This window comes from Mixophyes fleayi, chromosome 3 (assembly GCF_038048845.1).
Source record: "Mixophyes fleayi isolate aMixFle1 chromosome 3, aMixFle1.hap1, whole genome shotgun sequence".
In the NCBI taxonomy this organism is placed as follows: Eukaryota; Metazoa; Chordata; class Amphibia; order Anura; family Limnodynastidae; genus Mixophyes; species Mixophyes fleayi.
In genome coordinates, this window is record NC_134404.1 from 47762258 (window position 1) to 47834346 (window position 72089).

A 72089-nucleotide genomic window follows, 5' to 3' on the forward strand; every position below is an offset into this window, starting at 1 on the left:
CAATTCACACACACATTATATATGGGACTTCTCTGCCGTTTTGTGTTTTAAAAAAACCAAAAACCAGGCTGTCTGGCAATGAGTCTCTTACCTGTGAGATACTCCGGCATGCTGCTCCTCTGGGCGGCCGCGACAGGCAAACAACTCCTCCTCCCATGCTGAAATGTAAAACACACTACCGCGCAGGTGCAGAGAGTCCAGACACAGCTCTCTGCACCTGCGCGGTAGTGTGTTTGTTACACTGCCGCCGCAGACGTCCGGGACCATCAATTAGGTGCTCCCTGCAAGCTCCGCCCCAATGTTGGAGGGGGCGGGGCTTAATCGCGCCCGGGCCTACTGGTGTACAGCCCGGCTAGCCGGCATGCCAGTCCGAGGCTGAATATAATACAATACACTGCTGAGTGCTGGAGGGCCAGTATACAATATAATACAATAGAGAGCTGAGTGCTGGATGGCCAGTGTACAATATATACAATACACTGCTGAGTGCTGGATGGCCAGTATACAATATAATACAATACACTGCTGAGTGCTGGATGGCCAGTGTACAATATATACAATACACTGCTGAGTGCTGGATGGCCAGTATACAATATAATACAATACACTGCTGAGTGCTGGATGGCCAGTGTACAATATAATACAATACACTGCTGAGTGCTGGATGGCCAGTGTACAATATAATGCAATAGAGAGCTGAGTGCTGGATGGCGAGTGTACAATATGCACAATACAAAGCCGAGTGCTGGATGGCCAGTGTACAATATAATACAATACAGAGCTGAGTGCTGGATGGCCAGTATACAAAATATACAATACACTGCTGAGTGGTGGATGGCCAGTGTACAATATAATACAATACAGAGCCGAGTGCTGGATGGCCAATGTACAATATAATACAATACAGAGCTAAGTGCTGGATGGCCAGTGTACAATATATACAATACACTGCTGAGTGCTGGATGGCCAGTATACAATATAATACAATACACTGCTGAGTGCTGGGTGGCCAGTATATAATATATACAATACAAAGCCGAGTGCTGGATGGTCAGTGTACAATATAATACAATACAGAGCTGAGTGCTGGATGGCCAGTATACAAAATATACAATACAAAGCCGAGTGGTGGATGGCCAATGTAAAATATAATACAATACAGAGCCGAGTGCTGGATGGCCAGTGTACAATATAATACAATACAGTGCCGAGTGCTGGATGGCCAGTATACAATATAATACAATACAGAGCCGAGTGCTGGATGGCCAGTGTACAATATAATACAATACACTGCTGAGTGCTGGATGGCCAGTGTACAATATAATACAATACAAAGACGAGTGCTGGATAGCCAATGTACAATATAATACAATACAAAGCCAAGTGCTGGATGGCCAATGTACAATATAATACAATACAAAGCCAAGTGCTGGATGGCCAATGTACAATATAATACAATACAAAGCCGAGTGCTGGATGGCCAGTGTACAATATAATACAATACACTGCTGAGTGCTGGATGGCCACTCTACAATATAATACAATACACTGCTGAGTGCTGGATGGGCAGTGTACAATATAATACAATAGAGTGCTGAGTGCTGGATGGCCAGTATATAATATATACAATACAAAGCCGAGTGCTGGATGGCCAGTGTACAATATAATACAATACACTGCGGAGTACTGGATGGCCAGTGTACAATATAATACAATACACTGCTGAGTGCTGGATGGCCAGTGTACAATATAATACAATACACTGCTGAGTGCTGGATGGCCAGTGTACAATATAATACAATAGAGTGCTGAGTGCTGGATGGCCAGTATATAATATATACAATACAGAGCCGAGTGCTGGATGGCCAGTGTACAATATAATATAATACACTACGGAGTACTGGATGGCCAATGTACAATATAATATAATATAATACACTGCGGAGTACTGGATGGCCAGTGTACAATATAATGCAATACATTGCGGAGTACTGGATGGCCAGTATACAATATAATGTAATACACTATGGAGTACTGGATGGCCAATGTACAATATAATACAATACACTGCTGAGTGCTGGATGGCCAGTGTACAATATAATACAATACACTGCTGAGTGCTGGATGGGCAGTGTACAATATAATACAATAGAGTGCTGAGTGCTGGATGACCAGTATATAATATATACAATACAGAGCCGAGTGCTGGATGGCCAGTGTACAATATAATATAATACACTGCGGAGTACTGGATGGCCAGTGTACAATATAATACAATACAGTGCAGAGTGCTGGATGGCCAGTGTACAATATAATACAATACACTGCTGAGTGCTGGATGGCCAGTGTACAATATAATACAATAGAGTGCTGAGTGCTGGATGGCCAGTATATAATATATACAATACAGAGCCGAGTGCTGGATGGCCAGTGTACAATATAATATAATACACTACGGAGTACTGGATGGCCAATGTACAATATAATATAATATAATACACTGCGGAGTACTGGATGGCCAGTGTACAATATAATGCAATACATTGCGGAGTACTGGATGGCCAGTATACAATATAATGTAATACACTATGGAGTACTGGATGGCCAATGTACAATATAATACAATACACTGCTGAGTGCTGGATGGCCAGTGTACAATATAATACAATACACTGCTGAGTGCTGGATGGGCAGTGTACAATATAATACAATAGAGTGCTGAGTGCTGGATGACCAGTATATAATATATACAATACAGAGCCGAGTGCTGGATGGCCAGTGTACAATATAATATAATACACTGCGGAGTACTGGATGGCCAGTGTACAATATAATACAATACAGTGCAGAGTGCTGGATGGCCAGTGTACAATATAATATAATACACTACGGAGTACTGGATGGCCAGTGTACAATATAATATAATACACTACGGAGTACTGGATGGCCAGTGTACAATATAATATAATACACTACGGAGTACTGGATGGCCAGTGTACAATATAATATAATACAGTGCAGAGTGCTGGATGGCCAGTGTACAATATAATACAATACAGTGCAGAGTGCTGGATGGCCAGTGTACAATATAATACAATAGAGTGCTGAGTGCTGGATGGCCAGTGTACAATGCAGAGTCCAGTCTCAGGAGACCAAGCATACAACACATTGCACAGTCACTAATGACCAAGTGTACTGTATACATTGATAGTAAAAAGTATTCTTCCATTTGTCCATTTATGGATCTTTATTCATCCATCATGGATCTGAAATAGATTTATTAAGGAATCCATACCCCTGATCCACCCATGGTACATAACCCACATTTTATTAATTCATTACAAATAAAACAAACAGATAAAAATGTATTGCATAAATATTCACCTTTCCCTTGTTTTAATACTTGATAGAAGCAACTTTAGCTGCAACTAGAGCTGTGAGTCTATTTAGGTACGTCTCTACCAGCTTGTACATGTGGACTCTGCAGGTTTCACCCATTGGAAAACAACATCTTTCAAATAATTTCAGAGGTTTCCAATGGGATTGAGATCTTGGCGTGCACTAAGCCACTCCACTGGGGAAAACAAATAATAATAATAATTTTTGTAATTAAGCCACTCCAATGGGGCTCTTGCTTTTGGGCTATTGTTATGCCTAGTTCTCTTCATCTCAATGTGATGTATGTGACAGTTCTCTGGGAGAGAGAGAGAGAGAGAGGGGGGGTCTATGTGTGTGTGTGTGTATATATATATATATATATATATATATATATATATATATATACATATACATATATATATATATATATATATATATATACTATACTTCCATTTCCAGTGCACAAGCCGGCTCATGCATGCCCAGATTGACCGAGAATGGCCTGCTGAGCGGTTGGACTCCTCTTATTGCTTCTGTGACCTTTTGTTGATAAATATACAACTGAAGATTCTCTATTGCTGTGGTTGCCAGAGATAGTAAATCTTCACAACCACAGAATCATGATAAATAAACTTTAATGTGATGTGTGTGGATAAAATTTATACACACACATTACAATTTATTTTACAAATCAATAACAGTTTTTGATTGTACATTGTATCATTTGCCTTGTAATTTTCACCCACATGGTACAATAAATGTTTTATGAGATGCAATCAGAAATTAATTGGCGTCTAAATATATTACAAGATTTCCTTCCACACAAAAGATTTTATTACTTACCTTGGTAGGACAGGTGTGACAATGGATTGTTATACATTTACATTACACACATTCATGTATTAGCTTTAACATGAAAAAAACATCCAACTCATTCTGTAATTGTTTACAATCTGATTGAATCATTTTGATTGAATTTGATTATATGTGTTCCACACATAGTCATCTTGTAGAGGAGCATGCAATACCAATTCAGACCAGTCGTGTCTGTATTTGGTAGGCGTGCATAAAAGCATTCACAGTATCGAACATGGATAGACACACATCGAGCATGATTCATTAAGGAACGTAAACCCCAGTATATGCCCTATTTTGCGTAAAATTGCTCTGTGCATGTAATTCATCTTCAAATGCAAATAATACTATTTCAACAGTGGAATGGTGGGAGGGAAGAGGCATATGCCCGTGGGCAATGTACAGTAAGGGCGCACCAAGGGTGAGCGCATGGACATCCATCCGATTCAAGCTCTGGGCATCTCACAGGTACGTGAACGTCAGCCGTATCCCTTGCACCAGCTACAGGGTAGGTGTACGTGCCCATTGATAGCCATGACAGTCACACATCCCAGAACAAGTGTTTGCATTTTAGTGCAACTGCAAAAATGCATTTTATGTACAGTAGGCATTAACAACATCCTAATAAATGTATTTCATGTAAAAATCAAAAATGTGAATAAAACAAAACTTTTTTTAAATAATGATAATATTATTAACAACATTGTTAATATATTTAAGAATTATTTTTTAATCTGTGCGTTTTGATGGGACTTCAAATATACATACGCATTGTGCCTATCCTGCCTATCCTGCAGTGTATTCTGTCGGTCTGCATATTTCAACTAGAAACGTTTCTGGAGACCTTCTTGATCTTGAATATGGGGGGACCTGTGTGCAATTTCCATCCAAATTATAAAAACGCAAATCTTAGGAAAGGCAAAGTAACCTGCTTCATGACAATGAACTTCCTCTTCCCTTTACCTTATTTTCCTTCTCTATACAATATGATCACCTGAAAGTTACTATGTTTGTTCCTGTATCTTGTGATCTTTTTTATAACCCACGTGAATTGTGTTCCGTAGAGAGCTTGTTTCATGCTCTTACGTGGGTGATGGTAGGTTAGACTTTGAACACCTATAATCAGCATATCACTCTGATACAACATGCTTTTGATCAGCATGTAATTTATTCCTTTAATTTTCACACATATTAAAGGTTGTTTTCACACTAATGTGTATAATATATCCAGTACAATTAAAACACTGTAATCCAGTGCACACATTATATCTTGTCAAAACTGTAGTAATGTACATCTACAAGATGAGCAATTAGCAACAATTTTGATCATTCATGTAGCAGGTGAATAAATCACTATTTATATGAAGCTTAGGGCCGGTGATTGCTACAATTTAAATATATAACTCTGACACAAGTTGCAAGTTTTCACAGACCAAATAAAAATATTAATCCCTGGTGTCTGGACTATTTTGTCAAAAAAGCGTAAATATTCACAAAGTGAGATGTGAAATTTGTACTGCAAAGTCTCAAAACTCACAAGAGTATTTAAATGGTAAATGTGTATTAACCAAGTTAGGCCTTGAGAAATCCACCACATGCAGTTGATTGCAAGGCAGGAGGAAATTCCAGGAGGTGGAATAGTGACATGTATCACCTCGACCTTCTGTTCCAGCACTTGCTTTTAGTGGAAAAGTCCCTGCTGGTGAATGAGTGTTCTATAAGAGGAGATTTAAAGGCAGATATTGGCCTGTCTTTACACCATCATGTGACCCAAAGAATTTGCTTCTGAATACAGAGATTCTAATTTCACTCATGACATGAAGATCTGATTCATTAACTAAAGTAAAGCAAAAAAAAGGAGTAACTTTACACCTTGGTAAAACCATGTTGCATTGGAGGGGGAAGGAGGTAAATTTATTATGTGGGGACAGATTTATAGTTAGGGTAGGGCATGTCCTAGATCAGGGGTCGGCAACCTCCGGGGGTGGCACGCAGCCCCCTGCATCCTGGCACGCTGTCCGACCGTCCTAAATGACAGCGGGAGAAGAGGTGAACTGCTGCACAAGTGCAGCAGTTCAGCTCTTCTCCCCTTGTCATTTATTCCTTCCCCGACACTCAGTGTCGGCTGTCATATATTCCTTTTAGTTCAGCTTTTTGCAGTTCCTCCCAAGCACCATTGCGGACCGGATCACGCCTGGAAGAGGTAAGTACACAATTATATAATTTTTTATTAATTTATTAGTGGCCTAAAATAATTTTTTATGCAATTCTGAGGCCTAACAGTCATTGGGGGCATTTTTTCTATATCCTAAACATATTGGGGGCATTACTGTGGTATAAAGTGAATTGGGGGCACTTATGTAAGGCATAACAGTCATTGGGGGCATTTTTTTCGTCCGTCTTAAAAATATTTTGAGGCACTTTGTGAGGTATAAAGTGAATTGGTGGTTTTATTGTGGCATAAAATGTATTGGGTGCATTTCTGTGGCATAAGATGAACTAGGGGAATTTATGTGAGGCATAAAATGAATTGGGGGGCAACTGTGTGGCATATTTTGATTTGGGGCAACTGTGTGGCATATTTTGATTTGGGGCAACTGTGTGGCATATTTTGATTTGGGCAACTGTGTGGCATACTTTGATTTGGGGGGCAACTGTGTGGCATACTTTAAATTGGGGGCACAACTATGTGGCATAATAATGATTGGGGGCACAACTATGTGGCATAACATGGATTGTGGTGATTTATGTGTGGCATAAAATTGGCAGTATTACTGTGGCATAATATGAACTGAGGGTATTACTGTGGCATATTGTGAACTGGGGGCACTATTGTATGGCATAACGTGAACGTGTTGGTCCCATTACTATTAATATTATCATTACATTGGCGTGATAAAATAAGTAATAATTAAATATATATATATATATATATATATATATGTATTTATATACACACACACACACACAGTGGCAGTACGAAAAATGTAAGTGGATGGAATTTTATGGATTTACAATCATAGCAGTAGACAAATTAGTGTTATGGCTTACCACAGTATACAGAACACTTTGACACACACACATATATATATATATATATATATATATATATATATAAACACACACACTACTGGCACACCTGGGCTTGAAGACATTTTTGCCGGCGCACTGATAGAAAAAGGTTGCCGACCCCTGTCCTAGATCATCTTTAAATTTCATTATAAATACAAAGCTAGGTAGTATGTGTGTGCTACATGAAAAAACAGCCAGTATTTAACTTATGTGCAAAATAATAAACTTATCTGCATAATATCATAGTTTGCCCAGGAGAAAAATGTACTGCTTTTTTTGCCTTACTTTCCTTAATGAATCAGGCCCCTGCTGTTGACATCATTGAGGCATTTGGGTGAGTTGAACTACTTGGGACTAGTCCCACAATCATGAGATATCCAGCACCATCTCTTGCTTGTGACGAATAAGAATGTTGATGGAAATTATGCATTTTTTTTGGCACTCACCATATCTTTTAGAAGGGTAACAATCTCTGAAACGGAAAATTCCTCTTAGGAGTTTTTCAACATACTTAGGAAGGTATGTATTTAAAGCGTCAAACTTAGAATGATTTATTAAAAAACCTGAAAACTTCTCAAAATCAGTCCCCCTTTTGCCATTAAAATCACCTTGAGCTTAAATGTAGATTGCTTGGTACCTGTAATGTGTTTAAGTCTTTAAGTGGTACCACTTATCTGCTATAGTCACGCCCTGATATAGTGGAACTCTTCCAATCGTCTCTGGTTTCCTGGTCTTAGTAGTACTGTGTTGAGCTCAGCATCCTGCCTCAACGTTGTGCCCACTGCCCCACAGTCCTGATCCATAGTAAGTTGTCAGGGGGGAATCAACCAGAGCTACCACCAAGTAGTGCTGCAGAAGTGACATACTACCCAGAGGCTTAAGCTCTTCCAGGTGAAGAAACCTGGTGATTGTAGCTATACCCTCCTGCCAGAGGGGGCAGCACGGCAGTCTGCAGGTGATACTTTTAGTCAATATGGTGCCAGAAGGCATAGTCAGTGTCAGCTAAGTTACTGATGTATCAAAACCCCATACTCACTGGTAAACGTCCCCCAACCGAGTGGTAGAATACGCCTGTTCGTTCACAGGGGGCAAAATTGAAAAAAAATAATTAAAGTACCAAAACGCAAAGGCTACAAATGAGCACCTGTGAATTAAGTGTTAATCAGATACTAAGTTCGTTATAAAATCAAGTTAATTAGAGGGTGTTGGGACTAAATTTAATGGACATATGCCCGTTCTGTTCCATGTATGGTGTGTAGGCATCTTGTATTACAAGTGATGAAAGGGGAATGAGATTAGTATAGATAATTTATAACAATACAATTTATTAGTAGGACCACCTACTCCAAATTTTAAAAATAATAGAGGTGGTAGAGAAAAGAATATATTAAGGAAATAGCACAGACATGCAGCAGGATATTCTCACAAATATAATACGGTAATGTTAAGGTATACACTTGCAGAAAAGGTTATCTTTTATTAAAACAATCCTCATAGTCTTATTGGAGCAGATTAGATGAGAGAATAGAGTGTTCAAACTTTTCTTATGGTATAACATAGATTAAGTCATTCGAAATGCATATAGTTCAATGACCGTATCATATGGGTTCATGAAAATGTTTACTTGTTGAAAACATAAATTATTATTAAGGTAATCATCATGTAGGGGTGATAGCGAAGTAGCAGCAGGGAATAAAGACACCTGACCCCAGCTTCCAGGGGGAACAAGATTAAGTCAGAGGAGCAGAATAACACTACAGTAATACATTAGCTATAATATTATAATAATGAGTGTTGGAGCTATGCATTTGTGGGAGGATAAGAAGCTAAGGAGGATACAGATGTCTTCGTAAACAGCGTTACAACTCAATAGAATATTTGCAATAACATTAGCAGAAAAAATGGGGAAAATATGTATTTACACAAAACACAAATGAATAAATATAAGGCAGCTAGAAAGGATAAAGGCTACATTGATATATATATATATATATATATATATATATATATAATATAAAGCAGGCTGATTCAAAAGAATAGTTAAAATTACAATATTGCTTGAAAGATGCTTTAGCAGCAATATCCAATAACCAGGTCTGACAGAGATGTATATAAGAGGCAAAAAAACAACATGTTCAGGTTGTGGAAGAAAATAGAAACGTCAAATAAATCACATGAGACTTAGCTGTCCACAGGAGGTATATCTATAATGCAGCAAAATATAGCAGTCAATCCCTTGTCTTGTGTCACCCCTCAGGCCCTCTACCGGATAATTTGGGGTTGCGGAGTGCAGTTACATCTAAGGGTTGTAATCACAACCTGGAAAGTAAAATAGCATGTTTCTGCAGATGCTTCAGGGAACTGAAGTTGCTATTTTTCTCAGCGATCAGATGAACAGACGATCCTCAATGTTGGGTCTGCGAGTACCTGATAAGTGGACGGAGCTCTCTGCACCGAGCTGGAACACCAAAGTCAGGTCTGAAAAGAATCCATGGGCTCTGCAGCCGTCAGCCGAGTACTTTCTCTTTAAATCTTTCCTTATCCCGTATATATGTGGCAAGCACAGACACTCTAGAGCTAATATATAATTTCTTATAACAGTTCCCAGTGTGTACACCTAATTGCCTAAATATGCATGAATATGCCCTCAATATTCTTGTAAAGCGTTTGCATGGAGGCAGATGTGCTAAAGAAACTCTGTCTGCCTAGGCTAGCATCTGTCAGGCGCGGTCCTGTTTCTGCCTCTAGACAGACACCTGTCTCCTTGTTGAATCAGCGTCCTGCTGCTTAGATACACTTGCTTGCCGTTCTATTCGCATGCATACGTCGAGCTTGGCGACTGTTACTTAGCAACATGACGCTCTTTACGTTTGCCGTCGGTACGCATGCGCAAGATTCCACGCTCCGTCGCCCTGCGACTAGCCAGCGATTGGTTGCGGTTTTCCCGCCGATTCATGTACCTATCAGGGATCCCTCTCTCCTCTATTTAAGGAACTCACTGAGGCCATTTGCTTGCCAGAGTATTTGGTCTTCAGCCTTGCTCCAGTGTTTGTTCCTGTGTTACTGTTTATTGGATTCTGACCCCGGCTTGTTCCTGAATTCTCCTTTGGTTCCTGATTCTGGCTTAGAGTGATTATTGGTACTGACCCGGCTTCCTGACCATTCTCCTGCTTCTGATTTGGCTATATCCGTTTCTCTGGTTTTGACCCAGCTTGCTGACTACACTTCCATCCTGCATCCTGGTGGGCTGTCACCACTGCCTAAATTGTTACCTCGCCAGCTGACTGATACTGAGGGCCGCGACCTGCACGTCCCTTGCAGCGAAGTCCATAGCTCCTTGCGGGGAGTTCCTGGTCAAAACCAGGGGCGTGTTAGACTCCGCGCCTCAGTACTCAGTAGTGCCAACTGCTGGCAGGTATCATCAACTCCACCTAGTAATTCTGACAGCATCATTCCAAGGGTCACCTGATAATTACCATTGTAAATGATGTAATATAGTTATATTGATAAAGCTGTTAGTACTCATTTAGCCCAGAACATGTGAGAGTTTATCTGTGGCATAAGGTGTCTATGATATGTTTCTAATGGAAGCCCTACCATCTAAAGCATGATTAACAGTCTATCGGAATGTTTGTATTTTAACTGTTAGGGTGGTATCCAGAAAGTTGATCTCAGTGTGAGGGAAATGTTTTGTCAGGTTATTGGTGATGCGAAATTAATTAAAGCATTGGTGAAATTCTATTAAATCCTTTGCTGAGGCGGTCAGAATACAAGCATATAATCAACGTAGCCATAATAGGCCATAGATTTGACAAGGCAAGGATTTGATATCCATGTATATGATATATACCAACTGTTTGATGACTTATAATCGAGGTACCATCCTGTTAAATATTAAAAGAACAGACGTCCTTTAAATACGCTTTTTACATGTCGCTATTTATTCTTGTTTCTTAACACTATTTTAAATGAATATCGATAAAGATTGATCATTTTAATGTGTTAGGTTATTTACCTGCACTCTCCCTCAAGATCTGTTCTGGAATTATTTGGCCCTGATTTGGATCCCCAACTAGAGCAGAGTCCTGTGAAAGGATAATTCTTTTTTCTCGTTTTAAGTAATGTCCTATCCTTTATGCAAAATTTAATTGGGGTGCAGTTTGTCTCAAACATAGATCCTCAATAAATACGAAGTGCCCCATTATAGGATTATTTTTGTTGTTGTTGTTTTCTTATATAGTGTCCTGAAGGTATCTGGTTGTACATCTTACCAGAGGTTTAATGATGCTATTCACCCATCCAGAGATCTTTTCTCTCAGCGCAACCACACGAGAGATAAATAGGTTGGGATTTTCAGGTTTATGTATATGTGGAAGACCATAAAATCTTCCCATTCTTAGATTTTCAGGTACCAGGGCCCCTATATGCACAAAGGTGTCAACCAGACCTCTGCTGACCAGTTTCAGCTCTCTGGGTGGGATCTATATTTAAAACAGTACCTCGCATCTGACAGATATCTGGTCACTTCCATGATGATATCAAGCTCTATTTGATCTGTTTTGTTACAGACTGAACACTTGGAATAACTAAGGTTTGCATTTTTGTGAAAGAAAATACGTACAAATACTATAGAGAATCACTTAGATTTATTCCTCACACTATAAATAACTGAAGGAACTCTTTTTATCACGGCAAGGCGCCTGCTAGGAATGGTCCTGGCACAGATCCCTCTATCTGCCCTGGGCAAGATTCCAGACACAGATATCCCCAAGCAGGTTATACACGAAGACAAAGATGCATGTAGACAGCAATGCCTGGGGTTCTCCAGCAATCAATATAAATATCACATGATGTTTTTGATTGGGGATAAAAAAAAATTGTAATTAGAAGAACAATGCAAAGTACTGCTGCATCTAAGATAATATTGTATTACAGCTATCAGCAATTTTCATATCTTAAACAACTGATTACACAACCTAACAAGTATAGCCCAATAGAATGAAAAATCAGTTTCCATTGCATGTAAGGAGCCGGTCTCTATAGTATTGGGATTTTGCGATAACATGAGCTCAACAGGTGCTTGTTGAGTTCAGCACAACACCTGAATGAAATTAAATTTCAGAATCTTCTTGTATACTTATAAAGTTACTTAACCATCTGCACTGCTGCAAATCTGCAGAAAACTTCAAAGGTAATTCCACACGGCTTAGTTCAAACAATATTTTTTTTTCCCTCAAATACTTTCTCTTTTTATCCTGATCAAATACTTCACTGTGAAAAATTACATTACTTGTCTGTTTTGAAGAAATATTAATGTTGCACTTTGGAAGTCTGCAACATAAAATGAAAGAGGAGTTTGACTAAACTTCTTATTGGGAAAAAAAGTTTCATTTTTTACAGGTTTCCAATGAAACTTTTTTGCAATTTTCAATATAATACAGTCTCATTATGTCTCTGAGAAAGTCATATGCATATTTAGTAAAGCCGCTAATACGTAAATGGTTTTCTTAACCGCAATCAAACGGTTAAAGACTTGAAAGGGTCGTCTTTGGGGAACAAGCTATTTCTTTGGCTACCACAGTAGGCGCAGTTATTGTAGCAATTTAATTTAAAAATTATCGCTGTGCAGCAGAGCAATACTCATACTGAGGAGCCTCAGAGATAAGTGTCTGTACACCTGGTCAGCCTGCTAAAGAGGAAGAAACACTCAGGAAGTGCGAGTACTGTCCGGGCCAGATTAAGGGCCACATGAGCCTAGAGCTAAAAATTATAAGGGCCTATTGTGAGAAGTACCATCTCACTGGAGAAGGTGTGGCCAGTTCTGTGTGGGTGTGGCCACTTCTGTGTGGGCATGCCCGGTTCTGTGTGGGTGTGGCCAGCTGTGTGTGGGCGTGGCAATCATCATGTAGGACATAGCTAACAGTTCCCTCAAACCACCTACATCTCCCTGACATTTTTCCTTTTGTAAAGAGTGCACCACTATCTGGTTCACACAACATATATGTAAAGTGAAGAGTGAAAATATATCCCAGCTGTCCCTCAGGCCGGGATAAGCTTCTGGCTGACACCAGGATGGAGAAGAAATAAGTTCTAAAACACTTTTACTGTGGAATAATTATTGATGTCAGACGGGTTTGTTTGAGTATCTGAGAAATTGCTGATCTCCTGGGATGTTTTACACACAACAGTCTCTAGAGTTTACGGAGAACGTTGCTCAAAACCAAAAAAACATCCAGTGAGCGGCAGTTCTGTGGGTGGAAACGCCTTGTTAGTGAGAGACCTCAGAAGAGAATGACCAGCGTGGTTCCAGCTTACAGGAAGGTGACAGTAACTCAGTTAACCATGGGTGGTATGCAGAAGAGCATCTCTGACCGTACAGCACATCCAACCTTGAAGTGGATGTGCTACAGCAGGAGAAGACCACACCGGGTTCCATTCATGTCAGCTAAGAACAGAAAACTGAGACTAAAGTGGGCACAGGCTCACCAAAATTGGACAGCTGAAGATTGGAAAAACATTGCCTGATCTGTCCAATCTGGATTTCCGCTGTGACATGCCGGTGGTAGGGTCAGAATTCAATCAACTGATCATTTTAAAAGCAATGATAAGTGACAAAAATGTGCAGTTATAAGATGTAAAACAAATGGACCTTTCAGTGTTTGGCAACTTTAATGAAAAGAAAGACTAACATTATGATTACAGAGTAATTTATTCTTTCTTGTGCACAGTGCCCTGCTGGTTCATTGTGGCATCACGCTCAGAACCAAAAACAGTACATATGTGCACCCTAAAAATTAAACAATAGCCCTTTCAAATCTTAGTAGGTACATCCACATCAGCCTAGAACAAGTGGTCTGTTACCTTTATTTGAATGATTTGTTATGTTTAGAAATGATTATTTATCACGTTGGAACATTTCTGTTTACCTGCACTACTGGAACAGAAGGAATCCAGTGATAGCTTATTGGAGCACTTAGACCAGGGTTGTCCAACCCGCGGCCCGCGGGCCGCATGCGGCCCAGCGCGCCTGTGAATGTGGCCCAGAAGGAGTTTTGGTTGTGGCAAGGGGGCAGCACTCTTAATGGAAAAAAAAAATCCTGCAAAAAGAAAGAAAAGAAAATATTTACCTTGCGGTCACGCGGTCACGTCAGCTGGTACTCCGGCTCCCTCCCTTGTCTCCTCCTCCGTGCGGTGCTCGCAGTGAATGTCGGGCGTGATGTCATCATGCCCTACATCCATTGCGGAGCGCAGCACAGAGGAGTCACCCGCGCGAGAAGAAGCAGCACAGAATTGGAGAAAAGAAGAGAAGAGGACAGGAGAACAAGCCGATTAAAAGGTAAGTTAAGGGGGATTTTTTTTATTATTTCAAGGGACGCTGACAAGTGAATAAAAGTCACCTGGTCCTGGAGCATCATGGACCTTATCTCCCTGCTACATACTTCTACTTGTATTAATAATGGGGCATTATATATTATTCTCTTTGGCCCATTATAAGTTGTTATCCCTTAACTAACATAGTGGTGTAATTATCAAAACAGGTGACAATTTGGGGTCACAGTGATGTATATGTCAGGTACCGCAGGCCTGGTCAAGGCACCCTGATATACAATGCCTGGCTTAAATGCACTTTATTGATATTGCATCGAAACAATACAAAAAGTGATTATAGTATAATAACTAGAGAGGATTTTTTGAACAGGGCGATTGAAAGGTAAGTATAGGGGGATTTGAAAAAAAAAAAAGTGATATCTAAATATAAATATATATATATATATATATATACATATATATATACACAATATATATATATATAATATATATATCACTTTTTTTCTCATATATATATATATATATATATATATATATATATATATATATGTTAACTATGTTTTCTATGGTTTTTTGGATGATCAGCTATTGTTATTATTAGTGTATCTTATGTGCGGCCCAAACCAACTCGTCGTCTTCCAATGTGGCCCAGGGAAGCTAAAAGGTTGGACACCCCTGACTTAGACTGTAGCACCTAACAACAGCTTGAAGGGCGTAGTTGGCATCACTAACCACTAGCCACTAGCAATCATACACTATCCGTGCTGGAAGATGGACCAGTGTGACAGTGAGCAGATCACATTGCTGTGCAGATGGAGCTCAGCCTCCACAATGACACGGGCACCCTCCCTCCCCAGAGCGTTCCATGGCACCCCCCAGCGAGTCGGGGGTCGCGACTCCCCCCCACCCAAATAAAAAGAAGCAAGTCTTCAGTGCCCTGGAACTGGAAACTGTCTGCAAGCAACATACTTGCTTGCTTGCAGATTGTATAGGACAGTTCCAGATTAGAAGTGCCGGTATGACATACCATCTCATACTGACACACTTCAAGCACTGTGTGTAATAATAATAAATGCAGGAAGGATTTAAATAATACATATAGCACATAAATACAGAGTGGCAATAAAATAAATCATATTATTTTAATAATACTAATCTGGTAACATATGTAACCTGGATATCATGTCTCAAACATCATCATATTGCCAGTTTTAGACCAACACCATCGCTGTAGAATACTGTATGAGAAAATTGACAACATACATTGTGTGCCACAAAGAAAGACACAGTACAATTACTTTATTAAGTCAATCTCTCAACACTCAAATTGTAATTATAAAAAATTCTAAAGATCATTGTGTAATCACAAAATACTTCTATAGAGTTAAGAGCATCATGTATTTAAACTCCTAAATTACACTTATAATAGGAAAGAGTGAATTATATTAAAAAAAGCAACAACTACACTTAAAAAAATGGACGTAGTCGATGAACAAGAAAAGTATTGCTAAGCTTTTTGTGCTATTCCACTGCCAAATTCTTCTATTGTACAATTGATAGAATCAGAAACAGTGAATTATATTAAAAAAAAGCATAAACTACACTCCAAAAAATTGACGTAGTCAATGAACAAGAAAAGTATTGCTAAGCTTTTTATGTTATTCAACTGCTGAATTCTACTATTGTACAATTGATAGAAAAGTTTACATAGCTTATTGAAATAACACTGTTTTGTGATTTAAAACCTGAATAAAAGATAAATAATGTCAGAACTTTTTCCACCTTTAATGTGACCTTAAAAAAACAAACAAAATCAATTCTAGAGCAAAACAAATAAATATTAAGAAAACAGATCTGAACTCCATAACCTATAATACCCTGATCGTAGGAAAGGATTCCCGAGGCACAACGTAGGGGAATAGCGCATATTAATTGCTAAAGATTGTTATGCAACTGGTGTATGTGATAGACCTGTAAACCAGCATAAATGACACTGAGCAGAATATATTACAAGATAAACTCTTTATATAAATAAAACATCAAAATTACAAGGTAAACATAAATAGCAGTATTCAAAGGTAAACGATAAATCTCATTAAAAGGCAAAAGTTTAGCAAATGCGCTATGCCACGTTAACAAAAAGATCATTTACATTCAGAAATATTGTCCTTAGACCAAAATATAGGATATAGGTTTCTTTTTGTGGAAAACTTGTAATGTTCAGTCCACACAATGTGTTCCAAAATAGTATAGGTTTTGGTAGGAAGCGATAATTATGTAAGTACCACACACAGTAATAGATTGCTGCTTGTATTAATCAAATGGTCCCTGTTTTCACAATGTGTCCCTTAACACACTGTCCCCCTTATCCCAATGTTCCTCTTATCACACTGTGCCTATTATCACACTGTTCCCATTATCATACTATGGCCCTTTATCACACTGTTCCCTCTTTTCACTCTGTGCTCCCTTATCACACTGTGCCCACTTACCACACTGTGCACCCATTATCACACTGTGCCCCTTCATAAAAAACTGGACTTGAAGCTTTTTTTCTTACATAATAAAACTGCAGTAAAAGAACAATAAAAATAAAAGAACTTACAAGAAAAGTAGACCTTTGATGGTGCAGTGGATTTGTATGCTCTTGTCCTCTTCTCTTCCTACACTGAGCCTTTGACAGACTAACACCTTGCGAACCGCGATTCACCCCTCCTCCGCCGGGGCTGGCAATTCCCAGTACATGAATCCAGCCAGCCAACCAGCGCATATGTTTGGAATCATAAATTATGACTCATAACATGGGGGTCTGCCGGAAAATGTCTTTCTTCGTTCCCAGGTACTTGTGGTCAGCAGCCTAACATAGTAGCCAGCTATAGAAAGAGTCAAGCAGCGACAGCGTGTATAAAAATATATATATTAAATAATGATTCCTCCAGGGCCTATTTTTGTGGGGAGGCCTAGGGCTGCAGCTCCATCAGGCTCATTATTAATCCGACCCTGAGTACTATGTGCATAAGAGCCCTAAAGACAGACAGAGAAGTAGAGTGTAGAGTGGGTATACAGAATTAGAGACTGTAGGAGAAGAGAAGGGTTATACATCCCATAAACATAGCTAGAAGTCTCACAGAGCAAGCTGCAATGCTTACAGAGCTGCAAACCTTATAGAAAAGAATGTCAGTTTAGTTACCAAAGCTGCCAGGAAGAGTTGTAAACTACCAGGAATAGCTGCAAGATCGTTAGAGCGAGCTGAGGGAATTGCCTCTGCCACAGCCAGAGAGTAAGCTGCCAGAGATTGTATACAGGTTGCTATAGGAAAGAGTTCAGGTTCAACGTAGAGGAACAGAGAGTGCACAGACCCAGCCCAATCACCCAGGGACAGTACAAGGGTGTTCCAGTTGTCTGCTGCTTTTGCTGTCTCTTTGCCAATGTGCCTGGTTCCTGCTGCTACCACATCTATTTTGACCTATGGTGAGGAGAGTCAATTGAGGTCATCCCAAGCCTTCGATTTGTGTTTAAAGCCTTTGAGCAATGTCTACTTCACATATCATTAACCTGCCTAACACTGCATTATACCACAGCCGGAACCCATGTTACGGTCTGTTTGAGGTCAAGTTATAGCCTTGCATTGCCCTACTCCTCACCTTATCCCTTATTTCATAGTGGTAATTACCCAAGAATTACTCTGTCCCTTTTCCATTGCACTTATTTACATTTATGCAAGGTTTTTATTGGTGTGTGATGAACCTCCAGTTACCCTAGAACTGGGTGTCGTTACCTAGAACAAGTTCTAGTATTTTACTTCTTCATAATAACAGTGATAGGACAGCAACTCTTGTTATCATTGTCTACTTTATCTTGCAAGTCCTCCTCACTTGTATTGACATTTTTCAGAGTTGCTATTACTCATGTTATTATTGTTAAAGCTCATAGGCAAACCGAGGAGGGGGTTTGCTAGTGCCCGGAAATGCCCTCCAAGCCTGGGGCACTTTATAATTGAGGTGGCTGGACCCTGCCCCTGCTTCACAAGGCTCTGCTTGAAAAGGGATAGCTGTGTGCACTTAACAGTAGTGCATGCAGCATTGCCCGTGTATATTATAGGGATAGGAAGAGTTGGAGAGCAGCCAAGCACTGTCTAATATTATAGACATGCTCCCATGCACCCTTGTCATGCCCACTGACGGCGTGGTGTGGAAACCTCCCTCTATAAATCCTGCGTTTGCCCCTGAAGCTGTAATACAATTTGTTTCTAAATCATCTTTATATATCATTGTCTTCAAAAAGTAATACTGTACATTACTGTTCAGATAATCTTACTCTTCATATATTTTGTATCTTGTTCTTATCCATTTATCATCTTGCGATTTTTCCATCATATCAAAGATAAAGCCACTTGTTATACACCACACACTACTAATCAGGTTACAGGCCATTAGGTGGCTTAGTGGTTAGCACTTCTACCTCACAGCACTGGGGTCATGAGTTTGATTCCCAATAGCCTTATCTGTATGGAGTTTGTATGTTCTCCTCATGTTTGCGTGGGTTTCCTCTAGGTACTCTAGTTTCTTCCCACACTCCAAAAAACATAATAATAGGTTAATTGGCTGCTATTAAATTGTCCCTAGTCCCTGTCGGTCTGTGTGTGTATGTTAGGGGATTTAGACTGTAAGCTCCAATGGGGCAGGGACTGATATGAGAGAGTTCTCTGTACAGCGCTGCGGAATTAGTGGCGCTATATAAATAGATTATGATGATTAGGTTATTAGGCCTTCAAATAAATGTGCCCGTTAGTGTGTTTGAGTTCCACAAGTTACTTTTAGGGAGCCGGGTGGGGGTTTCTCGAGTCGAGCTCTGGTAGACCCTTCTCTGGCTTATAGCGTGAAGAGAGAGAACTCATCGACTAAAGGCACTGTGTTGAGAAGTCACAAAGTAAGATATTACCCAGCACTTTATAATAACAAAGGAGGAGGTACTTCCTGATCCCGATCTTCTTTTTATTCCCATCATGCAGCGAAACAGCACAGGCGTACACCATGTAATATAGTCTTTTACATTTTTAAAGTAGCTCTCTACCTAAAATAATTATTTGCTCTATGCCACCCCCCCCCTTTCTAGAGTACCTTAATTTAATATGAGGCACTAGAATTTGAGGCACTTCTCATCTATACACATATATATAATATATTGTGATAGTACATTATGATATGAGCTATATAATAATGTTCTCTCGTAATATAGCACATTATAATCAGCAAAAGAAGGGAGAGAAGGGAAGCTGGGAATAGGTTATATTACAGGGTACAGGAGAAGTGCGGTGGCTGCAGAGTTAGCGGTCAGCAAAGGATTATGGGTAATATAAAAAACCTATGTCTATAGTCTAACAATAAAGAGTGTGGAATACTGAAACTACATGGTGGAGACCCCCTGTAAGAGATCTTTGTCTGCTTAAAGTTTAAGCAAATATACAACTATATTTTATGAACTCACATATTTATATTAAACACTATATTAAACACTGCAAATATACAACTATTTTATGAACTCACATATTTATATTGAACACTGCAAACATACATCTATTTTATGAACTCACATATTTATATTGAACACTGCAAATATTAGTGACATTCCTCAGGACATCATCAATGTATTTAGTTAGACCTATACTGATGGCCAGGCCACCCGTCTACTGTAGTTTCTCTGTGTTCCTTTTTATTGGTGGACTTTGTACAATTAACTGAGGAACAAAAGACAAAACAAACTCGACAGTAATTAAAGATCATTTATATTTTGGAGATAATTCATATGAAAACAAGTGACATTTGCAAAAATTCATAGGTATTAAATCATTTTGTGATGAATGCAGTAATGTGTAGATTTAGCCCTGCAATCTTATGTTTAGGCTGCAACTCTTTCGAAAAGTAATTAAAAGTGACCTTTATGTTAGAGGAACTGAAAATGTTAGTATTGTAAGCAACTTGGGAAATGTAATTAAAACTTGAATATGAATCATTTAGCTCCCTGGCTGTCTCTCATGTGTCTACCAATCACTAATCTCAATAAAAGCTAACGTTCCAAGTCCGGTAATATGCATGCTTTCAAGGTTATGGGAAAAGCCTTTGTGTTCTTCCATTCAGACAGCAAATAATAAAACATGGGATATAGCATCTATGGATAAGATTACATGATAAACATACCCAAATATAGGCACCCAGTTTTATTCATCAAGGGATAGCGCTACCTCATAGAAACTTTTCTGACATTTTTTAATTGATCTACTCAGTAATTACCTTGGAGTTTCCTGATTCCTAGTGGGGCATATATATATTCTAAATCAGGGGTTAGGAATAATTGATCATTGGGGAGATACCAGAACCATTAACCATCATACTTGCCGACTTTTCATTTCACCAATCACCAATCAGTTACTAGTTTTCATGATGCGGGTCGATCGCGTCATTTGAACCCACCCCTATGGGGGCGAGACCAAAATGACGCAATTACCTGCGTCATGAAAACTAAAAACTGATTGGTGATTAGTGAAATGAAAAGTCGGCAAGTATGATGGTTGCTATAGGCAACATCTCCACGTTTTCAAACCAGCAGTTTAGTAAATATACCCCCAGATCTCCATAGAGTTTACAGAGTCACAATCTTTTCAGCCGATGGTTATGACAGATGAAGAGCACAGATCTGAAGGTAAATCGTATAAAACGTGTACAGTGTGTACACATGAATCGGCTGCTGATCAGGACTTTTAGTCGTTGGTAATATTATTAATGCTATTGCATCGGAAGAAATTATGTATCCAGCCTTACACAATAAAAGTACATGCAAATCACGAAAGCAGCATGAAAAACAGACATTACCAAACACATTGTACAGGCAAATGTATCGATCACAATGCTAAAAGCAAACCTTTAACACGGATAAAGGCGTGAAGAGTGACTGGGTGTCTGCCCAGCACAGATCACAGCGACCAATTTAAGTTTCGGAGCTCCTCCAGGATAAAGGGTGATATTCTCCACTTGTACTAAATCTTTTCATACTTATCCAGCATATTTAGACTTGAACCAATTATGACCAACTGTGTCGTTACCTAGGCTGACCCAGTAGCAGACATTTGGCCGCTCAGGTGCAATCCACTTCCTCGCAATAATGACTGTGGCCAACATGAACAAAGCTGACAGTAGCAGTCTGATAAGTATATGCATCTTTCCCGCCAGATTAAGGACAAAGAGGCACATTCTAGGACTAATCGGAGATGCACCCACTTTAAGTAGTAATATGCAGTCCATGACTTCACCCCAGAACTGAAACACTATGGGACAGTCCCATAGGAGATGCCAGAAGGAGCCTTGATGGCTCCCATAATTGGGTGAGGTCATTGCATAAAGTAGTGAGATGAAAACCCCGATCTACCTAAATTTTCCAGACGCAGTGACCTTATAATCACTTTAAAGTATCTTGTGGTGCCCCAAAATCTGAGTACCCTGGGGTGTATCTATATGTTTTTAATTTGTTAATTGTTAAAAGTGTTTATAAAGATTTTAAAAAATATATATATATTTTCTTGAGGGAGAAGTGACAGTTGGGAGTGGTTGGTGGTTGCCGGGAGTAACAGGAAGGAGGAGTGTGTGGCATAGCAACAAGTCCACTAACTTTGGTAATAACTGTGAACTACCAGAAGGCAGTGGGGAGAGGAAAGTTCTAGACTTCTGAGGGAGAGAGATCCCTGTGTCTGCATAGACTGAGAGAGAAGAAGATAAGAAGTGAGCCAAAGAGAGGTGTGAGTAAAAAGGAAAGTACTGAAAACAAATAAGCAGTATAGAGATCTGTGACATCACACTAAACAGACTGAGCTATGTACTGAGAACAGTGTGAGAGGAGAGAAAATAGAGAGGTCTGTGAATACACACAACAGAGACTGTGCAATACAAAAGATCATCAGTTTATTTGGCGTGAAAAAGTAATTTATGGGCCCCAACCACGTGCAGCACTTCTACTAAATTCCTGTGCACAGTTCAACCCAGGACTGAGTGTAAAATATGGTAACGTTACCAAGATAATATTGGTGCACCAAATGTTTTAGATGATGTTAATGTTATGTGATTTACCTGAAAATTGATTTATTGTTATTATATGTTAAATGCTATTGTGCTCTATGTTGATCAAATTAATATTTTGTCATTACCATTGAGTTGAAGGGGTCAGTGGCGCGGTGGCCACCAAAATTATCTTTACCGCATTATTAATAAACCCAAGTTATTTGACCAATCCTTGTCCCTTTCATTGAAGTATTTATCTCCTGACCACCGGATGTCCAAATAAAAAAGAACCTGACTCGTGTCTGGAGGACAAGGTAAGGGAAGGAAATTCCATCTTCGCTTGACCACCACAATCTCACCCCAGTCATTATCACTAATCAGATTTAGATCAGTATCGTAAGCGATTTGCAGTCCCAGAGGCCGCTTGCACACAGCCCATCTAAAAGAATCCAATGTATTGATAAAGCAAGGTGTCAAGGATCAAGTCTCATCAACATTAGTCTCCCCTGGACCCATTTTTACATATTTGCTACCTTTTTTAAGCATATTAGAATTACATACATAATGTTAGTACTGTCAGTAATGTAAAGGTTATGGCGGGCCCTGTTCATAAGAGAGCTTGTACTCTAAGTGGAAGAGGGCACAGCTGAAACAAGTGAAGTGAGAGTGGTTCAGAGTGGGACAGCTGTGAGGGTGTACCAGTGTAGGTAGTGTAGGTGGGAGTAGGTAGGTGTGAGGGTGTACCAGTGTAGGTAGTGTAGGTGGGGGTAGGTAGGTGTGAGGGTGTACCAGTGTAGGTAGTGTAGGTGGGAGTAGGTAGGTGTGAGGGTGTACCAGTGTAGGTAGTGTAGGTGGGGTAGGTAGGTGTGAGGGTGTACCAGTGTAGGTAGTGTAGGTGGGGGTAGGTAGGTGTGAGGGTGTACCAGTGTAGGTAGTGTAGGTGGGGTAGGTAGGTGTGAGGGTGTACCAGTGTAGGTAGTGTAGGTGGGAGTAGGTAGGTGTGAGGTTGTACCAGTGTAGGTAGTGTAGGTGGGAGTAGGTAGGTGTGAGGGTGTACCAGTGTAGGTAGTGTAGGTGGAGGTAGGTAGGTGTGAGGGTGTACCAGTGTAGGTAGTGTAGGTGGGAGTAGGTAGGTGTGAGGGTGTAGCAGTGTGAGTAGTGTAGGTGGGGGTAGGTAGGTGTGAGGTTGTACCAGTGTAGGTAGTGTAGGTGGGAGTAGGTAGGTGTGAGGGTGTACCAGTGTAGGTAGTGTAGGTGGAGGTAGGTAGGTGTGAGGGTGTACCAGTGTAGGTAGTGTAGGTGGGAGTAGGTAGGTGTGAGGGTGTAGCAGTGTGAGTAGTGTAGGTGGGGGTAGGTAGGTGTGAGGTTGTACCAGTGTAGGTAGTGTAGGTGGGAGTAGGTAGGTGTGAGGTTGTACCAGTGTAGGTAGTGTAGGTGGGAGTAGGTAGGTGTGAGGGTGTACCAGTGTAGGTAGTGTAGGTGGAGGTAGGTAGGTGTGAGGGTGTACCAGTGTAGGTAGTGTAGGTGGGAGTAGGTAGGTGTGAGGGTGTAGCAGTGTGAGTAGTGTAGGTGGGGGTAGGTAGGTGTGAGGTTGTACCAGTGTAGGTAGTGTAGGTGGGGGTAGGTAGGTGTGAGGGTGTACCAGTGTAGGTAGTGTAGGTGGGAGTAGGTAGGTGTGAGGGTGTACCAGTGTAGGTAGTGTAGGTGGGAGTAGGTAGGTGTGAGGGTGTACCAGTGTAGGTAGTGTAGGTGGGGGTAGGTAGGTGTGAGGTTGTACCAGTGTAGGTAGTGTAGGTGGGGGTAGGTAGGTGTGAGGGTGTACCAGTGTAGGTAGTGTAGGTGGGAGTAGGTAGGTGTGAGGGTGTACCAGTGTAGGTAGTGTAGGTGGGAGTAGGTAGGTGTGAGGGTGTAGCAGTGTGAGTAGTGTAGGTGGGGGTAGGTGGGTGTGAGGGTGTACCAGTGTAGGTAGTGTAGGTGGGAGTAGGTAGGTGTGAGGGTGTACCAGTGTAGGTAGTGTAGGTGGGGGTAGGTAGGTGTGAGGGTGTACCAGTGTAGGTAGTGTAGGTGGGGGTAGGTGGGTGTGAGGGTGTACCAGTGTAGGTAGTGTAGGTGGGAGTAGGTAGGTGTGAGGGTGTACCAGTGTAGGTAGTGTAGGTGGGGGTAGGTAGGTGTGAGGGTGTACCAGTGTAGGTAGTGTAGGTGGGAGTAGGTAGGTGTGAGGGTGTACCAGTGTAGGTAGTGTAGGTGGGGGTAGGTAGGTGTGAGGGTGTACCAGTGTAGGTAGTGTAGGTGGGAGTAGGTAGGTGTGAGCGTGTACCAGTGTAGGTAGTGTAGGTGGGAGTAGGTAGGTGTGAGGGTGTACCAGTGTAGGTAGTGTAGGTGGGAGTAGGTAGGTGTGAGGGTGTACCAGTGTAGGTAGTGTAGGTGGGAGTAGGTAGGTGTGAGGGTGTACCAGTGTAGGTAGTGTAGGTCGGAGTAGGTAGGTGTGAGGGTGTACCAGTGTAGGTAGTGTAGGTGGGAGTAGGTAGGTGTGAGGGTGTACCAGTGTAGGTAGTGTAGGTGGGAGTAGGTAGGTGTGAGGGTGTACCAGTGTAGGTAGTGTAGGTGGGAGTAGGTAGGTGTGAGGGTGTACCAGTGTAGGTGGGGTAGGTAGGTGTGAGGGTGTACCAGTGTAGGTAGTGTAGGTGGGGGTAGGTAGGTGTGAGGGTCTACCAGTGTAGGTAGTGTGGTGGGAGTAGGTAGGTGTGAGGGTGTACCAGTGTAGGTAGTGTAGGTGGGATTAGGTAGGTGTGAGGGTGTACCAGTGTAGGTAGTGTAGGTGGGGGTAGGTAGGTGTGAGGGTGTACCAGTGTAGATAGTGTAGGTGGGGGTAGGTAGGTGTGAGGGTGTACCAGTGTGAGTAGTGTAGGTGAGGGTAGGGCAAGCTCTAATAAAGAGATTGGTTTTCTGAGAGCGTGTAAAAATTTGAAGGCTTTGGGAGAGTCTGATTGAGCGTGGTAGGGAATTCCATAAGTGGGGAGCAGCACGGGGGAAGTCTTGTAGGCGGGAGTGAGAGGTGATTACCATAGACGGGACAAAGCGAGGGTCAGAGGTAGATCTAAGAGGGGGCGATAGGGAGATAATTTTTATTTGATATGTATGAAGGGGTTCGTGTTGTTGAGGGCTTCGTAGGTAAGGGTGAGTAATTTGAATTGGATTCTGCAGGACACAGGGTGGCAGTGTAGGGATTTGCAAATTGGTTCAGCATTTGTGGAGCATTGGTAATCCTGATGTGTAGGCGAGCTTAGTTCATATTTGGAGATGTTCACACTTGAGGTGCACCTGTCACCCATGAAGAGTGTATTTTCATGTAAATGAACACCATTTAATTCACTAGGAACCAGTGACATGACTGGGATATAAGGCACAGAAATTAAAGGATCTATTTAACAAGTGGTGAAGAGCCAAAACACCTGTGTAAACGCCGGCAAACAAAGGGTTAACAATAGAGAAATCATAGACTTCTCTGGCATTAACCTAATTACTGGCACTTACCGCTGTACCCGTAAAATTAAGAACAGTTCACAACTCTACCGGATATGTAGATGGCAAAGCCTAAGTTGCATAAATATATATGGAAATACATACTAAATTTAAATCCTAGAAATAAGCATGGAATACATATAAATTAACACATTACCATATACAATAAAAATACATACAAATTAGTACAACACAGCTGTCTCATCATAAATGGAAAAATATAGTCTTTTCCATGAAGCAATATTGATAAGACAAAAATACTAATGCACAACATGATAGTTAAAAATATCAAAGTTAAATACATATGTATTTACTTCCATGCCAAATAATTATGTAGACTCATATTTATCACATATATTTTTATTGACATTTCCTATTGCACATACATTTTAAATCACATGAGTCCAATGGGAGAAAAACGCTATATAAAATTATTATTAACATTTAAATTGCTGACTCTGCACTTTATTATGTGGGGGGGGGGGGTGAACATTTTTTATAGTGGGTGGGAATAGAACAATATATAGCCAATCAAAAAACAGAGATAACATAGAAGCGCAAAACTGATCCTATCCAAGGGTAAGAAATATATCACCGTAGAGTTACATAAATATATATTAAAATCTATTTTAATCACAAAAAACACAGTAAATTAAAAGTTAATATCACATGATAAAATAAAAATATATAAGACAACTCAAAACACTATGATCCGTCAAATAATGTTACAGTCCATACATCATTCAGGAGGTGTAGATCATACTCGAGAAGCCCTGCTAGCGGTATATGACTCCGCCTGCTAGAACTGCACAACGAGTCTGTCTTCCGAAGAAAATATTTCTTGCTCCACTCAGGACTTTATGAAGAAAAATTGGACTATAAAGGTGGAGTCCAGTTAGTAATTATGGTTTCTCATTCTATTACTCCATCCAGTAGGCACAATCCAAATCAGGTCCTTTGATCAAAAAAGTAATGCTGACGCGTTTCTCCACTAATATTCATCATCATTTATTTATATAGCTTCACTAATTCCGCAGTGCTGTACACTCACATCAGTACCTGCCCCAATAGAACTTACAGTCTAAATTACCTAACACACACACAGACTATACAGTCAATTAATCTACTAGTATGTTTTTGGATTGTGGGAGAAAACACAGGGAGAACATACAAACTCCAGACAGATAAGGTCATGGTTGGGAATTGAACTCATGACCTCAGTGCTGTGAGACAGAAGTGCTAACCACTGAGCCACCATGGCTTCATTAGAGTCAAGTCAAATTAGAGCAGCACAGAGATGGGTGTTACCGATCTTGGGGGAGGAAGTGACCTGACCAATTATTATGGTCGTAGATTTGTAAGGTGCCACAGTGCTCCACAGCGTTGTACAGTAGGAAAAACAGGACAAACATAAAACAGGGACAAATAAAGCTGAGAAAATAAATGCAGACGTGAAACAAAGCTTATGGACAGCCCTGGCTTGTGGTCAAGGTAAATTATCTACATATTTAAGAGGCCATAATCAGTAGGGGTGCAGAAGAAACAAGGACATGAACTCTGTCCCTATCCAACCCCCTGGGATATAAGGGCCACCAGTCAGAATAGGGAGGTAGCTCAGCCCGCACACAGAGGACACCACCGTAGAAACCAGAGCCAGTAGATGGTCCGATAAAGAATCTTGCTGGCCAAACCGGCTACGGATTACGGTTGCCGCTGGACTGTTAAGGGTCAGAGGACTAGCTCTATTCTTCATCACCAAATACTTTGTCTGGCTTTGTAGATGACGAAATAAACATGTTTTGTTTTCTCTTCTACTGTGCTTACTTTTGTTTCAACTCATTACCCATGCCCAGATGCTGTGTGCAGTGAGGTCAGGCAGGATGGAAGTCTTGTTCCACCAACACCAAAAGAACCAAAAAAAACAAAAACAGCACACACTAGGAAAAGGGTTAGATAACAAATATGTTTACATCTATAGAAAATACTAGAATACAAACATGGTGGCAAATAAAACAGATGAGAAAACTATTTTAATGTGGGATGTATTATCAAAAATAAACACAAGAAATATTTCTCAGTAATCATAACAGTCTTTAACAGATGTATCAAATCCAGTCAAGTCTCAATTTCAATAAAGGCTTCGCTGAAGGTTAATTAAAGTTTCATTTTGATGAAACCTTCATTTTAATGTAACACTAACTTTAATTTTACTAAAGCCAGCAGCACTGCACTTATTAAAACTTGTCATCTACAATTCAAATTGTACAGGCAGTAGAACTCGGTGATAATGAGTATTATTAGGGAGGAAAAATTAGCTCTCTGAAACAACATAGTTGGCATTACTTCAGGGTAAGACGTACGCCAGTTTGCGTAACTTTTATTGCGTGAAATCGCTCCGCACATGCCCAGAAGGTGGGCGCACATATTTGCCGACTACTCAGACTTGCGCAATTTTGGAGAGGCGGGACGGGGGAGGGATCGGGCGCACAAACGCAGGACAGCTGCAGTACAGACCTGCAGAAACACGCATTAGAAGGCTAGTCTTTTGTACCTGTAACAGGGCAGGTGTGAATGCTCACTGGTAATGATGACATGATATAATCCAGGTGCATACGAGGCTGATGCGGAGGCGAACGTATCTCGAGACGTGTGTGGCTTGGTATATGGGTAGAAATACGCTACTTTTCTGTCCCCTTTTTTATAATAGTAATTTACTCTTATTTTGCAAACAACTCTGCATCGGCCCCTAAGTGTACAAGTCTTACTAGATTGGCACTTAAATAGAAATATGAGATTTCATTTTGCGGGACGGAAACTGATAGGGGCTGGGGAAGATGCATTTTGAGAGGTGTGTCCAGGTTTATGGATAACTGCTCTGTTTATTATAAATAGAGATGGGCGGGTCCGGTTCTCCGAGAACCGAACCCACCCGAACTTTGGGTATCCGAGTACCGAGCTGAGCAGCTCGGTACTCTCCCGCCCATTCCGAATCCAAATCGAGGCCGAACGTCATTGTGACGTCGTCGGATCTCGGGGCTCGGTTCTCGCGATACTTCAACTTTATAAATACACGCCTCCACAGCAATCCATCGCCATTTCACAGAGGGAGTTTTTGGGGTGTCCTCCCTAATTGTGCATTAATATTTCTGGCTGTCAAAAGTCATATCTGTCAGCAGTATCTACTAAATAATTTTTAGCACTCCTCAGTGCTTTTGGGGTGTCCTCCCTAATTGTGCATTAATATTTCTGGCTGTCAAAAGTCATATCTGTCAGCAGTATCTACCAAATAATTTTTAGCACTCCTCAGTGCTTTTGGGGTGTCCTCCCTAATTGTGCATTAATATTTCTGGCTGTCAAAAGTCATATCTGTCAGCAGTATCTACTAAATAATTTTTAGCACACCTCAGTGCTTTTGGGGTGTCCTCCCTAATTGTGCATTAATATTTCTGGCTGTCAAAAGTCATATCTGGCAGCAGTATCTACTGAATAATTTTTAGCACTCCTCAGTGCTTTTGGGGTGTCCTACCTAATTGTGCATTAATATTTCTGGCTGTCAAAAGTCATATCTGTCAGCAGTATCTACTAAATAATTTTTAGCACTCCTCAGTGCTTTTGGGGTGTCCTCCCTAATTGTGCATTAATATTTCTGGCTGTCAAAAGTCATATCTGTCAGCAGTATCTACTAAATAATTTTTAGCACTCCTCAGTGCTTTTGGGGTGTCCTCCCTAATTGTGCATTAATATTTCTGGCTGTCAAAAGTCATATCTGTCAGCAGTATCTACTAAATAATTTTTAGCACTCCTCAGTGCTTTTGGGGTGTCCTCCCTAATTGTGCATTAATATTTCTGGCTGTCAAAAGTCATATCTGTCAGCAGTATCTACTAAATAATTTTTAGCACTCCTCAGTGCTTTTGGGGTGTCCTCCCTAATTGTGCATTAATATTTCTGGCTGTCAAAAGTCATATCTGTCAGCAGTATCTACCAAATAATTTTTAGCACTCCTCAGTGCTTTTGGGGTGTCCTCCCTAATTGTGCATTAATATTTCTGGCTGTCAAAAGTCATATCTGTCAGCAGTATCTACTAAATAATTTTTAGCACTCCTCAGTGCTTTTGGGGTGTCCTCCCTAATTGTGCATTAATATTTCTGGCTGTCAAAAGTCATATCTGTCAGCAGTATCTACTAAATAATTTTTAGCACTCCTCAGTGCTTTTGGGGTGTCCTCCCTAATTGTGCATTAATATTTCTGGCTGTCAAAAGTCATATCTGTCAGCAGTATCTACTAAATAATTTTTAGCACTCCTCAGTGCTTTTGGGGTGTCCTCCCTAATTGTGCATTAATATTTCTGGCTGTCAAAAGTCATATCTGTCAGCAGTATCTACTAAATAATTTTTAGCACTCCTCAGTGCTTTTGGGGTGTCCTCCCTAATTGTGCATTAATATTTCTGGCTGTCAAAAGTCATAACTGTCAGCAGTATCTACTAAATAATTTTTAGCACTCCCCAGTGGTTTGCGCTCAGAATGGATTCAAAGCAGTCCACATATGATCTGAATGAGCAACCAGGTTCTGTCACCAGTCCTGATGTTAGTGTTCCCAGTACGTCATCTGGCCAAGGCGATGTCAAACAACAGAGTGTTTTCAAATTAGTGCAAAAAAATTGCAAGCATGCCATTCTACACACGCAGTGGCAAAGAGAGAATGAGGCCTTCACCTTTGGCTATTAGTGGCAGATCCCAAAAAGTTACCCAGCCTACAATTGGTGCACAACTACTGTTACGCGTCAAAGCCGAGCTGCAAAATAACAGTGAGGCATTACAGGAGAATATTTGCTCTGATTCACAAATGACAACAATCCCTGTGGAGAGTCCATCCAACAGTGGGATGTCTAATCGTGAGCATTCTACTGATGTGTGCCTTAATAGCCCGAGTGTAGCCGGTGATACCCAAATTGAGGATGCCACTTTGGAATTAGAAGAGGATGAGGGGGAGATTTGTGTAGGCGACGAGGGCGCTAATGAGGATGTTGATGAGGATGAGGTTGTTTGTGTAAGTCCTGCACCAGTGGCAGCAGTTCTGGCACGTGACAAGAAAAAGGCCATTGTCATGCCTGGGCATAAAACAAAAAAATCCACTTCTTATGTGTGGAATTATTTCTACCCAAATCCAGACAACAATTGTATAGCCATTTGTAGTGTATGTCAAGCCACAGTCAGTCGAGGGAGGGACCTTAACCATCTTGGAACCTCGTCTATGTTACGCCATTTAACGAGAGTTCATGGCAAAGTGTTGGGAAAAGCTGAAAGTTCTTCCCAAAAGAATACAAGCACTCCCTCATCAGCTAAGACCCTCCGCTCACCGACATACCGACGGCTACAAAATACACCCACCACACCATCCTCATCAATATCCTCAGTAGCGCTCGGAGTTAGCCCGGCATCCCACTTAAGGCTGGATGACTCCGGCACTATTATTGATTCCTCTGAAGAAAGCGTTAGTCCTGCTGCTGCTGTTGCTGCTGCTGGGGGTGAATCGTCATCCCAGAGGCAGGTTAATAAAATGAGCAGTCCTACATTTCAGCAATTAACTGTGAAACAATCATTTGCGAGGGGAAGCAAATATGACAGCAGTCACCCAGTCGCCAATCGAATCACAGACGCCATGGCTGCAATGTTAGTGTTAGATCTGCGTCCAATCTCCACAATAAACGCAGCTGGTTTTTCACAGTTAATTGAGGTTTTGTGTCCGCGTTACAGAATTCCATCGCGACACCATTTCTCCCGTAAAGCTATTCCACAACTATACCAAAAAGTGTGTAAAAATGTAGAGATTGCGCTGAAAAATGCCATTCTGCCCACTGTTCACTTAACCACAGATATGTGGACAAGTGGAAGTGGCCAAACCAAAGACTATATGACTGTGACAGCCCACTGGGTTGGTCATTCACCTTCACCAGCAGGAACAGCAGCAGCATGTACACCACTACGTAACATTTGTCACAGGCAGGCCACTCTTTGTATCACCGGCTTCTCTAACAGGCATACGGCTGACAATTTGTTACGCAAACTGAGAGATGTGATTGATGCATGGCTTATACCACTCGGACTCTCCCCAGGGTATGTCATTTCAGATAACGCCAACAATATAGTGCGAGCATTACAGCTGGGTGGTTTCCAACATATTCCCTGTTTTGCTGACACCATCAACTTGGTGGTGCAGAGCTTCCTACGAAATAACCGTGAGGTGCAGGAGATGCTTTCGGTGGCCCGTAAAATTTCAGGCCATTTCAGGCATGTAGGAGATTACAGCAGCTCCAAGAGCAGTTTAAACTTGCCCTGCCACCAACTTAAGCAAGAGGTGGTACATGCTTCAGAGGATGGAGGAACAGCGCAAAGCCATCCAAGCATATTGCACAAGTCATGACATTGGGAAAGGAGGGGGGATGTATTTCACTCTTGCACAGTGGGGAATCCTTTCAGTGCTGTGCAAGGTGCTGAAACCATTTGAAGTTGTGACATGTGAGGTCAGTGCAGACTCTGCTAGTTTGAGCCAAGTCATTCCTTTAATTAGACTATTGGCTTGAGAAAATGAAGGAGGAGCTGAAAGCAAGCAATTCAGCAAAGTATGTTGGCCTTGTCGATCAAGTACTTAATTCGCTTCACAATGATCCTCGAGTTAATAAGATCTTGAACTCGGATCAGTACGTTTTGGCCACTGTGCTTGATCCAAGGTTTAAAACATACATTGAGTCTTTACTTGTAAATGAGCGAGATGTGAACTTTTGCAAGGAGCTATTGCTCAGCAAGTTGGCCGCTGAACTGGGCCTCGGCTTGACGACGTGTCCTCCTTCACTTTCTCAAGCTGTTGCTCGTAAAAAATTAAATTTCCAAAAAAGAAGCAGGGAAGACACAGGGGGCAGACCAGAACAATTTAACATCTGGGCTGGTTTGAAGGATTTTTCAAAAAAATGTGTCACTTTGCCCATAACTCCATCCAATATGAGTATAAACATGCAAAGGATGGTGGAGGATTACTTTCAAGAGGTAGTTGATATGGAAATGTCAGACAGTCCCTTTCCTTACTGGGAAGAAAAGCAGGCCATTTGGAAACCCATGTACAAACTTGCTTTGCAATACCTAAGCTGCCCACCCTCCAGTGTGTACTCTGAACGAGTGTTCAGCACTGCAGGGAACTTAGTCAGTGATCGCCGTAGAAGGTTACTTCCCAAAAATGTGGAGAAAATTATGTTTATAAAAATGAACTACATCTTCCACGAGGAAGGCCTTCACCATCCAAGACATCCAAGCACTGACTGTTCTCTAATGGCGGATTCAAGCGGCGATGAATTGATAGTCTGTGATGATGACGTACACACTGATGAGGGTGAGGATTAAGCTGAAGATGATGCAGATAACATCTTTTTAAAACTTTCTATGTAAGTGTAGGGTGCAATCTACCCCCAAAGAGGAAAGGGACTTGTGGCATTTCCATATCACATACCATCTTGAAAGGCTGCTGTTTGGGCAATTTATCCTTAAGGGTAGGGTGTCATAGACAGAGTGACCCTAAACTGGCTTTGTCCATTTTTCATAATATTGTACAGTCTATAATGGCTAAATTTTTGGGTATTTTATACAAGTGGAGGGGGGCCTAGAGAGACAGAAACCAAACTGGCTTTTTCCATGTCAATTAATATTGTACAGTCTATAATGGCTGAATTTTTTGGTATTTTATACAAGTGGAGGGGGGCCTAGAGAGACAGAGTGACCCCAAACTGTCTTTCTCCATGTCAATTAATATTGTACAGTCTATAATGGCTGAATTTATTAGTATTTTATACAAGTGGAGGGGAGCCTAGAGAGACAGAAACCAAACTGGCTTTCTCCATGTCAATTAATATTGTACAGTCTATAATGGCTGAATTTTTTGGTATTTTATACAAGTGGAGGGGGGCCTTGAGAGACAGAAACCAAACTGGCTTTTTCCATTCCTTTACATATTTAACTATAAGTGTAGGGTGTAATATACATTCAAAGACGATGGCTGCATTGCCAATATGCATAGATGGAGAGGAAGACAATCTGTTTTGTGTGTAGAATAGGCCTACCAACGAAGAATTAAACTGTTTTTTTGGATGATTTATTACCTCAACAATTAGATTACTTGTCTCTAAAACAGTTGGAGCACTAAATTGGGTTAATTTAGGCCCAAAAACATGGATTTTCCAAAAAAATAGCAAAACAAAACCAAACAAAACCAAAACCAAAACCAAAACACGCAATGGCGGTTTTGCAAAACCAAAACCAAAACCAAAACACGACGGTAATCCAGATCCAAAACCGAATCCAAAACCAAAACACGGGGGTCAGTGATCATCTCTAATTATAAACCAAGCAGGATTAGAAGAAAACAAGAAAACATATAAATTAACAAAACAGTACTTAAGATAAACCAGGTGCCCACTTGATTATATATTGACCAATGTGCCAAAATGACCATATGCCGGCCGAGCTGAATGCCCATGTTATTCTTACTGCGCCTATTACTATGTGATATGAGGTGGTGCGCATATACCAGCAGCAGTACCATGAGTATACTAGCAGTGTTATATATATATACTAGCAGCCATGCCCATTTTTATTCCACTAATAATGGGTGATCGTCCACCAATAGCAAATTTCATGACTATGATGGCAGAGGTACCATATAGCAGCAGCAGTGACCAATCGCTATTACATTCCCTCCCTTAACCCCTCTCCACCTGTCCTTGATATCTACATCAATTATTCTACCCTCTTACTGCTTCCTCCTCCTGCCTGTTATAGGGGTCTATTTATAAATATATAGCAAAATGGCTGATTTTTCTATAGTAAATCACCTCGGTGGTAGTCAGCATATTGATGAGGACTACCCCGACAAGACTTACCCCGACATGAGGACTCCGAAGGGCTCCTTAATGACCATCACCGATGACGACTCCTCTTCAAACCGACTTCATCCAATCACAATCAAGTAAGAAGCTGGCTCCACTGAATGATGAAATTCACCATGGCAACGGGATTATCGCTGTTGTTAAGGGGGTAATGTAAGTATGCACCCATGTACAATGTAGCTTGCAAAGCCCGGAACTAGGCTTTCAGTTCCACTAATTAAAAAAAAAAATGAAATAGATGAAAATATGTTAAAAAATATTTTTAAAATATTATTGAATGAATAAATCCTTTATTCAAATTACAAAGCATTTTTTTCACTCATTGTCTTATGGAGACAGAGACGTAAGGAGGGTTGTGCGGGCAGTGTGACCGCCCTGGGCGCAAGGCTGAGGGGATGCAACACCCGCCCACTATATGCAGCATCCAGATGGTCCCAGCACAGTTACCGCAGGGCTGTCATTCATCAGTGACAGGGAGCCAGCACAATGAGAACGCCGGCTGGCTCCCTGCATCCTGCTCCCTGCAGTGTAGCTGACGTACACATGAGACATCAGGACGCTGCATAGAGGAACCTGCACGGAGACAAGAGGAAGAAGACAGACAGAAGAATACGACAACAGAGCTAAGAGCAGACAGAGCAAGAAGATTGCAGAGCAAGGAGAAGACAGAACAAGAAGAAGCAGGATGCAGACATTAGAGAAGCTAAAGATCCCTAATTGCTAACTTCTAGCAGTCGGCGTCCAGGAGCTGCCGAGGGGAGGTGGGTGTCTCCTGTCCCCGTGACGCAAACGCGTTATTTTACAGCGAGCCAAATTCCTCAATTCCCTGAGCATCACAGCATTTTGTATCTAATTCACTAGTGAAGTGGGCAGATGCGGGAGCCTGCCATACTATCCCAGGAGTCCGGGAGACCCACCCAGAATCCTGGAGTCTCCCGAACATTCCAGGAGAGTTGGCAAGTATGCCTAATGTAAGTATATCGCTGATGGGGGTAAAAAAATGTGGGTGGGGGAGAGAGGGGGCTGTAAAGAACAGGGGGGAAGAGGGGACTGTAAAAAAAATGGGGGTGGAGAGAGGGGGCTTAAAACAGCAGGGGGGGGAAGAGGGGGAGCTGGAGAGAAAGGGTGGGTTGGAGAGAAGAGGGGGTTCTTTGGATTACACTAAAATATACTACATTAACATAATAAAAACATGCGCACTGACTATGCGTTCCCGCCAGTGTGTGCGGGAAAGGGGGGACCATCCCTGCTCTGTTTTGCCCAGGGCACTAAAATGTTTAGTTATGGCACTGGCTGATGATGACCCCTTGATGTATAGGGCGAAGCCCTTATGCTGTCAAAAAAACAGATATGGCCAATAAGTAGACCCCATAGTCTCTCTCTCACATTCTATAAACTTACAGTGAGAGATACAAATAAACAATTCTAGAGACTTCTTGGTAAAGTCAGTTAGAGGACAGATCATTGAACAAATGCACCAGGGTTGTTAGAGTATGACGCTGCCTTCATCCAGCTACATACACAGAAATAATATGCAATTAAGCCATTCCCATAGGAGCAAAGACTACTGGGTTATGACACTGATATGGAAGCTTGTTTCAATCAATGCCTTCCCCACTGGGATTCTAGAGTATTATCACACTTTCCGTCAGTGTAGAGGACTCTGCTACTAATTATATTAGGGGCAAGGCATTCATTAAAGAAGATTTGGACAACTACTGTTATGTTTTATTTTACAGTGGTCTCAGCTGGATGCTGGAGTGAAAACAGAAATCTGAGCAACCATCACTTCACTGGTGAATTAGCATTTGCTGAGCAGAGCAGACATCAGTACAGTAATGAGGTGTATGGATTCCGGTTAATGAAATGATGATCTGAAGAACATGTGACAATACAGAATCCCACTACGCTGCTATTTCACTACGACATACTCCAATTATCCTGCGAAACCTGACAGCCCTTCTAATGGGTGCACGGAAACAGCTATTACTAGGAACAAGGTGGATGGTGGAGGCATCCAGAGGGATTATTTGATGTTATCTTATTTTACCTTTATCTGTCATAGGAAACATTAAAAAGGAAATAATTAAAGCAAAATAAAACCATAAAGCGAAAACATATTTTAAAACTCCAGCTGTGATATATGATTAAGATATAGACTGACTTGTAGCAATTCTGCAATCTCCATTTTGCTAAGTGACTTAAATCAGATATCTGGCATTGTGTGGCACATAGACTATATAGTACGCTCTGAGGTCAGAGTGTGGATATTCCCAAGCTATAAATATTATTGTATAGCTGGTAAGAGCTGAAGAAGCCAGTGATGCCATCCTATGTAGGTGAGAGTACAAAGTAGAGATGCTCAGGCTCAGTTTTTTTAAAACCAAGGACCCTCGAACATCGTCAATCCAAGTACCGAGCCGAGCCGGTTTGGAACTTTCTCCCTTCCTCGGATCTGAATTGAGGCAAAACATCATTGTTGCGTCGTCTGATCTCACAGGCTTTGGATTCCATAAGTATCTCCATCACCAGGAGATCCAGTGCAATTGCTCACACAGAAACAGGGGTAGCAGTGTTCTTGTCACTCTCCAGTCTCAAGTGCCATTGCTCACAAAGAAACAGGGGGAGCAGTGTTCTCGTCACTCTTCAGTAACATTGCTCATTGCCATTGCTCACAAAGCAACGGGGTAGCAGTGTTCTTGTCACTCTCCATTCTCCAGTGCCATTGCACAGTGCCATTGCTCACAAAGAACAGGGATAGCAGTGTTCTTTTCACTCTCCAGTCTCCAGAGCCATTGCTCTCACAGAAACAGGGATACCAGTGTTCTGGTCACTCTACAGTAACATTGCTCAGTGCCATTGCTCACACAGAAACAGGGGTAGCAGTGTTCTTGTCACTTTCCAGTCTCAAGTGACATTGCTCAGTGCCATTGCTCACACAGAAACAGAGGTAGCAGTGTTCTTGTCACTCTCCAGTCTCCAGTGACATTGCTCAGTGCCATTGCTCACACAGAAACAGGGATAGCAGTGTTCTTGTCACTCTCCAGTCTCCAATGCCATTGCTCACAAAGAAACAGGGGTAGCAGTGTTCTTGTCACTCTCCAGTCTCCAGTGACATTGCTCAATGCCATTGCTCAAACGGAAACAGGGGTAGCAGTTTTCTTGTCACTTGACAAAAATTGACTGAAAGTCACTGGCAATTAATATTATTGATGTTAATAATTATGTAGGAACAAAAAAAGAGCCAAATTATATGATTTTTAATTTTTTTAGCAATTTAAAAAAAAAAATACAGATGCAAAACCAAAACATGAAGTTAATACAGATCCAAAACCAAAACTAAAACACGGGGGTCAATGAACATCTCTAGAGCAAAGGGGTCCAAAGAGGATAGTGTGGGGGTGTTTTTATTTCATTTAAATGTATTTTTATTTCGGTGTGTGTGTTTTTATTTACATTTATCCCTGGTGCACTATAGGTCCCAGCGGGAGCTGAATGCCAGTGAATCCTGGCACTTGTGGTTCTACAAGTGCCAGCATGCCCAACCACTTAAAGTGGGCCAGACCATGCTGGAACCTGTAGTTCACCATTGATAAAATGCTGATTTAACTATTGATTTGACATTATTAATCCACACTGACTGCCCAGGGGTGTGGGAATAGCCCCAGTGCTAGCAGCACAGAGTTCTTGTTATGGCAGGGGGGCACGATACTGTTTTCCTGCTATAGTGCCACCAGAAGAGCCTAGTGCTGGTTTTGGCAATTTCAGGGTGGAACACCATGCTGGTAAGTAGCAGACACCTGATACCAAAGTGAAGGAGAATCCCCTGTTTGAAATATATATGTATATTCAGGCCCGGTGCTAGGATCCCCGGCGCCCTAGGCGCAATTTTGAAATCCGCCCCCCTTCCCAAATAAATCCACCACCCACCCCCAAAATATCCGCACCCCCCAAAAATAAATCCACCACCCCCCCCAAAATATCCGCCCCAGGACTTTCCTTACCTTAAACTCCATAACGCTGCTCCTCTCTGCAGGGTCCCATCCCTCACTGACTGACACTGTCGGGCCCTGATGATGTCACGCCCGACAGTCAGTGAGGGGAGGGGGAGTGAGGGGGAGTGCGGGGGAGTGGAGGAGACAGAGGTGCGCCCGCCCCATCAGCTGTTGGAGGGGGCCGTTGCGGCGATGGTGATCCATAGCTGTGCGGCGGCCGTGGAAGGTATGCCTGCGGTCGCCGCACAGTTTTACAATATAAAGTATATCTGCTTTTTAATCCTGTGGCGCCCTTCAGAGCCCGGCGCCCTAGGCAACTGCCTAACGTTGCCTAATGGGGGCGCCGGGCCTGTGTATATTGTATGTATTTTGTAATCTTTTAGACTAGATTACAAAACAATATAGAAAACACACAAACTAATTACAAGCATACATACACCTTTAATTATTAGCTCAATGTAATCATTTCCAAAGATAGCATATCAATTTTCAGGGTTTATAGTGTTCTCATGCAGGGCCCATAGCTAATAGTGGAGAACATATCCAAAGTGACCTGGGGGCCTATTCATGACCGGCAGTATTTGTCATCCCGTTAAATATCATCCCTTGCAATGATAAGAGCATACTTGCCAACTTTTGGCAAGATAATTCCGGGAGATCCCAAGCAAGTGGGCGTGGTTGGAGGGTGGGAGGGGTGGGGTGCGGCAATTTGCGTCATTTCAGCTCTTCCCCAGCGACGTTTTTCCACGGGGCCAAAATGGGGCGATTCACAGCGAATCGCGTCATTTTGAGGAGCGTGTTGCCATATGCGGGATATTTGTCTGCTCTCCTGGGAGCCCGGGAGACCTACCCGAATTTCGGGAGTCTCCCGGACATTCCAGGAGAGTTGGCAAGTATGGATAAGGGATAATATTTTGTGGCCATTTATTAAAAAATCATCTCAGGACAGCAGGTCTGATAGGAGGCTCTCCCGGACATCACGTACTAACCTAACAACTCCAAGCTCTGACCCAGAGAGGTGCTACCTAAAAATGCCTAAACCATGCGGGTAAAAGTCATTTCTGCATGGTTTATGGCGTAATAAACAGGCCCCCAAATCCGTTCACATTTAGCTAAACATTCGCTACTTATAAATGTCAGTTTATACAAGGATTGCACAGAGTTAATGTTTTTTTTTTCATTCCACTTGTGTTTCATTTGCAAGTTATTAATTTCTTGGCATACAATAATCTCAGTAACATTATTTCAGATTTCCCAGAGAATACTTTATTAATTATTCCCAGAAGACACAGCTTTGGAGAGAAACGTTAGGGAATCTGAATGCATTAGAAATAAACTCTGTGATTTAAGAACCAAACATTCCGAAACAAGATGCAGAAAGGTACTGTGAGCATGTAATGCAAACATCACTAGGCAGCCTTCCCAGTTTACAGAATCTGGATATTTAGCTTGGATCCAGCAGTCTCTAGAATAAATCTCTGTATCTATGTAAGAACTCAATACCTCTTTCCAGTGCTCATAACCTAGAGAGTGATCGTGGGTTCAGGCAGAAATATCACTAGCAACAGATAAAAAGAAGAAGCAATTTTGGTGAGATCTGTATTAATTAGAAATTGTTCCAAGGATATGAGTGTAAATGATGGAATCGCTAGACCCTGAGCTACAATCTTATGTCTCAATTGCAAGTATCTAACGAAATGATTATTTGGAAACCCAACTTTACATTTGAATTGTTTAAAAGATCTATCGAGGTGTCCCTATATAATCGATGTAGTTACTTTGACAATACCAAGGGGAGAGGACTGGATCCCCGTTGGGCAGATATAACATCCAGCCCAGACAGACCCCTCACTAGTAGAGATGGGCGGGCTCGGTTCCCCGAGAACCGAACCCGCCGAACTTTGCCTATCCAAGTACCGAGCCGGGCAGGCTCGGTACTCTCCCGCTCGGATTCCAAATCGAGGCCGAGTGTCATTGTGACGTCGTCGGATCTCGGGGCTCGGTTCTCGCGATATTTGAAAATTATAAATACCTGCCTCCACAGCAATCCATCGCCATTTGACAGAGAGAGAGAGCAGGGTGTAGTCACAGGCTGATTAGAGCAGGGACAGAGAATACAATTCTGATTACAATTCTGATAACAATTGATAGAGAAGAGAGGAGGATAGAGGAGTCTTGGGATGTCCCCCATTATTTTGCATTAATATTTCTGGCTGTCAAAAGTCCTATTTGTCAGCAGACTAAAAATATAATATTTAGCACTCCCAAGTGCTTTTGGGGTGTCACCCATTCTTTTGCATTAATATTTCTGGCTGTCAAAAGTACTATTTTTCAGCAGACTAAAAATATAATATTTAGCACTCCCAAGTGCTTTTGGGGTGTCCCCCATTCTTTTGCATTAATATTTCTGGCTGTCAAAAGTCATATTTGTCAGCAGTATCTAAAACAATTTGTAGCACTACAAGTGCGTTGGGCTCATAATGGATTCTAAGCAGTCCACATATGAGCAGAATCAGCAACCAGGTTCTGTCACCAGTCCTGATGGTAGTGTTCCCAGTACATCATCTGGGAAAGGCGATGTCAAACTACACAGTCTTTTGAAATCAGTCAAAAAAACACACACCCAAAAAAAATTTACCGTGTTGAAGCGCAAAAGAAGTGTAACTGAAGAAAAGTTAAGTGCCGATAAAAAAAAAATTCCCAACATGCCATTCTATACACGCAGTGGCAAAGAGAGAATGAGGCCTTCACCTTTGTCTATTAGTGGCAGATCCAAAAATGTTACCGAGCCTACAAGTGGTGCACAACTACTGTTACGCGTCAAAGCCGAGCTGCAAGATAACAGTAAGGCATTAGAGGATAATGTTTGCTCTGAATCACAAATGACACCAATCCCTGTGGACAGTCCATCCAACAGTGGGATGTCTAATCGTGAGCATTCTGTTAGTGTACCCATAAAGAGGGACCCTTTCAGCAGTTCTGCTGATGTGTGCCTGAACAGCCCTAGTGTAGCCGGTGATACACAAATTGAGGATGCCACTTTGGAAATAGTAGAGGATGAGGGGGAGATTTGTGGAGGTGATGAGGGTGCTAATAAGGATGTTGATGAGGATGAGGTTGTTTGTGTCAGTCCTGCACCAGTGGCAGCAACTCTGGCATGTGACAAGAAAAAGGCCATTGTCATGCCAGGCCTTAAAACCAAAAAATCCACTTCTTATGTGTGGAATTATTTCTACCCCAATCCAGACAACAACTGTATAGCCATTTGTAGTGTATGTCAAGCCACAGTCAGTCGAGGGAGGGACCTTAACCATCTTGGAAACTCGTCTATGTTACGCCATTTGACGAGAGTTCATGGCAAAGTGTTGGGAAAAGCTGAAAGTTCTTCCAAAAAAATTACAAGCACATCATAATAATTTAAGACCCTCCGCTCACCGACATCCCGACGGCTACAAAATACACCCACCACACCATCCTCATCAATATCCTCAGTAGCACTCGGTGTTAGCCCTGCATCCCAATTATTAAGGCTGGATGACTCCTGCACTATTATTGATTCCTCTGAAGAAAGCGTTAGTCCCACTGCTGCTGCTGTTGCGGCTGCTGGGGGTGAATCGTCAGCCCAGAGGAAGGCCAAGAAAAAGAGCAGTCCTACATTTCAACAATTAACTGTGAAACAATCATTTGCTAGGGGAAGCAAATATGACAGCAGCCACCCAGTCGCCAAGCGAATCACAGACGCCATGGCTGCCACATTAGTGTTAGATCTGCTTCCAATATCCACAATAAACGTATTCACAGGTAATTGAGGTTTTGTGTCCGCGCTACAGAATTCCATCGCAACACCATTTTCCCGTAAAGCTATTCCACAACTATACTAAAAAGTGTGTACAAATGTAGAGATTGCGCTGAAAAATGCCATTCTGCCCACTGTCCACTTAACCACAGATATGTAGACAAGTGGAAGTGGTCAAACCAAAGACTATATGACTGTGACAGCCCACTGGGTTGGTCATTCACCTTCACCAGCAGGAACAGCAGCAGCATGTACACCACTACGTAACATTTGTCACAGGCAGGCCACTCTTTGTATCACCGGCTTCACTGACAATTTGTTACGCAAACTAAGAGATGTGATTGATACATGGCTTATACCACTTGGACTCTCCCCAGGATATGTCATTTCTCATAACGACAACAATATAGTGCGAGCATTACAGCTGGGTGATTTCCAGCACATTCCCTGTTTTGCTCACATCATCAACTTAGTGGTGCAGAGCTTCCTACGAAATAACCGTGAGGTGCGGGAGATGCTTTCGGTGGCCCGTAAGATTTCAGGCATTCGGCCACAGCATGTAGGAGATTTCAGCAGCTCCAAGAGCAGTTTAACTTGCCCTGCCACCAACTTAAGCAGGAGGTGGTAACTAGGTGGAACTCCACCCTGTACATGCTTCAGAGGATGGAGGAACAGCGCAAAGCCATCCAAACATATTGCACAAGCCATGACATTGGGAAAGGAGGGGGCATGTATTTCACTCTTGCACAATGGGGAATCCTTTCAGTACTGTGCAAGGTGCTGAAACCATTTGAAGTTGTGACGTGTGAAGTGAGTGCAGATTCTGCTAGTTTAAGCCAAGTCATTCCTTTAATTAGACTATTGGAAAAGCAGCTTGAGAAACTGAGGGAGGAGATGAAAGCAAGCAATTCCGCAAAGTATGTTGGCCTTGTCGATCAAGTACTTATTTCGCTTCACAATGATCCTCGAGTTATTAAGATCTTGAGCTCGGATCAGTATGTTTTGGCCACTGTGCTTGATCCAAGGTTTAAGACCTACATTGAGTCTTTGCTTCAAAATTAACGAGATGTGAACTTCTGCAAAAAGCTATTGCTCAGCAAGTTGTCCGCTGAACTGGGCCTTGGCTTGACGACGTGTCCTCCTTCAGTGTCTCAAGCAGCTGCTGCTAGTAAAAAAATTATTTTTTCTTAAAAAAGCAAGGAGGACGCAGAGGGCAGACCAGAACAGTTTAACATCTGGGCTGGTTTGAAGGATTTTTCCAAAAAATGTGTGACCTTGCTCATAACTCCATCCAATATGAGTATTAACATGCAAAGGATGGTGGAGGATTACTTTCAAGAGGTAATTGATATGGAAATGTCAGACAGTCCCTTTCCTTACTGGGAAGAAAAGCAGGCCATTTGGAAACCCATGTACAAACTTGCTTTGCAATACTTAAGCTGCCCACCCTCCAGTGTGTACTCTGAACGAGTGTTCAGCACAGCAGGGAACTTAATCAGTGATCGCCGTAGAAGGTTACTTCCCAAAAATGTGGTGAAAATGATGTTTATAAAAATGAACTACATCTTCCACGAGGAAGGCCTTCACCATCCAAGACATCCAAGCACTGACTGTTCTCTAATGGCGGATTGAAGCGGCAATGAATTGATAGTCTGTGATGATGACGTACACACTGATGAGGGTGAGGATGAAGCTGAAGATGATGACGATAACATCTTTTTAAAACTTTCTATGTAAGTATAGGGTGCAATCTACCCTCAAAGAGGAAAGGGACTTGGGGCATTTCCATATCACGTACCGTCTTGAAAGGCTGCTGTTTGGGCAATTTCTCCTTAAGGGTAGGGTGTCATACACAGAGTGACCCAAACTGTCTTTGTCCATTTCTCTTAAAATTGTACAGACTATAACGGCTGAATTTTTTTGTATTTTATACAAGTGGAGGGGGGCCTAGAGAGACAGAAACCAAACTGGCATTCTCCATTTCAATTAATATTGTACAGTCTATAACGGCTGAATTTTTTTGCATTTTATACAAGTGGAGGGGGGCCTAGAGAGACAGAAACCAAACTGGCTTTCTCCATGTCAATTAATATTGTACAGTCTATAACGGCTGAATTTTTTGGTATTTTCTACAACTGGAGGGTGGCCTATAGAGACAGAAACCAAACTGCCTTTGTCCATTTCTTTACATATTTAGTATAAGTGTAGGGTGTAATATACATCCAAAGACAATGGCTACATTGCCAATATTCATAGATGGAGAGGAAGACAATCTGGTTTGTGTGTAGAATTAATGAAGGCCTACCAGGAATGAAACTGTTTTTTGGATAATTTATTAGTTTTACAATTACATTACTTATCCAAGAAACATGTGGAGCACTAAATTTGGTTATTTTAGGCCCAAAAACATTGATTTTTTAATCAAAATAGAAAACAAAACCAAACAATACCAAAACCAAAACCCGCAAGGGCGGTTTTGCAAAACCAAAACACGAAGGTAATCCAGATCCAAAAACAAAAACAAAAACAAAACACGGGGGTCAGTGAGTATCTCTACTCACTAGGGACAATGAAATAAGGAACACGGGTACCTTGGCATGAGCAGGAATCACAGCTCAGTCAGAAAGTCAAGTAAAATAAAACAAATTTATTTTGCCATGAATCGCCTACTAGAAATTTGACAGTAAAACAATATGATGAAATAAACAACTTCAGTAGGCAAAACATAGGATAACATACTAGGAAACCAGCATTGCCAGAGATACTCAGGGAACTGTCCTCCGATCCCTGGACCCAAATCCTTTGGGATTCTAATCAGGCAGCGGGCATGCCCAGCAGTCTCACTCCAGCAAAAGGGCCTAAAACCAAACATTGATGTATCTCTCCGAGCTCTAACTAGTCCACCATGATTGCTTATCTGATGGCAACCGAAAAACCCCAGCCTGAAGATTGCAGACATCCCCATTGTTACCGCAAGCCAATACTCTTAAACTAGGACTAGATCTCATGGCCACAGCAAAAGGTGCTATTAAAGGATTAATCCTCAGGAACAGACCACTATCGGTTGCCATTATTACTAGAAGGTTTTCGTGATGTTAAATGATCACTCTGCCTGTCCTGGTATTCTTGCTGTTTTGGACTCTTCTAGGTCTGGTGGCAAAAAAGGGAGTAGACAATAAAGACAAAGACAATACTTGAGAATGGTTCACCTTAGTATGACAAGCGATTTTAACTTCTACTTGGAAAATGTCTTATTGTCTTCCCTGGTCATGGGAAGCTGTTCCAACTACAATGCTTTACCATAGATACTTTAGCAGATATGAACATGCAAAAATAGCCATCAACATTATTGCCCCAAGGTAGTTAAAATATTGAAATAAAATAAATCCAAGTGCTGTAGTCCAGTTCTTCCAGTCCTCGGAGCCTATTCCGCGGTTTGGCGCTAGATCATAGTGGCTCTGTCCTTTTCAATCTGCACCAATGGTCTGGTCCTCTTGATTGAAGACTCTTCGCACTCTTGCACAATTCTTCAGTCTTCTGTGCCTCCGGCAACGGTCTACACAGATCACTGCTGGAGGCGGGATTTAGTGACATGGTAAGCTGTGATTGGCTCACCATCCTGGCCATTGATTGGCTGACAGGAATTTTTTACAGATTCGCTGTCACTACTCCGGGGGCACTCCGGAACAAAACGGCAATGTATTATTAGCAGGCATCCCCAAATCTTTATCAGAAAATAATCCTAAAGCAGTTTAAAGAATTTCTAGTGATTGTCACAGTGTTGGTGGCTCACAGGAGAGTACAACTTGGCTGGGGTAGCTATCAGATACACACCACATCCAGCCAAGCTGCTTAGTCCTAAAAGGATGGGTTGTGAGGCACAAAGATGATGTTGATAGGTTGGAGAAGGCAAAACCATGAGGGACAAAACCCAAGTTGATGGGTCGAAGAATGTTGAATTGTGAGCGACGAAGCTGAAATTGACAAACAGACAAACAAAACAGAATAGTTTGAAGCATCAACAGAGAAACGAAATACCAACTGTGATGTGCAATGTTGGGTTGGAGTGAGGGCTTGATATAGGCTGCATACAGGTGAGGTCTCTTAGTCCTAATTGACTTGACCTTTAGGAAAGAGCTAGTTTCGGTAAATGAAAATAAATTGCAGTTGTCAGTGTTGACGTTGTACTGCCACCTGTTGTCTGTAGCTGGTATTACAGCATGTCCTCACATGTCACAGCTGTCAGTATTGATTGTGCAATGCCACCTGTTGTCTGTAGCTGGTATTGCAGCAGCCCCTCACAGTGTTGATTTAATCAAATAGACTCCAAGGCTATTCAAGGGCAGCAGCTGAGTTTGTAGACATACCCACCGATGTGTATAAATATGTTGCAAAACTAAATAGTACATGTAAAAATATGGTAATAGAAACTAACACAGTTCTCGAAGAGTGTGTAATATTCCTGTCACCATATGAGGAAGAGAGGAGCCCCACAAAAAGAGGTAATATGTCCAGCAATGTTCCTGAACACTCACTTGGGATCATAACATGGAGACTTATAATAACATATAATAATTTTTTTAAAAATATTATTTTCAGTATATTAATATAAGCTATTTGATTAAATAGACAGTTACCATTATCATCATCATCATTTATTTATATAGCACCAACATATTCCGTAGCGCTTTACAATTGGGGACAAACATAATAAACTAATAAACAAACTGGGTAAAACAGACAAAGAGGTGAGAAGGCCCTGCTCGCAAAGGTAAAAGTGACTCAGAAGCTAAATGATCCTGTCACACAACAATGTTGGTCAGTGGGTAGTTGTCTTGTGTGAAATTCTGTAACGGGTGGTAATAGTTTAATGTAGAGAGGTTAAGAGGGTGGTTGAGGAATATTATAAGCTTGTCCGAAGAGGTGGGTTTTCAGAGAATGCTTGAAAGTTTGTAGACCAGAGGAGAGTCTTATTGTGCGAAGGAGAGACATCTATAGAGTGGGTGCAGCCCGAAAAAAGTCCTGTAACCGGGAATGGAAGGATGTAATGACCAAATAATAGCCAGGTCTGCAAAACTGTTGATAACTTGTTAGACATTGAGGGCAATATATGATTGAATTGGCTGTTACGTATACAGATGCCGGAGATTAACTTTATGTCAGGATTGGTGTGGGAGGGATTAATGTCATGTGAGGGCTGATATCTGGAGATTAATGTTACGCGGTGACTGGTTGGAGAAGTTAATGTTATGTCGGAATGATGGGACTATTAATTATATGTAGGTGGTGGTAGTAAAATAATGTGGGGTTTGTGGGGCTACTATTATATTGGGGCTATTAATGTAATGTAGAGTCAATTTATTAAATTTGTATGCCATTAGTTTTATATAGGGGAAGATGGGGGGTAAATAATCCTATTTATTAAATGGAAATGCTATTAATGTAATGTAGGTGCTTTTGGGGGGGGGGGGATATGCTGTTTATTAATTATTAATCATACTGCCTACACTCCCAGAATTTTCAGAAGGTTCCCGAATTCTGGGGAGTACTCCCGGAAGAGTAGGTATCCTCCCGGGACGTGGTGGAGGTGGGGCTTAGCAACGCAATTTGTGTCATCAAGCCCTGTCCCCCAGCTATGCAATGCCATGACTTTCGGCATTTCATAGCAGGGGGCGGGTCAATGGTGACGCCTCCTCATGCACTTGTCACATGACATCCCCATAGTATTATTTTAATACTATTTAATGTCAGGGCTTGTTGGTAAGATATAAGACCTGTTTATTAAATGTAATTGCTTTTAATTGTGGCAGGCTGGGGTGGAAGCTTGTTCATTAGATATGGGTGTTATTGATTTAATATCGGGCTGGTTGAGGGGAGTGGGGGAAGCCTACAGTGCTCACACGTTGCTCGGCTTTCCAGGAGGTGAAGAGCACTTATCACTTTTCCAAACAGGTGAAGAGGGTGTATTGATGGGTGGCAGTACCTGGTTTGCTGGCTGACACAAGGCTTTTTTTCTGATGTGCAAATGAAGAGAAAAGGGGCTTGAGGCCTTCTAGTTATAGGCACACCCCTTCCGTGTTAAGTGCCTTGGGTGCATGATTAATAGAGAGGTAAATTGCTGCATTCCTAAATGAGATCCAAAAATAGCAGTTCATCTCCAAGTAAAGGTAGTGGTGCTAAGGTAAATGGCAAAAGTATATAAAGTGAGTTGTTCATTTTTGTTGCATTATTTTCAGGCTTCTTGTTCCAACTGAGGAAGCTCAACTCCTAACCCGAGCCATTAATGCTTATAGGCAAGAACATCCTATAATGGAAATGCTTTGCTCTGATTTTCTACGTTCTAAATTGCATTTGGTAGGATCCGAGTATCTTTTTGTTATCTGCATGTCCATGTTTCCCCGCTTTTGAAGTGGTTGGGATTAAAACCGTCTCGTGTCAGAATGTTCACAGCAGCATGGAGTATTTCAGGAGATGAGTGTAATAATCTAGGGGAGGCAGTGACCTGTCCACTTCTGTGTTACTGTAACTGAGGAAAGGACTGCATGTGACAGCGGCAGGGCAATGATGTGGGGCAGAGGGGTGCAAGAAGCCTCAAACAATTAGAAAGTGGAAGAAGTTGTGTCCTCTACAGAACAGAATCATTAATGTATACCTTTAGGTGGAACATTCTTGATTTTCAGTCCCGCCATCCTACCCAAGGGCACCTTTCTCCAGCACTGGGAAAGTTGGAAGGTATCAGGGGCGAACGCAGGGTTTAGAAGGGGGGGTTTCCGCCCCCACGGGAAAAAAAAAATAGAGCGAGAGAGAGCTGCTGCGCATGCGCAGCAGCTCCATTTCAGCGAGGCTGAATCCTACAGCAGCTGCGGCGCTGTCAAGAAGCATCCGCGGCAGTGCTGTATTATACTACAATACAGCACTGCCGCGGGCGCTTCTTTGACAGCGCCGCGGCTGCTGTACAGTATCGTTGGTTCCCGGAGGGGAGGGGTTTCTGGAGAACCAGAAACCCCCCCTGCGTGCACCACTGGGTATATTCCGATCACTGCTGCTCTGCATGGATTAATTTCACAGTATGCAAAGGTCTGAAAAGTTCTGTATCATATCAGCATCTAAAGAATAAACTTTTGAAGCGTCGTCTTTGTAAACAGACTTTTTCGAAGCTAAGTCTGTGGGTTCTATTTATGAAGCTGCGAAGAGCATAAAATCCAGCAAAAGAGCGTAAAAAGGCTCTTCCACCACTTCATCTCATTTTACAAAGGCTTAACACCGGAGACATCAGATATTTCTCCGGCAGCTTAGCACCGTCCTCATAGACCTCTATGGGGAGGATGAACTGAACCAATCAATTACTTTTCTCCGGTAGCACTAAAAACTTATCACCATCCTGACATGGCAGTACTTACCTTATCCAATGAATTGCCTTCCCGCTGGAGAGAATCCTCTTCGCAGGCTGCATGCTCCTCCCCTTCTTAGGCCAGAGATGACTTTAAATGCGCATGCGCGACAAAACATTGAGTTTCGTTGCAGAGCAGGTTCTTCACCGAGGATCACAGGGCAGGTAAGTATTCTTGAATTGCAGCGATACAAGTTCCTGCATGGCCGCGATCACTACCGCTGCCCACTGCCCTCCAATGATAAATAGACCCCTGTAACCGAATTCCACCATTAAAGGAAGTGGTTGTTTCATTAATCAGCCGGTGGCTGTGTTTCAATGTGTATTACTTGTTGAAACAAAACCTCCTCTGTATTTGGTGTCTGACAGATGAATTTCACCTCATGGTAAATTTAAGACATAATTGAGGCTGGACTTAATAGTGTCATAGTTAACAAATCAAAATATTGAAGTAACGGACTGCGGTGCTCTTCAGGTGATAACAGGCTGGCCTTTGAAGGCGCAAGGTGTTTTTCTGGTTTATAGATGATGCCCAATCTCTTGTAGAAATATGAGAGCAGCCACAAATAGATATGTTAACAACATGCTAACATTCAAAGAAATACACTTCACCCTTCTCTACAAGAGATTTTTTAAACTTAGTTTCACTTTAAAGAGATTAGAAAATGAAGCCATTCTCTGAAGTTCTTATCACCGTCTCAAGGTACATCCAGTTTTATGCACACTTCTGCAAGCCTTAGGACTTTTCCTTTTTAAATTTGTTGACTCAGATTTTGATTTACTTTTGATCTCAAAGAACTGCAATATTAAAAACCACAGATCATCTAGAGCAATGGACCTTTATTGACAGGAGCAATTGATTCAATGCTATCAATTATAAATTTCTATATCTATAATTACTAATTAGGAATGATCCACATGAGAATTATTTAAAATCTGCGCTGACCGACTATGGCCATCAAGTCATTATCAACAAGCAAACGTTTTGATGCACAGTGCAAAATCCCCTTTGGCAGTGCAGTGTGCCTTTGATTTGTTACAAGAATGAGCGCACCTCTCAAAATTCCAATTTTTGGAATTGGGATGCAGACATGGAAACCTCATGGTGAAGGTGTGGTTATATAACAAGGGGGTATGACCGCGTCATGATGGGGCCATTGTCTGCCTCTCCTGGGGCGTTCCTAGCGTCTCTGCCCAACTCCCTTTCCTGCTCTGAAAACACGCTTGCACTGTCAAAATGGCAGGTGTGTGTGGCACATACTACCCAACATTGCCCAACATTACCAGGAGTCGGGACAAACATCCAAGAACCAGGACTGTTTGTCCCCAGTTGGGAGGTATGACATAGATTTTTATCAAAGCTCATAAGTTTATGGAAGAAGGCAGCAGAGTTTTCAGAGTAGCAGAAGTTGACATTGACTGATAACAAGAGTAGGGTAGAGTGCGTCCTTGAAAAGGAAGGAGCCCCATGGCATCTAGGCACACTCTGCCCAATATAAAAAAAATCTTCCAACACACAAAGCTAAGGGACAAATGTCCCCTTACTTTCATGATTATTTTAATAGTGGGTCTAAACTGAGCAATATTTTAGGAAAAAATTGGAAAGTTTTATTTAATAAAATGTGGTTCTTGGTGCTAGGAGGTTGTACTTTGATGTGACGTTTGTATTTTTGAAGTGTAAGAGGGGCACTTATAGTTTGCTGAATTGCCTCTTAAGAGAAAGTAGTTAAGGGCTGCCAAGGCTTGCTGTCACTTGCAGTTCCACAGATGTATTTAATGATTTTCTAATATGAAATCACTATCCTGGTACCCACCGAGGGGTGCTAGCAGGAGCACCAGTGCTATTCAGCATGGTGCTGCTTTGCCCTAGTGAGAGGAGGAAGGATGGGCCACACATTCTTTACATACCTGATTCCTGAGGCTCACCAGGCTGGGGCTGGTATCACACTATGACATTGGGTGGGCGTGTGGGATGCATGCTGCATGTCTCCATGTTATAGTGTTACCAGCCCAGTGCAGTATAGCCTGACACTAGTTGTAGCTTTTTCAGGAGGACCCCATTATTATTATTATCGTAGATTTATAAGGCGCAACAGTGCTCCGCAATGCTGTACAGTAAGGAAAACAGGACATACATAAAACAGGGGCAAACAAGGTAAATGCTGATATGAAAACAAACGGTATGAAGGGCCCTACTCATTAGAGAGAGGGGAAGAGGGCACAGCTGAAACAAGAGGAGCAACTGTGGCTCAGAGTGGAGATTGGGACAGTTGTTAGGGTGCATTAGTGTGAATAGTGTTATCAGGAATAAGGTCACCGATATAAAAGAGATGAGTTTACAAAGAGCGTCTAAAGATTTGAAGGTTGTGGGAAAGTCTGACTGAGCGTGGTAGGGAATTCCATAAGTGGGGAGCAGCACGGGAGAAGTCTTGTAGGCGGGAGTGAGAGGTAGTTACCAGAGACGAGACAAGGTCAGATCAGAACCCATGCTCATTGTCTAACAAGCTCAGCATGTACCTTTACACCAGGGCTTTGGGAGCCACAAATGTCACATCTTCTAGGAGGCAATTTTGGAAATAAACAGCATCTCCAGAAGGCCTGTTATACACCTTTACTGGACGTAAATTGCACTTGTACTTCCCAATCCACCATTCCAGGCATGCGCTGCGGCAAGTTACATGTAACTCATAATTTCGTGTTGTTTTACTAAACTTACGTCCAACCCTCAATCAGAACCCTTTAGACATTTTAGCAAATCTACCTCTTAGAATCTAAAACAAATACTTAGAGGAGAGATTAGTCCAGTATCAGGTGACGGCACGGTTATACCCAGGGTGGAGCCTTCTCAAGTTCCGCTGTTGCAGAGATAATGTTGAGTCTCAATATTTACACTGTAATAAATTATTTGTACTAACTGTTGTCCTGGTTACACAACACATTACAATCAACAAGCAAATTTATCTCTGAAAAAAAAATAATAGAAAATAGCGAATAGGGAACGATTGCTGTTTTATCACATAAAATGGTGACACAGAAAACTATATAATATTTAAGGCAAATAAACCTAATTTGTTTCTCGTCAGTAACTTCTCTTTAATCAAAAAATATGTCATATTGCTTATTAAACTGCATATGTTTTCTGATTGCTGTGACCATTTAAAGTTCAAAAAACAAGATATAAATCTTAATTATCAAGATTATTTTGTGCTGATTACGCAATTGCCTGGAAATGAGATATATTTGAACATATGGCTTTACCATAGTAAGATGAGAACATATTGCACTGATTTTCTGAAATAGAATTTGCAGCAATCTGCTACTTAATTACTTTGTTAGCTGATACATTTGTTACTCCCATCTAATGATGTGTTTACAGAAGAGCTGAGATAGAAATACAACGTCCTGGAAAAGCCTTGTGTGAGATATGGAAAGCACGGATGTGACTACTGTACCCATGTGGCTGCTATTGCCAACATTTGGGGCTTAGTCGAAAAAGTTGAACAAGCTCCACCATTTTCGCAAGCAGTGAACTTTTACTTCGAACACTGTGTGCTCGCAGTTCGAATTTAAAAAAAGTTAAAATACTTATCAGTTATTTAAAAATCTTATTTAAATAGTGTTTAAGAACAAAAATATTTTAAAACACGAATTGTAAATGTGAAAGCCAAACTTTGAACACAAATGAAGCAATAGTTGGATGCGGACAACAAACTGGAACCGTGTATCGTGAATATGATCATGGCTATTGAACCAGAGATATTTGACCGGGTCAAAGTTCTGGCCAGTGTACAAACCGGGATCCTAACACCTCTAAAACCAGGCCAGGATCCAACTGGACCACCCTGCGTTCGTTTCATCCCAATCAGTGCAGATGTGTTTGAATGCAGGCTCAGAACAGGTTCCCCGGGTCAAAGTCCTGACCAGCATACACCAACGGGAGTTCCGACCAGGACCCTAACCCCCCTTAAACCTGGCCAGGATCCAACTGGACCACCTCTCATTGGTTTCATCCCAATCGGTGTAATGGTATCCAAATGCATTACCAGACAGACAAACAGACCAATGCATTTTACATATAAGATATGGAAAATTCTTCAAAACAGTATGTTTCATAACCCATGTTTGTGGAAACTACTGTACACATTTGTAACCAGATACATGAAAATTGTCATGGATAGATACTAGTCCCCTAAGGAAGCTGTATCAATAATTTCTAATCCCAAGGAATCTATACAATGTAATCATATTTCATATGCATCTGTGTGGAAAATCATATCCTATTTAGTTGACTTAATGTCATATCTCTGCTATGTTCTAGAAACACACTATATGGACAAAAGTATTTGGCCACATCTGTTATTTATTAAATTACGGAGTTTCAACCAGACCCGTTTCCAGAGGTGTATAAAATCAAGCACCTAACCATGCAGTCTCCATTTGCAAACATTTGTGATACAAAATGGATCATTCTGAAGAACTCAGTGACTTTAAGCGTGGTACTGTGATAGGATGCCACCTTTGCAATAAGACGGTTCGTCGAATTTCATTCCTGCTATATACTCCACCGTCAACTGCAAGTGATATTATTAGTGTGGAAGCGTTTAGGAACAACAACAACCACGTAAAATCACAGAGAGGGGTCAACAACTGTTAAGGTGCATTGTGCGTAAAAGTCACCAACGCTCTGCTGATTTCATAGCTGAAGAGTTACGAACTTCTACTGGCATTATTGTAAGCACAAAAACTGTGCACTGGGAGCTAATGGAATGGGTTTCCATGGCCGAGCAGCTGCATGCAACCCTCACATCACCAAGACCAATGCCAAGCGTTGGATGGAGTGGTGTAAAGCACACCGTCACTGGACTGTGGAGCAGTGGAATCGTGTTCTGTGGACTGACAAATCACGTTTCCCTTGTTGTCAGTCAGAAGGGTGAGTCTGGGTTTGACGGATGCCGGGAGAACGTTACCTGTGTGACTGCATTATACCAACTGTGAAGTTTGGTGGAGGAGGGATAATAGTATGGGGCTATCTTCGGGGAAGGGCAATCTTAATGCTTGGGCATAACAAGTCATTTTGGACAATGCTATGCTTCCAACTTTGTGGCAACAGTTTGGGGAAAACCATTTTCTATTCCAACATGACTGTGCCCCAGTGCACAAAGCAAGAACTACAAATACATGGTTTGATCAGCGCCTGACCTCATAAATGCACTACAGAATGAATGGGCACAAATTCCCACAGAAACACTCCAACATCTAGTGGAAAGCTTTCCTAAGAAGAGTGGAAGCTGTTATCTCTGCAAAAGGGAGACCAACTACATAATATGTATTTGAATACAATGTCATTACATTCTCAGTTGGTGTAATGGTCAAGCACCCAAATACTTTTGTCCATATAGTGTATGTTATATCCTTTTTAGAATCCAGTATAATATCTGTTTATGAATAATAAAACCATTGCAAAACAGATTAGTATTACAGCACACTTTTTGTTACGATGTCACAGACTTGGGGGATTTTGCGAAAGAAAGAAAAAGGTTTAAAAAAGTGCTGAATGATTTTATAAATGGTCAGTTCTTGGAGCTCAGTTTTCCACAATACCTTGTAGCCATTTTTCGGGTGGCAGATCACACAAAGAGTATGTGAGTGTGCTGTGACTGTTTCTGTGTTTTATTTTAAGAAAAGCATTTATGTTTCAGTATGTCAATCACTATTTTTATTCAATAAGCATTGTGACAGTTTGTATTCAGCTCCATTTAAAAACATTTTGCCTTTGTGTTCTTAAAAAATTCATGTGTCAGATAGGATTGGTTTTTATAATGCTACATTTATGAAGGGAATTGCTTGGTTTAGAATAATTCTGATTATATTAAGTTGAGATTCCATTTTGGGATCAGTCAGGGAGTAATTGATGTCTTCCTATGAGTGCCAGCTCTTCTAGTAGTGGTTAATGGTGGCAGAACTTTGTATTTAATAATAAGTGTGTGCGATATTTTGGCTATTTTAGTCATTATTTGACAAACCAGGTGATTTTGTTTTCATTAACCCTTTCACACTCACATGGAACACATGCCAAGTGGATCTTATCCTGATGGGGGGTATAGATCGTGGCCCTTGGCTCTTTTCTCTGTACTGTACACCTCCTCCCTGAGGGAAGTCATCAGTTCCTTTGGCCTGAAGTACCATCTCTTTGCCGATGACACTCAACTCATCTCCTGATCTCTCCCCTTTGGTCCTCTCTCAGGTGTCCATTTGCCTGCCCGCCATCTCCTCCTGGATGTCTCCTGCCCTCCCGACCTCTCTATCAATGTTGACAACACCACTATCTCCTCTGTTCCCCTGCTCTGCTGCCTGGGTGTCATTCTTGACTCCTCCCTCTCCTTCGCCGCTCACATTCAATCTCTTGTCCAATCCTGTTGCTTTCAGCTCCGCAATATCGCCCTATCAGACCCGTTCTCTCCCAGGATGCCGCCAAAACTCTTATCCACTCACTAATCATTTCTCATCTCGACTACTGCAATCTTGTCCTTAATGGCCTCCCCCGCTGCCATCTAGCTCCTCTTTGGCCTATACTTAATGCTGCCTATATCTTCCTCTTTTGCGGCTCCACATCTTTCTCCCGTCTCTGCCAAGCCTTACAGTGGCTGCTCTTCTCCTATAGAGTCCTCTTCAAACTCTTCAAGCTCACGTACAAGCCCTTCTTCAACCCCAATACTCCATACATCTCCAACCTCATCTCCATACATACTCCCTCCCGCCCTCTCAGGTCGCAAATGACTGTCGCCTTTCCTCCCCTCTGGTAACCACATCTCAAAGCCATATCCAAGATTTCTCCCGTGCTGCCCACCTTCACTGGAACGATCTCACTCATTCTATCAGACTATCCCCTTACCTGTATAGCTTCAAACCATATTATTGAAAACCCACCTGTTTATAAAAGCCTACCAGTCCTCCACTTAACCATTTCCCCATGTAGTATACTTCACCCTCTTTCATCCTCCATCTCTCCCACTCTTACTTCTTGCCCTCAGATCACCTTACATTGGCTCACCCCCATGTGTCAACCGTTTGTCTGCCCCTTTCGCTTTAGATTGTAAGCTCTAGTGAGCAGAGCCCTCTTCCCATCTGTTCTCATTACCTATAACTTTTGCTCACCAGCTACACTGTACCCCTCCTCCTTGGGCTCTCTGCCCATTGACTCCACTTCTCCATTGTCTTTGCACCTCCTTCAGTGACTCTGACCCTGTTAGCTGCACCCACGCTAATGGGCAGAGTTTTCAGCTTACACTGAATGTACCCCTTGTACCCCAGTAGCTGTGCTGAAAGTTGTAGTGTTATTTGTGTACTGTCTTGGTGCTATCCTGCTGTACGGCACTGCCGTCCTCCTGTGGCATCCTATAAATAAAGGTTAATTATAATAATAATAATAATATTGATCACATCAGCATTAGCCCAGATAATTGTAGCTATCAGTAATGGTACTCATGAAATAATAAAAAGCACAAGTTACACCCTCTGCCGGCTGAAAAATCTTCCTCCACGGACTGACCATGACCCCGTTAGGATTGCCAGATTATTTGTCCCTGGATTAAATTAATTTAATAAACGGTACTTCTAAAGGACCCTGGATATGTGTGGATTGGTTGTTGATTAAATACTCATGTTTTGCAGAGCAAGAATGGCTCTGCTAATATTTCAGTATAAACATTATAACAAAAAATATAACATCTATTTTCCTTTAATATGTAAAGAAAGATACATAAAACACTTCAATCCCTCAAACTTCAATGTGTGTTTATTGCTCACCAGGGAAAATAAAGGCAACAGCCCAGTCTGATGAATACAAACAGACAGTAAACACTGATTACAGAGAGCGAAAACCATTTTTGGTGAAAACGATAAAAGAACTCACTACCTTTCAGTTGAAAAGAAACAATATAAAGAGATTTGTTTGCTGCTCAATTAAATGTACTGCGTAAGCGGTTTCTGAATTCAGGTTCTCATTCTCCTTTACCAACACATTAATAAATATTCCTAAATATATAAAGGAGACAGTAAAAACTAAACACATTGGGTGGATTAAGTACAGTCATGGACAAAAGTTTTGAGATTGACACAGGTTTTGGTTTTCACAAAGTTTGCTGCTTCAGTGGTTTTAGACTTTTTTGTCAGATATTGCTATAGTATACTTTAGTAAAATTACAAGCATTTCATAAGTGTCAAAGGTTTTTATTGACAATTACATTAAGTTTATGCAAAGAGTCAATATTTGCAGTGTTGAGCCTTCTTTTTGAAGACCTCTGCAAGTCGCCCTGGCATGATGTCAATCAACTTCTGGGCCACATACTGACTGATGGCCGCCCATTCTTGCCTAATCAATACTTGGGCAGAATTTGTAGGTGTTTGTTTGTCCACCCACCTCTTGAAAATTGACTACAAGTTCTCAATGGGATTAAGGTCTGAGGAGTCTCCTGTCAATGGACCCAAAATTTCAATGTTTTGATCCCCGAGCCACTTAGTTAGCACTTTTGCATTATGGCAAGGTGCTCCATCATGCTGGAAAAGCCATTGTTCATCACCAAACTGTTCTTGGATGATTGAGAGAAGTTGCTCTTGGAGGATGTTTTGGTACAATTCTTTATTCATGGCTGTGTTCTTAGGCATAATTTTGAGTGAGCCCTCTCCCTTGGCTGAGAAGCAGACCCACACATGAATGGTCTCAGGATGCTTTACTGTTGGCATGACACAGGACTGATGGTAGCGCTCACCTTTCCTTCTCCAGACAAGCATTTTTCCAGATGCCCCAAACAATTTGAAAGGGGATTCATCAAAGAAAATGACTTTACCCCAGTCCTCAGCAGTCCAATCCTTGTACCTTTTGCAGAATATCAGACTATTCCTGATGTTTTTCCTGGAGAGAAGTGGCCTCTTTGCTGGCCTTCTTGACAGCAGGCCATCCTCCAAAAGTGTTCGCCTCACTGTGCCTGCAAATTCACTCACACCTGCCTGCTGCCATTTCTGAGGAAGCTCTGCCCTGGTTGTGGCCCGATCCTGCGGCTGAATCAACTTTAGGAGACGTCCTGGCGCTTGCTGGACATTCTTGGGTGCACTGAAGCCATCACAACTATGGAACATCTCTCCTTGAAGTTCTTGATGTTTCGATAAATGGTTGATTTAGGTGCAATCTTACTAGCAGCAATATCCTTGCCTGTGTAGCTCTTTTTGTGCAAAGCAATGATGACTGCATGTGTTTCCTTGCAGATGGTTAACAGAGGAAGAACAATGATTTCAAGCACCACCCGCCTTTTAAAGCTTGCAGTCTGTTATTCTAACTCAATCAGCATGAGAGAGTGATCTCCAGCCTTGTCCTCCTCAACACTCTCACCTGTGTTAACGAGGGAATCACTGACCTGATGTCAGCTGGTCCTTTTGTGGCAGGCCTAAATGCAGTGGAAATGTTGTTGATAATTTTATTGTCATGGCAAAGAGGGACTTTAAAATTAAATGCAATTCATCTGATCCCTTTTCACGTCATTCTGTCTTTGTATGCAAATTGACATCATAAAGAGTGAGGCAGCAGACTTTGTGAAAAATAATATTTGTGTCATTCTCAAAACTTTTGTCCATGACTGTACTACGCCAGTTTCCTTATCGTAAATTGAGTGAATTGAGCCTGTGTTTGCTCTCCAAGAGGTCACACAGTTATGCGCGAATGCAGAGTGGCTAACATCGGACACTGGAGAGGTGTAACATTGAAGGGAAATGGCGTTCTCACACAGCCCTAGCACACCAAAGGAATGTTCACAGAAATGCGGCTCATGCACACTTGGAGAGAGAGAGAGAGAGAGAGGAAAGGAGACAAGAGAGAGAGAGAGGAAGAAACGCCTCAATAATTGTTGTCAGTGCTTATAGTCTGGGCTGGTAACAGCAAAATTGTGGGTGTGCACCCGAAAAAGACGCTACCAGCAATAGGTTTTGACAGGCTGGGCCGATGACACTAGGGATACAGTGTGGGTTCCCCCTGTCATAATGTCCACCAGCCCAGCCTGTTCAGTGTGGGGCTGAAAGGCTGAATTCCCTAGGAGAATCTGGTATGCAAATAAATGATCCCTCCGTTGAAAAAAGCAGCACCCTTGCTGCAAGCACTAGGACTCTTCCCACGCCCGTGGTAGGCTGGTTGTGTGGTAATTAAGAGTCAATGATCAAAGTTTTGGGATTTTTTTGTGGACTAATGGTCCCAGCAAGTCCTGGCAGTATGATGATGAGTATGATGAGGCTTGTAGAATTACAAGTGCTAGTATACTCCTGGCTTTCAGAGCATGGTGGCACTTGTAGAACTACAAGCACCAGCATGGCCTGGCATTGAGGGCCCGCTCGCACCTGTAGTGCACCAGGGAAAAACTACATCGAAATAAAAATACAAACACTGTGACAAAGTCCTTCAATTAAAAATAAAGAGACTCCCCTACACATAAATGCTTTTTTATCCATTAATTGATCGCCTACATCCAGGAGAGGTTCTCATGTAAATGAAAGTCTCTGAGCCTGTCTCATTAATAATAGCAAATGCTGCAAAATCTTCCTCTGTCCTAATGATAACTTCAATTCGAATCGCTTGAAAGGTGAGAACATTATCATTGAGTACTTTCTCTTTTCAGATCTGTGAAAAAGGGGGTGGTAAAGGCCTAAAATAAATTGATCTTGAAAAAATGTTTTCTCTGCCAATACACACAGGTTTTTTTTATCATGCTCCTTTTAGAGCCCTTCCATCAATTCCGAAAAATGAATTAAGTTGTGTTCACTGTCTTCTTGAAAATGAACAAATAATCATTTTCGTAACACAGCTGCAGATAACATATCCTCCTAAATATATTCTAGATTCTTAACTATGTCCCTTAATGCAGCTCGATTCCTTTCTGACGTTAATAGAATAATCTTTCTGGCATCACCCTCTAATGCACTGAAGGCCAGCAGCCTGGGAGTCTCTAGAGATCTGGTACAGCCTTGTAGTACTTTCCAGTCTATCAATCCAATCAATTAGAGACATACTGGTGCCATCGAATTTCAGTAGATGAGCCATTAAGGGGAGACTCTATTTATCATTGCAACTGACAGCAAAGGGAAACACAGATAGCAGATTTATTATTAAACATCACAGTGTTTTATGTATGTTTCCAATGGTTTATTTGTAGATTAACTTGTAAACATGTACAATAAGATGTAATTCAAGCAGTTTTGGAGTTTCATTTTTTTGCTCAAGAGGTTGATTGTTATTAAACAAATCACTTAGTTAATAAGTAGGATACACTTCAATGTATGTTTCAGGAAGCTAACCCTCCGCTGGTATTTAAAAATGTATACACTGTAAATGTCATACTTCTTTCCACCTGTCAGGCCTTCAACTATCCTGTGGTAATAGTTATTTTTCGCTTTACTCTTTTTCTTATCGTCACTTGTATTATGCTGCTCCTCCGGTGAGTCTGTCATTTGTTTCCATTTACTACAACTACTGCATAACACCACCTCTCAGATTACAGGGTATATTTACTAAACTGCGGGTTTCAAAAAGTGGAGATGTTTCCTATAGCAACCAATCAGATTCTAGGGCCTGATTCATTAGTGATCTTATTTGTGCAAAAGTTAAGATGCTTATTTTTAAGAAGAAGTGGGGAGATAAGAGTGAAGTTAAGATGGATTTTCATCTTAACTTAAGAAATTCTTAACATACGCAGTGGATTTTGATTCTTATCTCCCTTTTCTGAGCATGCACAGAGTGGATTTGCTTAAAATAAGCAAAAAACGGCAGATAAGATAACTAATGAATCAGGCCCCTAGTTATCATTTATTTAGTACATTCTACAAAATGACAGCTAGAATCTGATTGGATGCTATAGACAACATCTTGACTTTTTCATACCCGATGTTAGTAAATATACCCTTATATCTCCCTTTTTGACATCATTTGTTTTTCATCCAACCCCTTTTCATTATTTCTCATCGCTATGTGCTAGTAATGTGCATGGCAAGGAATTCCCATTGAGTGTATCACCTGTGCAGCTTCTAATTGCACTTCCAATGACCATCTTGCGGTCTACCATAGCTTCCTACTATCCTGATATCCTAGTTTCCCCAATATCCATTTTGCATTGCCCTGCCAATTGGATTTCAGTGGAGGCATGTGGCTATTTGTCAGAGCGATCAATGATAGCCTGGCACAAAATAAAGATGGATAAACTGAGCTGTGTTTAACAGCAGGTCTGGATATCACTATAGTGCAGAGCTCTTAGGGGTATATTTGCTAAACAGCCAGTTTCAAAAAGTGGAGATGTTGCCTATAGCAGCCAATCAGATTCTAGCTATCATTTATTTAGTACTTTCTACAAATGACAGCTAGAATCTGATTGGTTGCTATAGGTAACATCTCCACTTTTTCAAACCCGCGGTTTAGTAAATCTAGCCCTTAGTCTCTAGAGTGACGCATCATGACACTGTCAACTCATGTTGCAAACTTTAGCACTGGTCACACCTGCCAGACTTACAGCGAGTTGTTATAACTATGAAGCAAACCTGACGTTTGTCCATCTCACTGCTGCTGCCTGGCAGTCACCTCATCACAGGTAAGTACTGTGCGTTCAAAGATGCTCTTCTGCATACCACTGCTGTAACGCTTGGTTATTTGAGTTACTGTCACCCTCCTGTCAGCTTGAACCAGTTCGCCCATTGATCTCTGACCTCTCTTGTTAACAAGGCGTTTTCGCCCACAGAACTGCCGCTCACTGGATGTTTACAGTTCTGCGCACCATTCTCTGTAAACTCTAGAGACTGTTGTGCATGAAAATCCCAGGAGATCAGTAATTTCTCAGTTGCTGAAACATGATTGGCTGATTACAAATTTGCATTAGCGGACAGGTGTACCTAATAAAGTGGCCACTGGGTGTATGTATAATTGAACAGTTAACTACCTACATTAGGTTAATTTATGAATAATGTAATACTATCTTTCTATAGCGCTTTCTATATTTTTTAAACATTTTGTATATTGTAGGGAGTTACTTTCCTGGTTTAGAAGAGCTTATGGGCAGTTATATACATTCTTCAGGACACATGTTTCCTGTTATTATATGAGTGCTTAGGTATTTATGTTTTTCTTATATACAAAGTAAACCACAAACTCCATAAAAATGTTCCAGAATTAATAATTTTGTTGCAAAGTGACAAGAACTGTGAGAAATACAACACACAAATATAGGGTGTTTAATGCATGATCAAATAGTTTTTGTGTTGTCTCTCTATTCAACACTTGTTAAACAAAGTTTGCAGATTTATTTTCAGCGATATGGAAATTTATTGACAATAGTATATTGTTCTCTAATGTGTTTTTAAATAAATGATTTATAAGTCTGTGGGAGGAAACCGGAGCACCCGGAGGAAACCCACGCAAGCACAGGGAGAACATACAAACTCCACACAGATAAGTCCATGGTCCATGAACTCATGACCCCAGCACTGTGAGGCAGAAATGCTAACCACTTTGCCACCATGCTGCCCAATCAACAATGACAGACAAATTCTGTATTTAGGTAATGTTTCATTTGTTTACAAATGTATTACTGACACACTTATGTTAACATAAGTGAAAAAATGCAGTTTTAAAAAAATGCTATAAAGTTTGTTCCCAAAAAAATAAAGTAGTTATTGTTGTTTCAATCTGCTTTTCTATTGAACATAAATTGTGTGTATTTATTCCAAGGAAGTGAATGAATTATTAATAAACAGTGTGATTGATGTTAGTGGTGCAGTCACAATACATGTACATAATTAGGTGGTGTGAGTCAATGTCAAAAAGTGTTTATTATTTACAAGCGGGGTAGTCGCAGAACATTCTCAGTGCACAAATGAGTTGGGTGTACCTGATCTATGACTCCATAAACCTGGGGCCTGATTCATTAAGGATCTAAACTTGAGAAACTTCTTATTTCAGTCTCCTGGACAAAACCATGTTACAATGCAAGGGGTGCAAATTAGTATTCAGTTTTGCACATATGTTAAATACTGACTGTTTTTTCATGTAGCACACAAATACTTGATAGCTTATTTGTACACTGAAATTTAAAGTTGATATTTGTGTGCTACATGAAAAAACAGTCAGTATTTAACTCATGGGCAAAACAGAATGCTAATTTGCACCCCTTGCATTGTAACATGGTTTTGTCCAGGAAACTGAAATAAGAAGTTTCTCAAGTTAAGATCCTTAATGAATCAGGCCCCTGGTGTATAACCTCCAGCTCAACATATGCACACAACTTTTGTTCCGTGCAACTTTGTTGCGTGTCATTTTTGACACATCCGACTAGCACCGGGCCTCATGTGTCCATATTACGTACAGATATGTGGCTCAAAAAAATATAATTAATATTTAAATACACGCATATATGAACATTGTATCAAGCACATGAGTTTTCTCTCCTAACTTCCACAAGATGTTTAATATTAGACTGATGTTCAAAAAAGCAGCCTAACATTTCTTATTACATAAATGCTAATTACCTTAGGTTTTGTTATTTTAAATGGGCTGTGTATATGGCAAATAAGTAAAAACGGTGGTCTAAGTGGGAATGACGATATGGAAAATATAAGTGAATGTTTTTGATAGGTTTACCATGAAGGCAGTAGGAGAAGTGATGGTATATCATACTACCGTATACCAGTCCACTTTCACCACTGCATAAGAAGGATATCACAGGGATCCTCCCTATCAACCACAGTACTGCCCACTCCATCATATTTACTCCCAAAGCCAGGATATTGCTAGAATTCCATTTGTTCCACAAGACAAAGGAAATGAGCTTCTTAATCTTATAATTATCGCAACACTGCAATCGGCCTCTAGCTAGAAAGACCAGCAACCTCCAAACTACCTGGGATACTGCTGGCAGTCATCAACCTCACTGTTTCTCATTATCCGGTTAACTGTTCCATACACTCAACTGGGCTTTATGTCTTATATACAGATTTAGAAAAGAAATTTATCTACAAAGCCACTGACAATGCTTAAACTTCTAACAGCCGAGTATGAAAGTGATTTTCAATGTGATATATTTCAGGGATCTCACATGTGGCTTTTAGTCCCTAAGGGCAGATGCTTATTAAATTGTATCTGGAATTTGTAGGTCATGTGAACTGTGTTCATTATTCTATACCTCCTCCTTAATTCTTACTTTGGAAACCTTACACCTCGATTAAACAATTTTGCATGTCGTGTTCTATCCTATAAAAAATACCTAAATTCATTAAACCTGTATTGACCCTAATTTCGTGGCATTGTCGGTTAAACCAAAAAAGCCCAAAATCTGCAGTGAGGCTTGATGGAGCCAGTGTGAGTAGAAGACTAGTGCATATATATATATATATATATATATATATATATATATATATATATATATATACAAGTTAACCCGTGCATGATACTCATGCATTCTAGTCAAATCAAGCTACTTAAGGTGTTAAAAAGGTTCTTGTCATGCATTTGGGCCATAGCCCAGGCCTCAACCACCAACCACTCCCCACTGTCACCCCCGGCAACCACCAACCACTCCCAACTGTCACCCCCGGCAACCACCAACCACTCCCAACTGTCACTTCTCCTTCAAGAAATATATATATATATTTTTTAAATCTTTATAAACACTTTTAACAATTAACAAATTAAAAACATCTTAGTATACCAAATTTCAGCCCTTTCTGAATTTTTTTTCCCACACACACTAAGAATTTAGTAGGTCAGTGTATAACTCCGCCCAGCAGGTGGCGCTGCAGCTTGGTTTTATTTTTCCACACACACACACACACACACAGACAGACAGACTAACACACGCCACTAGACATTTATATTATAGATGTGTGTATATATATATATATATAGGTATATATAGGTATATATATATATATATATATATATATATATATATATATATATATATTATACGTATATGTGTATATATTTAGGACTGGATGGATGATCATGTGGAAACCTCCACAAGGCTTTAATTAACTGAAATTGAACAAGCTCGCTGCAGGTAATGTTCACTTAGTACTCTGGCTACTTCTAGAGGAATGTGTTCTCTTGTATCTGTCTTTGTCGATATAAAAGTATGAAAACAAATGTATCGAAGAAACATGAAGTAGAGGGAAAGGTGACCGGAGGTAATTACACAAAACAGAACATAGGGGTAAACAAAGACTACGAAAAGAAAACATTGATCACAGTGGGGGTGCATGAAAAAATTCCTTATCTGTATAACAAAATGAAAAATTAACCAGCATGTTGCCGTTTTTACAGTAGCCAAAATATTGTTATGTTGGTCCTTTTATAATAGAGTAAAACATTTTACACCTAAGTGGGTTGTACCAGTGACTTCAGAAAACTCATACGTTGTAGAGTTATTATAATTAATTAAAATAAGTAATACTATCATCACTGTGTGATGCCACATTCAAAAGCTATATAAAGACATCTGCAACACTTTGTTTTATGGTATCTTGGTCTCCAGTGCTACAAATAGAGAGAGTCAGGGCCTGAGCAGCCGGCCAGCTTACTCTCCCTCCTGTCTCTGCCGAACGGACCTGCACATAGTGTGCATTCGCCTGCATTAAGCACCTTAATTCCAGAGATTCTTAAGTAGATTGTTGAACATATTATGAATAGGAAATTTGGGCTAAAATAAGTAATATTAAAACATAGTTAGTATTTAGTATGTTGGTTCATGTAGCACAATAAGTTTGCAAAGAAAAGTCAGAGACCAAACCAAAATGGCTTGGCAAACAATATATTAAAGAATAATGAGTAGCCACCACCATTTATTTATCCTCCAACAGCATCAGTTTTTAAATCCCCAGTGTAAAAAGCTATTTGCCCTGGTGATTTGAAAATTGCTGACAGCAAGTGCGGTGGTGGCAGCTGAGCAAATGCAGAGGGCTGCATTCAACCCCTTCCCACTCAAGAGAAGTGTCTTCATATCTCGGTAACCTTAGATACACTCATCTAGAGAATGTATCTAACCAGCTAAAAGAGATATGCTGGTTATTCTTTTACAAAATTGACGCCATGGGGTAAATGTATCAAGCTGAGAGTTTTCCGGCAGGTATGAAAAACCACTCAGATTCTAGCTGTCATTTATTTAGTACATTCTACAAAATGACAGCTAGAATCTGATTGGTTGCTGTAGGCAACATCTCCACTTTTCAACCCTGCCGTAAAACTCTCAGCTTGATACATTTACCCCCATTGGTCTATCTTGTCAAATTAGGCAAAACGTGTCAAAAGGTGGACTAATCATGTAATAATCCTTACTCTGTCCTCTAATAAACAGTGAAGGTTAACAACAGTCTAAAATACAGTGACAAAGCTAAAAGTAAGTAAAATATAGAAACAGTAAAGAGTAGCGAAAACAGCAAAAAGTTGACACATATGTTTTTTTTAGCAGCAATCTGTAATTTGATCTTGCATTTAAAATTAACAAATAAATGAAGGGTAGTAAAACTTTTCAAACTGTGTTAGTGGTATTTATCTGTGCTATTTGCAGCTCCTATATCTCTTGAAAGGTGAAGCAAATAAGGCTTCCAGCAGAGAAAGCTATTTCAGCTTGGCTATTGTGTCTCAGACCCATACAGACAGGCCCATTTAAATGCAGATGCCAGCGACCTAGTGAGAATAAAAAATTAATTCAGAATTCTGACTTTTTTTTATCCATATTCATCCTATTTGAAAATACCCATCAAGCGCCACCAGCTGCTCCCAATAAACCTGCAGTGAAAGACTACCTGGTATAAAATGATTGTCACATTTTTTACTTTACAGAAAAAGGCAACTTTTATTTCACACTTGGCCGGTTCCTAAATAATTCACATCTGATGATTTATCAATGCACACAGCAGACATTTACTGCTCTATACACCTCTATATGTCTCCCGTGAAAAAATGATGGTGATATTCACATTAAATTAGTTCAATGTCACATCGAAACATATACAGTAAATAGCATTTAAAATGGATAAGAGTGCAGTAAATGAATACAAGGAGGGCTACAACAAATATTACTAAACACTTTTCATTTAACCTGAATATTTAATCATGGTTCTTAATCATCGTTGACAAAATCACAGTTTGCAGTCCTCCACACCTGCTCCCTTGCACTGTCTTGTCTCCTCTTCCTTGAGGACATTGCCAGAAATATGCCTTTTTCCCTCTCTAGTTATTACCAAAATCCTTATACATTCTCTCATTACCTTCTATCTTGACTATCATAACCTCTTCCTAACGCTATGCGATCAGCGGCTAGACAGAATTATAAGGTCGATAGATCGAATGTCCACAATATTATTAGGTCGACAATTGAAATATAGACCGTATTATTAGGTTGAAATGTAGACAGTATTATTAGGTCAACAATTCGAATGTAGACAATATTAGGTGAACAATTCAAATATAGACAGTATTATAGGGTTAGGGATATTAATGTCGACCTAATAATACTGTCTACATTTGAATTTCCAACCTAATTCTCTGTACATTTCAATTGTCGACCTAATAATTCTGTCGATGTTATTATTGTCTTTCTAACTCTGTCTATATTATAGGGTTGGCCATATATATGTCAGTCATGTAACTGTCAAACATATGTATCACACCCCTCCTAACTAGCCTTTCCCTCACCATCTATCCCCTCTCCAGCCCATACTAAAAGGCAGTACTGATCTTTCTCTTTTGCTGTTCCACATCCACATCACTCTGCAAATTCCAATATTGGCTCCCATAACTTTCCGAATCCAATTCAAGCTATTCATCCTTACCTTCAAAGCCCTGAAGAACACCTTTCCATCACCTTTCCATCATACATCTACATCACAAGATGCTCTCCCTGATGCCCTCTGAGATTTGTCTCTGACCTGTACCTTGCCTCCTCTCAGATTGCCATCTCTCACTCCCTCCTCCAAAACTTCTCCTGTGCTAAATCCTTCTTATGGAGCTTCCTATCCCACCTGACCAGACTCTCCCTGAACCATAAATTCTTTAAGCACACTCTAAAGCCCCCCTCTGCACTATAGCCTATACCACCCCTGCTGGACAGAAGGAGTGGAACGGTGCATCATCGGGCACCATAAAAAAATTTGTTTAGGGGCGCGGCAATGTCGTTCTAGCATCCTAGGACCCCTCAGCTCTGAATAGAGGGCCTTTTGGCTGGATGGGCTTAATCCGCTTCCCGGTCTTTGGATAGGGACCTTACACAGTGTATCTGGGTTTCCTTCTCATCGTCAGTAAACAACTGTTACTGACCACTCCCATTAGTGTCAACTGGCACCAGACACTCACCGCCTGCGAATGCCAACTACGCAATAGTTGTAGAAGGAGAGTGCTGCCACCACCAGGCTACTTCACTGGCACCTTTTACTTCTGGGTAGCTACTGGTATAGCTGCTCTTTGCTGTGAGCTGGTTGGTTCCACCTGACCACTTACTATGGATCAGGACTGCTGGGTGCTAGGCGGAGCATTGAACGAATTTGAGTGTAAGCTTTTATCTGTTGGTCACAGGATACAGCAGGCAATAGGAGTCAAGCAGAATCTTGAATTAGGGATGATTTATTGCTGAAGGGTCCTTCTAAGGACTGTTGCACACTAAGTAAAGGTACTTTAACCTGTCCAGGCTGATTCATGCAGCTAACACTTGACTCAAACTTGAGGGCTTGCACACCTTTAACCTTGTTGCTAGTGGCTGGGGAGAGTGTACTTTCCCTGTCCATAAGCTGCCAGGGAGAGGGGGGGCTCAGCCGCCACTCCGCCCCTGGTGCCACCAAGTCCAGCGTTAGAGATTTATCTTTAACTCTATCATCTAAAAATACTTCCAGGGACCTTGCTCTGGGGTCTGGCTCCGCCTGTAGCTGAATTCAGCTCCAGAGAGTAGGCAGCCAGATCTCAGTGAAGCAGTCCTCCTGGGGCTCATTGAGCGCCAGTAAGTTTCTTAGCATGATGGGTTTCTCTGCATTTCCAGCATCTCCTAGATTCATGAACTGTATTCCTATTTAAATTCAATAACTTTAACAGCCGCACACTGCCACCAGAAACTAAAAAAACACACATCTTACAATCATCTTACCTACCTTTCTTCATCCCTGCTTCTATTAGCTGGTGATATATCACCTAATCCAGGTCCCCCTCAATTCTCCCACACGCATATATCTGAACACTACAGAAATCCAGCAAACCTTAAACACATCACCTGTCTCCCCTCTCTTCCTAAGTCCTATAAATGTGCCCTTTGGAATGCACGTTCTGTTTGTAACAAACTTACCTCCATTCATAATCTCCTTCTCTCTAACAACCTCAACCTACTAGCAATAACAGAAACATGGCTCACGCAATCAGACACTGCCTCACCTGCAGCCCTCTCACATTGTGGTCTACATTTCACACACACCCCCAGACCAGGAGGCAGACAATGAGGGGGGGGTTGGACTACTTCTCTCCCCACAGTGCACATTCACAGTTCTACCAAGTGTCCCATCACTCACATTCACATCTTTTGAAGTACATGCTGTTAGGATTTTTAACCCATTCTCTATGCGTGTTGCTGTCATCTATCGCCCCCCTGGTCCACACCAACAATTTCTTGAACACTTCTCTGCGTGGCTCCCTCACTTCTTATCTACTGATATCCCCACCATCATCATGGGTGATTTCAACATCCCTATTTCTAATCCACGTTCCAATGCTGCTTCCAAACTACTCTCTCTAACCTCCTCACTTGACCTCTCCCAGTGGATTGAATCCGCTACTCATCAGGATGGCCACTGTCTTGATCTTGTTTTCTCTAGACTATGCTCAGTTTCTCATTTCCTAAACACTCCTTTCCCCCTCTCGGATCATCACCTTTTTAGCTACTCGCTCATCCCCATTTCTTTACTCTCCCTGCTGTCAAACTCTTCTAAGCCTCCTCACAACCGCAGGAATATCAACGCTATTGATTTTCAACAGTTTTCCACCTCTCTCCAAAACCTTCTCTCCCCAATTTCTACATTCTTCTCCCGTGATCGGGCAGTACCCCATTTTCATCAAACCCTAGCAACTGCCCTGGATCAAGTGGCTCCAGCGACACTACATACTTCGCATAGAATTCGTTGCCAACCGTGGCACACTACAGTAACACGAACTCTACAAAAACGTTCTCATAAAGCAGAACGTCACTGGCGTAAATCTTGTGCCTCTAATGATTTCATCATATATACTGATATCTACCACTCCTATAGAAATGCTCTGGACACTGCTAAACAAGCATACTTCCGATCTCTCATCTATGCTCAGGCTTCTAACCCCAAATGCCTCTTTAACACATTTAACTCTCTTCTGAATCCTCCTGCCCCAAATCCTCCATCTAACATCAGTGCACAGGCTCTTGCTTCCTATTTCAAGGACAAAATTGATAAGATCAAGCTTGAAATGGTATCATCTCCCTTGACAGGCAATCAATTTAGGCTCAGTTCCTTTGTAGCACCCTTTGACACTCTCTTCATTTGATCCCACAAATGAAGAGGAAGTTTCTACTCTCTTCTCATATTCCTACTCTACCTCCTGTCCTCTTGATCCCATTCGCTCACAAATTGGGATGTCCCTGTCTCCTGTTCTCATTCCCCCTCTAACTAAAATCTGTAATCTCTCTCTTTCTACTGGTATTTTTCCATCACTATTCAAGCATGCAGTGATTACTCCCATTTTAAAAAAA